Genomic DNA, 72,089 nt, shown 5'->3' with positions numbered 1-72,089 from the left:
AAACAGGTTAGTTTCTCTTTATTTTTTCTTCATGGTTTCATGACGTTAATGTAGGCTACATACTATTACGTTTAAAAAGATGCATTTTTACATTTTAATTACCGGCCTACCGCACTGTTTTCGTTTTATGCAACAGAATAACAGTTAACCAAGCCTACAGCACTGTTTTCGTTTTATGCAACAGAATATTAACAGTTAACCAGAATCCAACTGATTATAATTGTATATACATAAGAGAAACATTTTTAATAGTATGTTTCAACTCTGACAGGTTTCTTATGGTGATACGGGTTTAACATACACATATTCAGGCAATATAGTGCCAGCCTTGCCATGGCCACCGTTCCTGAAAGATCTTCGAGATTATTTGAAAGAAGTCACAGGGTTCTACTTCAATTTTGTATTGGTTAACAGGTACATATTTATTATATATCTATATATGTTTATATTTGTTATAATTAAATAATGCAAAGCTTCCTTATGGTTACATTGTTTATACATTTTGTACATTTGATTTATTCTCAATTTTACTCTCAAGATTGTATAATTGAACAATATCAGTAATCAGTCTTTTCGTCAACTATTAGAATCTCTCACTTTTTTTTATCTGCACAAAACTGTGTTTAATTATGTTGTATGGTTTATTGTTTTTATACTAAAAAGTTAAGTGCAAAAAGGATATTTATTTTCTAGCTTATATTACAGTACAATTTTTTTATTTTAATTTATGTTTCTTTACTAGATATGCAGACGGTAATGATTCTATTGGTGAACATAAAGACGATGAGAAAGATATCAACAAATTTAGTTCAATTGCGTCCATTTCATTAGGTCAAACACGATTGTTTAGATTTCGCCATGGTGCTACACGTGGAATGAGACACAAAAGAAGTATTGAACCAGTAAATGTTGATCTTAAACACGGTAGCTTACTATTGATGAATTATCCAACTAACGAGTATTGGTACCATTCGCTGCCTAAAAAACCATCCATCAAACTACCAAGAATAAATCTGACATTTAGAGATATTAAAAGATGAGAAAAGGTCAGGATTACTTTAGAACGCAAATCTTATTAGCAACAATTCATGAACAATTGTTCTAAATGTAATAGTTACATGTATTTGTGTTTTATCAAAATGTAATGGTTACCTAGCATACATTATTATTGGCGGCTGTCAAAAAACTATTTTTAACAATTCATTTCTTGTATCTTCCTTTTTTTATTTATTGTAAAAAATTTTGAAATAATTAGTAGCATGGTACAAGGAATCGGCCCGGGAAAAAATAACAACAACTAATTTAATTCTTCTTTTTCTGTTGAATTATTATTATTATTATGTTTGTGATGTGTATTGCAATAGATTTGTTTAATGAAATAAGTTAATTATGTTTTGACTTAATTTATGTCAGTGTAAATTTGTAAAAGTAGTTTTCCTATTTTAATTCATGGTAAATTTATTTCTTGACTTAATTTAATTTGTTTTCTGTTCTGTTGAAGTATTATTATTATGTTTTGTAAAGTGTAGTGCAATAGAATGTGTATTGAAATAAATTTTGTTTTTTAACAGCAACAATAAAAATGAAATTTGATCTTTGCGTGTTATTTAACTCCTGTATGATGTTTTTCTAATTTATTTATACCAAAAAAAAAAGTTTTTGAATTTGTTAAATGTAATTGCAAAAACACAAATGAATGTGATTAAAAAATATTCTGTTTACTTTTTTTTTTTTATTTGAAACAGTAGTATTTTTAACAGTAGTTATATTTTATATATAATAAGTGATATTACAAAAAATAAACATACAAAATGTATAAAGCATAGACTTATTAAATTTAAATACAATTTCTTTATTTCAAAATGAATTTCATTTTCTACGTGTTTTCAATTTTAAATCTTTTAAGAAAGAAACAATACGTACTGCTAAAAAAACGCACACAAAAGAAGACAAATTTGAGACGCACGGTATGTAACGACACTTTCAATAAGAAGGCATATTATAAATGTATTTTTACCAAATTTATAAAGTAAATGGTTATTATTGAGAAATATACATTTTAGATAAATGATAACACATCTAAAATTAATTAGAGAGATCAATACAATATTGTGTTCATGATAATTTGTTTTGATGACTAGAGGAAACATCTGAAGAAATTCAACGAAAAACAAGCGTTAACACCATACCAGTCACTAAGAATGCTACTACTCTGAAAAAAACATCTCCCTTCCTACACAGAAACAAATTCTGAACGAAAATAAAAAATAAAAAAAAAAAATTAGTAAACGAAACACGCGCATTATAAATAAAATGAATAATTTAAGAATATTAGTTAAACTACGCACGAACAAAAAACGAAACATACTAACCGATTCATCGTCATTACAAAGTTCAAATAACGAAAACTTTTCCTTGAAAAATCCACAGGAGACACGTTTTACATTTTCTAACTGCAATTCAGTGTCACATTGTGTCGCAACACATGTACATACAACGAGTCCTGTCACAAGTCTGCCGACATTTATTTTTCTATCGCTCATCATTTGTTCTAATACATAATACAGCGCTTCCGAAGAAATATCTTTACACAATTCTAACACATTAAAATTGTTTTCCAACTCTTTACAAGCACGAATAGTACTCTGGAGGATGGGTGAATCCAAAACAACTAACCCCGTCAATTTATATTCAATGTATGCTAAAACCACTTCCTCTAAATCAACCATAACGCTCGACAAACAATTGATAATGGATGTAAGGGTCAAGAAAGTTACAACTTAAAACATTTATTTTTGTTTTTTAAAAAGAAGTTGTAACATAGAAACTAATTTTGTCAGGAAATGTATTTTTATCATTTATGTGATTTATTTGTGTTTAGAAAGTTACAACATTAACATTTAATTTGGTCAAAAATGTGAATATACGGAGCCGATATTCAGTGTCACATTGTGTCGCAACACATGTACATACAACGAGTCCTGTCACAAGTCTGCCGACATTTATTTTTCTATCGCTCATCATTTGTTCTAATACATAATACAGCGCTTCCGAAGAAATATCTTTACACAATTCTAACACATTAAAATTGTTTTCCAACTCTTTACAAGCACGAATAGTACTCTGGAGGATGGGGTGAATCCAAAACAACTAACCCCGTCAATTTATATTCAATGTATGCTAAAACCACTTCCTCTAAATCAACCATAACGCTCGACAAACAATTGATAATGGATGTAATGGTCAAGAAAGTTACAACTTAAAACATTTATTTTTGTTTTTTAAAAAGAAGTTGTAACATAGAAACTAATTTTGTCAGGAAATGTATTTTTATCATTTATGTGGTTTATTTGTGTTTAGAAAGTTACAACATTAACATTTAATTTGGTCAAAAATGTGAATATACGGAGCCGATTGTAATTTTTAATCCTTAGTATAGTGAGAGATTTTATAAACAAAAAAAGAGCGAACGGAAATTAATGATTGCAGATTAGACATATAGAAATGGATTGAAATTGGAAATCCACATGATCAAAGAAAAGAAACCCATTGTTTCGACAGAAGCTAATGACATTTACAAAGGATGACACAGTTTGAATAGAGTAATTACAGTATAACATAATTAAATTTTACACCACCAATACTACCGGGGTGTTTAGGATCGTAATATACTTTTCTTAAGTACTCATCCATACTCATTACCCTCAATCACCCAAATGAAAACTTAATAAATAAATCAAATACTTAAATAACACGCAAAGATCAAATTTCATTTTCGTTGTTGCTTTTAAAAGAAAAAACACAACCTTTATTTTAACACACATTCTATTTCAATATATTTTACAACCATAATAATAATAAACTTTACCGAAAAGAAATAAGAATTATAAAAATATATAACATTAATTTAAAAAAAAAGTGTTAAGATAATATTTAAATTTGTACAAATTACAATTGGTTAAGAATCTTATTAAAAAGTTCTGAATCATTTGTAATCAACTTTATGGCTTTATCGAACGCATCAACATTGATACAACGTAAATGAAAGTAGTTTAGCGCCCATTCAAAATGGGTAGCGCTATTGTCCACAAGTTTCAATGCCAGAATTGGTCGAAAAAATGTTAGCAGTTGTTCATATCTTGAGCCGTGAAAGTTATAACGTTCAACCATGTCATTCAGAATGAATATAAATTCTTCTATGAAAACCTTCTCAATTGTTCTCATTATTTCATTGTACTCAAGTTCGGTAGTTTCTTTCTTAATCTCCACCTCCAGCACAGGGTTCAGGTACTCTTCTGTAAACACCTCATCTTCTACCTCATCTTCTACATCGGCTTTTCTTGCCAGAAATAGGTGGTAGTCACCTACCGATGACGTGTCGTCATATACAATTCTCTCCTCTTCAGAAATTATTCTCGATCTATAATGTTCGTCTTCTTCAGTATTAGATATATTATTTAAATCAACGTTCATTGGAGGTGGGGGTTGAATCGCCAGTAAACACGTCATATCCCCGGCCATCTCTTCCCTCATCTCTTCCTCCTCCTCTGCTGTAAAATAGGCACCAGTCATAGCTAGTATGTCTTCGTCTTCAAATTCTGAATCACTGCTTATATATATAACTTCTTCTTCGACATCAGAGTCCATAGTAAGATCAATGATTTCAATCACAGAACCCATAAGTAACTAGTTGTTGGTTTTTGGTCTGTCTTGTCGAGCTCTGTAGCGTTGTAGAATGAGGTAAATATTACAAAATAATCGAGAGTTATATACAGTGAAAAGCGCTGTGTTCCTTTTGTTTCATTAAGTAGCTTCCCCAATGTCATTGAATTTAAATCATCATTCCGTTTTTCCAAAAGATTGCATTGTAATTACGGGAACTGTTTTAACCAATCGTAATTGTCATTCTGGTAACTTTTTTTGGTCCGTGATTCTAGAAACTTAAAAATGAGTACTAATAGATAAGTTCAACGTTCAAGTGATCATCTTACTTAAAAATATATAAATAAAAATAATTATAACTTAAACTAATAACTAACTACTGAACTAATTTACTTGAATTTAAAATCCTAAGAATAAGTAACAAAAAAAAAAATAACATCTAACGACAGAATTCATTTTTTAAAAACATGCACAGGTGTTTTCAGTTGTAAATTTGTTTAATTATGAACAGAGAAAAATAAATTTATTTATATCACCGCGATAACCACTTCTGTATTTATTTTATTTTATTGTCGCGGTGATATAAATAAATTTTTTTTTTTGTTACTTATTCTTAGGATTTTAAATTCAAGTAAATTAGTTCAGTAGTTAGTTATTAGTTTAAGTTATAATTATTTTTATTTACATATTTTTAAGTAAGATGATCACTTGAACGTTGAACTTATCTATTAGTACTCATTTTTAAGTTTCTAGAATCACGGACCAAAAAAAGTTACCAGAATGACAATTACGATTGGTTAAAACAGTTCCCGTAATTACAATGCAATCTTTTGGAAAAACGGAATGATGATTTAAATTCAATGACATTGGGGAAGCTACTTAATGAAACAAAAGGAACACAGCGCTTTTCACTGTATATAACTCTCGATTATTTTGTAATATTTACCTCATTCTACAACGCTACAGAGCTCGACAAGACAGACCAAAAACCAACAACTAGTTACTTATGGGTTCTGTGATTGAAATCATTGATCTTACTATGGACTCTGATGTCGAAGAAGAAGTTATATATATAAGCAGTGATTCAGAATTTGAAGACGAAGACATACTAGCTATGACTGGTGCCTATTTTACAGCAGAGGAGGAGGAAGAGATGAGGGAAGAGATGGCCGGGGATATGACGTGTTTACTGGCGATTCAACCCCCACCTCCAATGAACGTTGATTTAAATAATATATCTAATACTGAAGAAGACGAACATTATAGATCGAGAATAATTTCTGAAGAGGAGAGAATTGTATATGACGACACGTCATCGGTAGGTGACTACCACCTATTTCTGGCAAGAAAAGCCGATGTAGAAGATGAGGTAGAAGATGAGGTGTTTACAGAAGAGTACCTGAACCCTGTGCTGGAGGTGGAGATTAAGAAAGAAACTACCGAACTTGAGTACAATGAAATAATGAGAACAATTGAGAAGGTTTTCATAGAAGAATTTATATTCATTCTGAATGACATGGTTGAACGTTATAACTTTCACGGCTCAAGATATGAACAACTGCTAACATTTTTTCGACCAATTCTGGCATTGAAACTTGTGGACAATAGCGCTACCCATTTTGAATGGGCGCTAAACTACTTTCATTTACGTTGTATCAATGTTGATGCGTTCGATAAAGCCATAAAGTTGATTACAAATGATTCAGAACTTTTTAATAAGATTCTTAACCAATTGTAATTTGTACAAATTTAAATATTATCTTAACACTTTTTTTTTTAATTAATGTTATATATTTTTATAATTCTTATTTCTTTTCGGTAAAGTTTATTATTATTATGGTTGTAAAATATATTGAAATAGAATGTGTGTTAAAATAAAGGTTGTGTTTTTTCTTTTAAAAGCAACAACGAAAATGAAATTTGATCTTTGCGTGTTATTTAAGTATTTGATTTATTTATTAAGTTTTCATTTGGGTGATTGAGGGTAATGAGTATGGATGAGTACTTAAGAAAAGTATATTACGATCCTAAACACCCCGGTAGTATTGGTGGTGTAAAATTTAATTATGTTATACGGTAATTACTCTATTCAAACTGTGTCATCCTTTGTAAATGTCATTAGCTTCTGTCGAAACAATGGGTTTCTTTTCTTTGATCATGTGGATTTCCAATTTCAATCCATTTCTATATGTCTAATCTGCAATCATTAATTTCCGTTCGCTCTTTTTTTGTTTATAAAATCTCTCACTATACTAAGGATTAAAAATTACAATCGGCTCCGTATATTCACATTTTTGACCAAATTAAATGTTAATGTTGTAACTTTCTAAACACAAATAAACCACATAAATGATAAAAATACATTTCCTGACAAAATTAGTTTCTATGTTACAACTTCTTTTTAAAAAACAAAAATAAATGTTTTAAGTTGTAACTTTCTTGACCATTACATCCATTATCAATTGTTTGTCGAGCGTTATGGTTGATTTAGAGGAAGTGGTTTTAGCATACATTGAATATAAATTGACGGGGTTAGTTGTTTTGGATTCACCCCATCCTCCAGAGTACTATTCGTGCTTGTAAAGAGTTGGAAAACAATTTTAATGTGTTAGAATTGTGTAAAGATATTTCTTCGGAAGCGCTGTATTATGTATTAGAACAAATGATGAGCGATAGAAAAATAAATGTCGGCAGACTTGTGACAGGACTCGTTGTATGTACATGTGTTGCGACACAATGTGACACTGAATATCGGCTCCGTATATTCACATTTTTGACCAAATTAAATGTTAATGTTGTAACTTTCTAAACACAAATAAATCACATAAATGATAAAAATACATTTCCTGACAAAATTAGTTTCTATGTTACAACTTCTTTTTAAAAAACAAAAATAAATGTTTTAAGTTGTAACTTTCTTGACCCTTACATCCATTATCAATTGTTTGTCGAGCGTTATGGTTGATTTAGAGGAAGTGGTTTTAGCATACATTGAATATAAATTGACGGGGTTAGTTGTTTTGGATTCACCCATCCTCCAGAGTACTATTCGTGCTTGTAAAGAGTTGGAAAACAATTTTAATGTGTTAGAATTGTGTAAAGATATTTCTTCGGAAGCGCTGTATTATGTATTAGAACAAATGATGAGCGATAGAAAAATAAATGTCGGCAGACTTGTGACAGGACTCGTTGTATGTACATGTGTTGCGACACAATGTGACACTGAATTGCAGTTAGAAAATGTAAAACGTGTCTCCTGTGGATTTTTCAAGGAAAAGTTTTCGTTATTTGAACTTTGTAATGACGATGAATCGGTTAGTATGTTTCGTTTTTTGTTCGTGCGTAGTTTAACTAATATTCTTAAATTATTCATTTTATTTATAATGCGCGTGTTTCGTTTACTAATTTTTTTTTTTTTTTTTTTATTTTCGTTCAGAATTTGTTTCTGTGTAGGAAGGGAGATGTTTTTTTCAGAGTAGTAGCATTCTTAGTGACTGGTATGGTGTTAACGCTTGTTTTTCGTTGAATTTCTTCAGATGTTTCCTCTAGTCATCAAAACAAATTATCATGAACACAATATTGTATTGATCTCTCTAATTAATTTTAGATGTGTTATCATTTATCTAAAATGTATATTTCTCAATAATAACCATTTACTTTATAAATTTGGTAAAAATACATTTATAATATGCCTTCTTATTGAAAGTGTCGTTACATACCGTGCGTCTCAAATTTGTCTTCTTTTGTGTGCGTTTTTTTAGCAGTACGTATTGTTTCTTTCTTAAAAGATTTAAAATTGAAAACACGTAGAAAATGAAATTCATTTTGAAATAAAGAAATTGTATTTAAATTTAATAAGTCTATGCTTTATACATTTTGTATGTTTATTTTTTGTAATATCACTTATTATATATAAAATATAACTACTGTTAAAAATACTACTGTTTCAAATAAAAAAAAAAAAGTAAACAGAATATTTTTTAATCACATTCATTTGTGTTTTTGCAATTACATTTAACAAATTCAAAAACTTTTTTTTTTGGTATAAATAAATTAGAAAAACATCATACAGGAGTTAAATAACACGCAAAGATCAAATTTCATTTTTATTGTTGCTGTTAAAAAACAAAATTTATTTCAATACACATTCTATTGCACTACACTTTACAAAACATAATAATAATACTTCAACAGAACAGAAAACAAATTAAATTAAGTCAAGAAATAAATTTACCATGAATTAAAATAGGAAAACTACTTTTACAAATTTACACTGACATAAATTAAGTCAAAACATAATTAACTTATTTCATTAAACAAATCTATTGCAATACACATCACAAACATAATAATAATAATAATTCAACAGAAAAAGAAGAATTAAATTAGTTGTTGTTATTTTTTCCCGGGCCGATTCCTTGTACCATGCTACTAATTATTTCAAAATTTTTTACAATAAATAAAAAAAGGAAGATACAAGAAATGAATTGTTAAAAATAGTTTTTTGACAGCCGCCAATAATAATGTATGCTAGGTAACCATTACATTTTGATAAAACACAAATACATGTAACTATTACATTTAGAACAATTGTTCATGAATTGTTGCTAATAAGATTTGCGTTCTAAAGTAATCCTGACCTTTTCTCATCTTTTAATATCTCTAAATGTCAGATTTATTCTTGGTAGTTTGATGGATGGTTTTTTAGGCAGCGAATGGTACCAATACTCGTTAGTTGGATAATTCATCAATAGTAAGCTACCGTGTTTAAGATCAACATTTACTGGTTCAATACTTCTTTTGTGTCTCATTCCACGTGTAGCACCATGGCGAAATCTAAACAATCGTGTTTGACCTAATGAAATGGACGCAATTGAACTAAATTTGTTGATATCTTTCTCATCGTCTTTATGTTCACCAATAGAATCATTACCGTCTGCATATCTAGTAAAGAAACATAAATTAAAATAAAAAAATTGTACTGTAATATAAGCTAGAAAATAAATATCCTTTTTGCACTTAACTTTTTAGTATAAAAACAATAAACCATACAACATAATTAAACACAGTTTTGTGCAGATAAAAAAAAGTGAGAGATTCTAATAGTTGACGAAAAGACTGATTACTGATATTGTTCAATTATACAATCTTGAGAGTAAAATTGAGAATAAATCAAATGTACAAAATGTATAAACAATGTAACCATAAGGAAGCTTTGCATTATTTAATTATAACAAATATAAACATATATAGATATATAATAAATATGTACCTGTTAACCAATACAAAATTGAAGTAGAACCCTGTGACTTCTTTCAAATAATCTCGAAGATCTTTCAGGAACGGTGGCCATGGCAAGGCTGGCACTATATTGCCTGAATATGTGTATGTTAAACCCGTATCACCATAAGAAACCTGTCAGAGTTGAAACATACTATTAAAAATGTTTCTCTTATGTATATACAATTATAATCAGTTGGATTCTGGTTAACTGTTAATATTCTGTTGCATAAAACGAAAACAGTGCTGTAGGCTTGGTTAACTGTTATTCTGTTGCATAAAACGAAAACAGTGCGGTAGGCCGGTAATTAAAATGTAAAAATGCATCTTTTTAAACGTAATAGTATGTAGCCTACATTAACGTCATGAAACCATGAAGAAAAAATAAAGAGAAACTAACCTGTTTTCTAGGTATATTAAACCATCTACCAAACACTTTCACCTTTGCAAGATCACCTGTAAAATATTCAATCTCTTCCTCACATTGTTTATACAAAGTATCAGCTGAGCTTTTATCAAGAAGTTGAATGTAATCACAATCTAAATTTTCTCTCGATATTTTGTGCACTGGAAACTTAAAATATGGGGAAATCATCTGCTGCTTATCTGATTTGATTAGCTTCCGAGTGAAATCTATTTCATTACTTTTACGTGCCTCTGTTGGTTCCTTTGTGTAGTCATCCTTTACCTTTTCAGAAGGTACGTTGCATTCTGTGGATTTTCTTTTGGAATGAGTGAAACCAACTGTTGGTTTATAGGCATTCATTCTGTTAGAGATCTACTGAAATGTCTATTTTGACTACAACATTATACACAGAATATTGTATATAAAATAATTTATGCATGATGTCAGTAGCGTCTCTCTTTTACCCCCTTTTTGTTTTACTATTTATTAATTTATGCATGACATCAGAAGCGTCCTTTTTATTTCTTTTGTTTTTTTTCCTTTTATGATTTAAATTAAAGTTAAAATTGAATAGAAGTTACAGAAAACTTTAGTATGTCAAACACCCCGTGTCACTTTCAATTTCTCCCCTTTGTTATCAAATCCGGAAGATGGTTAATTACCTGTCGGTATAGTTCAATCAAGACATACTTATTATTTAACTTCATTCATTCTTATCTTTTTGTTTTAGTCATTGTTATAATATCCGGATCAAATAACTTATTTTGTTACGTTGATTTAAAAATTCTGACCAACATATGATTGTATAACTTTGTCCAAACGACTGTATTATCCTAAAATGAAGCTCTGTCTACATATCAGATTAGTTTGACAAAAAGGTGTGAAATTCCTTTCCTGTCTGAAGTCCCATTTCTTCTACTCGGTCCCCTTTACCCTATTGTTTCAAGAATCCCTGGATCTACACCATGTGCCTATCTGCTGGAAATCGTCAACAATTATCCCTGTCTCTAAAAGAGCCCGCCCTAATCAATATTGAATTACTTTCGTCCGGTAGCACTTACCCCTATTGTTATGAAGTGCTTTGAAAAGATTATTAGTAAACATCTTATTGCCCCGTTATCTCCGCTTCTTGACCCTTTGCAATTTGCTTTCCAACCACACAAGTGTGTAGATGATGCTGTTCTTACACTTGTCCATTTGATTCAGAGTCATGTTGATAATTTGAAATGTTATGTTAGAACAACTTTTGTAGATTTTTCCTCTGCATTTAATACATTGCAACCTAGCAGGAAACTTAGTGATATGAACGTAAATCCTTATCTTAGGCCTATAACATGGATTAGTAGCTTTTTAAATAATAGAGTACAACGTGTGTCAGTATCGGGGACTCTTTCGGATAAACAGATAACTAATGTCGGATAACCCTGTAAATAATCTCAACTATGAACTGAACCTAACCCTCTAAATAATGTCAAGTATTAACTGAACCTAACCCTCTAAATAATCTCAACTATGAACTGAACCTTACCGTCTAAAATAATAATCTCAACTATGAACTGAACCTAACCCTCTCAATAATCTCAACTATGAACTGAACCTATCCTAACCCTCTAAATAATCTCAGCTATCAACTGAACCTAACCCTCTAAATAACCTCAACTATGAACTGAACCTAACCCTCTCAATAATCTCAACTATGAACTGAACCTAACCCTCTAAATAATCTCAACTATGAACTGAACCTAACCCTCTAAATAATCTCAACTATGAACTAAACCTAACACTCTAAATAATCTCAACTATGAACTGAACCTAACGCTCTAAATAATCTCAACTATGAACTAAACCTAACCCTCTAAATAATCTCAACTATGAACTAAACCTAACCCTCTAAATAATCTCAACTATGAACTGAACCTAACCCTCTAAATAATCTCAACTATGAACTGAACCTAACCCTCTCAATAATCTCAACTATGAACTGAACCTAACGCTCTAAATAATCTCAACTATGAACTAAACCTAACCCTCTAAATAATCTCAACTATCAACTGAACCTAACCTAACCCTCTAAATAATCTCAGCTATGAACTGAACCTAACCCTCTAAATAATCTCAACTATGAACTAAACCTAACCCTTTAAATAATCTCAACTATGAACTGAACCTAACCCTCTAAATAATCTCAAGTATTAAACTGAACCTAACCCTCTAAATAATCTCAATTAAGAATTGAACCTAACCCTCTAAATATTCTCAACTATCAACTTAACTTAACCCTCTAAATAATCTCAACTATGATCTGAACCTAACCGTCTAAAATAATAATCTCAACTATGAACTGAACCTAACCCTCTCGATAATATCAACTATGAACTGAACCTAACCCTCTAAATAATCTCAACTATGAACTGAACCTAACCCTCTAAATAATCTCAACTATGATCTGAACCTAACCGTCTAAAATAATAATCTCAACTATGAACTGAACCTAACCCTCTCGATAATCTCAACTATCAACTGAACCTAAACCTTTAAATAATCTCAACTATGAACTGAACCTAACCCTCTAAATAATCTCAAGTATTAAACTGAACCTAACCCTCTAAATAATCTCAATTAAGAATTGAACCTAACCCTCTAAATATTCTCAACTATCAACTTAACTTAACCCTCTAAATAATCTCAACTATGATCTGAACCTAACCGTCTAAAATAATAATCTCAACTATGAACTGAACCTAACCCTCTCGATAATATCAAGTATCAACTGAACCTAACCCTCTAAATAATCTCAACTATCAACTGAACCTAAACCTCTAAATAATCTCAACTATGAACTGAACCTAACCCTCTAAATAATCTCAACTATCAACTGAACCTAAACCTCTAAATAATCTCAACTATGAACTGAACCTAACCCTCCAAATAATCTCAACTATCAACTGAACCTAAACCTCTAAATAATCACAACTATCAACTGAACCTAACCCTCTAAATTATCTCAACTATGAACTGAACCTAACCCTCTAATTAATCTCAACTATCAACTGAACCTAACCCTCTAAATTATCTCAGCTATGAACTGAACCTAACCCTCTTAGGCCTATAACTTGGATTAGTAGCTTTTTAAGTAATAGAGTACAACGTGTGTCAGTATCGGGGACTCTTTCGGATAAACAGATAACTAATGTCGGATATCCCTGTAAATAATCTCAGCTATGAACTGAACCTAACCCTCTAAATAATGTCAAGTATTAACTGAACCTAACCCTCTAAATAATCTCAACTATGAACTGAACCTCACCCTCTAAATAATCTCAACTATGAACTGAACCTAACCCTCTAAATAATCTCAACTATCAACTGAACCTAACCTAACCCTCTAAATAATCCAGCTATGAACTGAACCTAACCCTCTAAATAATCTCAACTATGAACTAAACCTAACCCTTTAAATAATCTCAACTATGAACTGAACCTAACCCTCTAAATAATCTCAACTATGAACTGAACCTATCCCTCTAAATAATCTCAACTATCAACTGAACCTAACCCTCTAAATTATCTCAACTATGAACTGAACCTAACCCTCTAATTAATCTCAACTATCAACTGAACCTAACCCTCTAAATAATCACAACTATCAACTGAACCTAACCCTCTAAATTATCTCAACTATGAACTGAACCTAACCCTCTAATTAATCTCAACTATCAACTGAACCTAACCCTCTAAATAATCACAACTATCAACTGAACCTAACCCTCTAAATAATCTCAACTATCAACTAAACCAAACCCTCTAAATAATCTCAGCTATGAACTGAACCTAACCTTCTAATTAATCTCAACTATCAACTGAACCTAACCCTCTAAATAATCTCAACTATGAACTGAACCTATCCCTCTAAATAATCTCAACTATCAGCTGAACCTAACCCTCTCAATAATCACAACTATCAACTGAACCTAACCCTCTAAATAATCTCAACTATCAACTAAACCAAACCCTCTAAATAACCTCAGCTATGAACTGAACCTAACCCTCTTAGGCCTATAACTTGGATTAGTAGCTTTTTAAGTAATAGAGTACAACGTGTGTCAGTATCGGGGACTCTTTCGGATAAACAGATAACTAATGTCGGATAACCCTGTAAATAATCTCAGCTATGAACTGAACCTAACCGTCTAAATAATGTCAAGTATTAACTGAACCTAACCCTCTAAATAATCTCAACTATGAACTGAACCTCACCCTCTAAATAATCTCAACTATGAACTGAACCTAACCCTCTAAATAATCTCAACTATCAACTGAACCTAACCTAACCCTTTAAATAATCTCAGCTATGAACTGAACCTAACCCTCTAAATAATCTCAACTATGAACTAAACCTAACCCTTTAAATAATCTCAACTATGAACTGAACGTAACCCTCTAAATAATCTCAACTATGAACTGAACCTATCCCTCTAAATAATCTCAACTATCAACTGAACCTAACCCTCTAAATAATCTGTTGCTATGCTGCCAGTAGGCAAGATGATACATTTGTTATCAGTACATTTCTTCCTGTATTATCAGTTGGTTTACAAATACCACCTGTACTTAGGCTATACCAATTTGTATGAGTCATATAGATAGTAGAATTGTGAATACATGTTTCTTTGAGTCAGCTTTACAATACATATACTACTGTACAAAGGTACTGGATTATATAACAAATTGGTGACGAGGATGGGATTACCAATTCGGTAACGGGACGTTTTGCCGAACGCCATTTCGCCGACAGACCACTGACCGACAGACTATTCGCCGACCGGACATTTCGCCGACAAGACATTTCGCCGACGGGACATTTCACCGACAAGACATTTCGCCGACAAGACATTTCGCCGACAGAAAATTTCGCCGAAAACCATTTAGCCGACAGACAATTAGCCGACAGACATTTGACCGACAAGACACTTTGACAATAGGAAACCGCCGAAATGTTGTATGTACGAGTTTTGAATTGAATGTAAAACGTTTGCATTACGGTCTCGTAACGTGAAAGAACACGTTTCACTTTAGTAAAATTGTCAATTTGAAACCGCCAGTTCAGTGAAACACATTATATTAGTTATAGTAGAATATATTAACAAATAATAATCCATTTATGATGAATGTTTATCTTGAAAATAATAGTCGACCTCTTGGTTTTTAACCTACATTTGCTATTCTAAATCATTGAAGAGTAAAAACCTTGATAAATAATGAGAAACTAGGACTGAGGGACTAAAGAAACGTCACCTAAAATGTCTCTAAAAAGCGAGCGGACATTTCAGGTTAGATTCTTCCTATCAGGTAATGGTTACTTTCTGAGCGTTCTGTAAAATTATAATGAATGAAATAACTAATTCAATCGAAACCAAATTTTTATTTTTCTTGCTACACACATTGCTTTAAATTAATAATTTGTTTAAATTATTTACACAAAGTTAATTGATAATTATTAGTATAAGGCCTAATTATAATCATTTCTGACGCAATAATACTGTAATTATTTCACCATGCAAATATATTTGCGTTGTCGGACTAATTAAATGAACAAACTAACTACGTTTATTCGAATAAATACGCTGTAATTTTCATACCTTACTTGTGAGTCGCAGATCAACGAATTCTCAACAAAAAAAAAAAGAAAAACATAGGCCTATTTGTTTCATAGACGTAAGATAATAATTCGTAATGTCAATTCGGCAATATGTCCTATGTCGACGAAATAGTTGTCGGCGAAATGTCTTGTCGGCCAGTTGTCTGTCGGCTAATTGTCTGTCGGCGAAATAGTTGTCGGCGAAATGTCCTGTCGACAAAATTTGCTGTCGGCGAAATGTCCTGTCGACCAAATATCCTGTCGACTAAATGTCTGTCGGCTAAATGACTGTCGACGAAATAGCATTCGGCAAAATGTCCTAGTACCTTAAATTCAAAGTGATACAATGGCTGGAATTTCACCACCAGTACCGTTTCTACCTACTCCAGACAAATCAACGTTAAAGTTTGAATTTTTTACAAATTATACACTTGCGTCTGGAAGTGACCGATGGAATGCTGAAAGAAGAAAAGCACTGCTATATTATGCTATTATTTGCTTAAGCATAGTGAATGCTATTGACTGCTTAAGAATTGCTATAGTATGCTTACAAGTGCTTCTTGCCAATAGCGAAAATAGCACATGTAGCTGAATCGTAAGCTAGCAAGTGTACATGCTATTATCTGCTTATTTCATGCTATTTAAGCATTTCAAATATAGCTAATAATTTGCTATATTATGCTATTATTTGCTTAAGCATAGTGAATGCTATTGACTGCTTAAGAATTGCTATAGTATGCTTACAAGTGCTTCTTGCTAATAGCTGATGAAATGCTTAAAGCGAAAATAGCACATGTAGCTGAATCACATGAGCTAAATCAAGTGTACATGCTATCGTCTGCTTATTTGATAATTTATTAATGCTATTTAAGCATTTCAAATATAGCTAATCATTTGCTATATTATGCAATTATTTGCTTTAACCAATCCCGCGCCTGAGTGGCTAGAGCCAGGGTGGGTGGGGAGTGTAGTTAGCTAGTAGGCTGGGTTAACCGGTGTACATCTGTACGATGCCACGCGGTAACGATGAAGGAGGATATGGATGGATGGCCTGAGCCAGGTAGTGTACTAAACTACTCTAGACTATTTTAGGGCGCTAGTGAGGAGTGTTGACAAAGTGCCAGGCAGCGAGGCAAGCCAAATATTTGTGCGAGGCATCATTTTATCATTTCCAAATGTGCGAGGCATGCGGGGCATATAGTTTACAATTTCAAAAAGGTGCGAGGCATATCTTAACGTGCTATTATGCTATATTATAGGCATAATAATCAATTATTTATATTTGTATAATAGACCTAGCGTATCTAAATAGATTCGTGTATACACTCAACATGTTTAACGATTGTTTTTTTCATTCAAGTCATATCGTGTCAAATTTTACTTTTACAAAAGTGCCCAAACTGTTCAAAAGTTGTGCATCCGTAATTCGGTATGCGCATGCATATTTTAAAAATCTGAACGACAGTCTTCAACTTTCGATAAACAATAATTGTTATAGCGACACTTATCATCAAATGTTTGTTGGCATTTGGAGCGTGTTCACTTTACAATTAATTTAACATGTCTCTCGAAAATAGCAGAGGGAAAATAATATTTTGTCACACCCCCGCGCCTCGATCCGGTAGACCAGAGAGATGGAAAATCCCTCTTACTATTTAGCAAGTAGCGGCGGAGGGGGAACAGACGATCGGGACCACGGACGATCGGGCCCAGAAAACGTGGTCCCGATCGTCTTCAGCGTTGGGCCCGATCGTCATACCAGTTGGGCCCGGTCGTCCAGTGTTTTCAGAACCACGTTGGCCCGATCGTCTTACCAGTTGGTCCCGATCGTCTTAGCGTTGGGCCCGATAGTCGTTTGTGTGATATAAAATAATGTGCCACATTTCATCATTTTTAATTCCTAGTGCTAGAGTGTCAACGTGCTTTTCTTGAGTAATTAATAATAATAGTCTGTTCTTATATAGCGCATATAAGCAAGCTCTCAATGCGCTTTACATCAAAAATAAAAGCAGGAAATGATTAAGAATTAAGATTTTAATTAAAAAGGTTAATTAGATTTTTTTCTAATTTTATCATAATTTTCCCCTAATTAACACTACTGGTTTTGAGAATTTCTTACCAATAAAATAATTGTGATTGATTTTGATTGTTATTATTGTGTTGTTTGTATTCGCGTATTTATTTTTTTTAATTTTCCGAGAATGTTTTGGGAACGATCGTCTTGTTTGTTGGGCCCGATCGTCTGGGCCCGATCGTCTCTCACCCTTGATGGGCCCGATCGTCTCACGATTTGGGCCCGATCGTCTTGAAGTGGGCCCGACCGTCTGGGCCCGAGCGTCCGTGGTCCCGATCGTCTGATAACCGCGCGGCGGAGTGATTCTGCCCTGAGAGGATTTGGCCTTGTGGCGATTCTCCTCCCATATAGCACGTGGTTTCAGCAGCAACGCACAGATTTCTCTCTGAGCGGCGTGCCAAAGACATTTTTGACATTCCATTCTCTAGGAAATCAACACGTGTACCTCTCTCGCAAATAAAACAGCGATGGCCAGGACAAGTTCAATAACTGGCGGTGAATAACAGGTAACTGATATGCCGATCAAATAACATGCCGCAAAGAAAAAAAATTGCTTGAGAATTCTAAAGCGCGTGTGAAAAAGACTTACGTCCGACAATCGTAATACTAGGCCTAAAATTAAACTTTAGCTAATATGCTTATAGCCCTAAACTGGAGGCCTATGCAGAAAATAATTTAATCATTTTTTATATAATAATAATTGGTGTAATATTTTAATAATGATACACTATTCCTGTTTTAGTAGCAGGTTAGGTAAATTACGATTTTTATTTATTGTTGTCCATGTACGTACTAATAAACCTGGCGCTAGTTTCCTTCGCTTGTATTTTTACTCCAAATTTGATAACTAGCTTTATCGTGTGAATACCACACCTTAGAAGTATACCTCATGAGTACTTTAATGAAAGAATTACATAAAAAGTAACAAATAAATCCTTAAATTAATGATTTTTCCTCGCACACTTTTCGCGAATTTCACGCATGTTCAATATTTTTGTTTCTATAATAATAGAGGACTAAAACTCAGTGGAATCCGTCAATTTCTCATGCATTTATTGGTGAAAAACACGTTTTATTTCAATATATTTGTTAATCTGTCAATAAAAATACTGTAATAATGTTACAATTACCACTGATACTGTGCTGTTTTCAAAGAAAAATAATCGATCCTAAATCAACATCACTAAAGCCTAGACCTAGGACAGGGTGTGTAGAATGCGACGACCTCGAATTGAACGACCCCAACGACCCGGGCGACCTCGAATTGGACGACCTAGAATTGGACGACCCATAACACGAAACCGACGACCCCTATAGCCTAGCCTAGTCTAGGCCTAAGTTTGGTATAACATCCCGAAGCCGAACATAGCCAAAGATCTTTAAACCATACCTTATATAATACTCGCAAGCAAGCAATTGATTGAAAAAATACAGAAATATCGCCATTTGATACTGAATGTGTCGACACGAACAAACGAACAGATATGGAACGCCAAGAGTGCATCATTAAAACTGCATTCGACATATTAAAATAAATTAAAAAGAAATAAATATTATACATTACATGGTTAAACCATGGACGTATAATTACATCTCGTCTTCTTATAACGAACCCTATAGGCCTACCAAGCAGCGTGTTGCGTGGGGAGGGGCATAAGAAAGCTTTACATTTCACACATGCATTGTATACGGTCAAACCCGCTGCTGAAAAAGGGGCCGTTTTGACCTGGTATTTCGTGTGCTAATCGAGTTGAATGCAGTTTTAATGATGCACTCTTGGCGTTCCATATCTGTTCGTTTGTTCGTGTCGACACATTCAGTATCAAATGGCGATATTTCTGTATTTTTTCAATCAATTGCTTGCTTGCGAGTATTATATAAGGTATGGTTTAAAGATCTTTGGCTATGTTCGGCTTCCCGATGTTATACCACACTTAGGCCTAGGCTAGGCTATTATAGGGGTCGTCGGTTTCGTGTTATGGGTCGTCCAATTCTAGGTCGTCCAATTCGAGGTCGCCCGGGTCGTTGGGGTCGTCCAACTCGAGGTCGTCGCTTTCTACACACCCACCTAGGACATCCTACTAAGGATATTATGATGAATTGTTCTATTTTATTCTTTAAAAGGTTAACGAAACCGTGTACAGTATCAACAGTAACATTTTTCCTTACTGACTGACAAAATCTTCACAAAATAATGCGTTAAATATATAGATTCCACAGAGTTTTTAGCCCTCTAATTAATTTTGCTCTTTTGGCGTTTCATAGAAACCAAAATATTGAACATTGAGTGTGCGAAATTCGCGAACAGTATGCGAGAAAAACGTCTGTAAAACCATTAATTTAACGGATTTATTCTTCATTAAAGTAGGCCTACTAATTCTAAGGTGTGATATTCAGGATAAAGCATGGTTAACAAATTTCGAGTTAAGCAAAAGGCCTAGGCTACTTCAATTTCGGTGATTTCCTGCCTCGCAATTTTGAGAAATGATAAAATGATGCCCCGCATAAATTTGTGACTTGCCTCGCGGTTCAGGGACGATTCGGCCCTGAGACGATTCGGCCCACTTTTAGTGGGACGTTTCGGCCCACTTCTGGGCCGAAACATCCCACTTTGTGGGCCGAAACGTCTCACTTTAACCAAATTCATATTCATTTTTTGGGGTGTTTAACAATCCGTATTTTATTAATATTGACAATGTACAATATATATAATAAATTACTAAAAAAACGTAATTTAATATTCAATTTATTACTTCGAAAACCTTGTTTATTTTGTGATCATTTTCGACAATTTTTTTAAAAATGTTTGCTTTATTGCATCTTTATCCCTAGTAGTACTACCCCATAGTCTCTCTGAAAATAAAGTTTGGGGAAAAAAGCTTATTTTATGCTTATAAAATGCATCAAAGCCGATAAATGTAAGTGTGCCAAATCGTCTCAGGGCCGAATCGTCTCAGAGCCGAATCGTCCCGTTACCTGCCTCGCACTTTGTTACTACCCGCTAGTGAGTAGGCCTAAGTAGTAAAAGTAGCATAAAAGTCCTCTAGGCCCAGCTTCTATCTAAGCCAAATGGGTCAAATAAACAACTATATTTAATCTTCTTTGTTATCAGGAACAATATTGGAATTATTTTATTTTCTGTACCACCGATCGCACCATTATCATCACTCTGAAAACATTTTGTAAAATCATGAGCGCGCGAGCAGAGAAAAAAACATTTCTTTTAGTAGAGCAGTTAATGACATGAGCTGTGCATTTTATTACCAAAGCATGAAACTTGGCACAAACTTTCTTTGATGTATATAGATTCAAAATATCGAGGGGTACCAAGTGTCCAACGTCCGGTATGGCGGCCATCTTGATTTCAAAATGGCCACCATAAAATCAAAAAATGTTCATATCTTGGCAACTATACACATTAGAGACTTAATTCTGGTCTCAAATTGTTCACAAACTATATATTTATATTTGCTCTAATGAAAATTTTCGTCCAAAAATGACCGGAAATGACGTTTCTTACAGTTTGACCTTTGACCTCGTATTTGTATATCTCTGTAACTACTGGTCATTTTCAATCGATTTTGGTGTCATTTTGTTTAGAATAAATACATTTATATTTGTAGTAATGGAACATTTTCACATAAAATGACCGAAAATACAATTTATGACCTTTGACATTTATTTATTAATTTGTAATTATGTGAATATACTGTATGTGGTTTTTGTTGGTCTTAAATGCACCTAATTTTGCACTTTTACCTGAGCGTAATTATATTAAATGATTAATGGACTTAAATTGTATATAGTACATAAAATTGGTAAACATTGTGCTTGGTGGTACCATTAGTTCAACGATGTTGGCACCTTCTGATTCGCTAAAAGTTTTAATAGTTTGACAGAGGAAATAACATACATGTATGGAATACCGTAAAACCTCAAAGAGGTGATAGTATGAGCTTCTTTTCGAGATAGACTGTATTTGAATTTCAAATAATTAGTATGATGATCGTGTTTATATCAATATATTATTAATGTTGATGGTATTAAACCCCTTTCTTTGTGTGTGGATGGTCTTACACCCCTTTCTTTGTCTGTAGATGGTCTTCCACCCCTTCTTTGTCTGTGGATGGTCCTACACCCCCTTCTTTGTCTGTCGATGGTCTTACACCCCTTTCTTTGTCTGTAGATGGTCTTCCACCCCTTCTTTGTCTGTGGATGGTCTTACACCCCCTTCTTTGTCTGTCGATGGTCCTACACCCCCTTCTTTGTCTGTTGGTGGTCTTATAATCCCTTCTTTGTGTGTGGATGGTCTTGCACCCCTTCTTTGTCTGTGCGTGGTCTTACATCTCCTTCTTTGTTTGTAGATGGTCCGACACCCCTTCTTTGTCTGTGGATGGTCCTACACCCCCTTCTTTGTCTGTGTATGGTCTTATACCCTCTTCTTTGTCTGTAAGTGGTCCTATACCACTTTCTTTGTCAGTGGATGGTCTTACACCCCCTTCTTTGTCTGTGGATGGTCTTACACACCCTTCTTTGTCTGTGGATGGTCTTATACCCCCTTCTTTGTTTGTGGATGGTCTTACCTCTCCTTCTTTGTCTGTGGATGGTCCTACACCCCCTTCTTTGTCTGTGAATGGTCCTACACCCCTTCTTTGTCTGTGGATGGTCTTATACCTCCTTCTTTGTCTGTAAGTAGTCCTATACACCTTTCTTTGTCAGTGGATGGTCTTACACCCCCTTCTTTTTCTGTGGACGGTCCTACACCCCCTTCTTTGTATGTGGATGGTCCTATACCCCTTTCTTTGTCAGTGGATGGTCTTACAACCCCTTCTTTGTCTGTGGACGGTCCTACACCCCCTTCTTTGTCTGTAGATGGCCTTATACCCCTTTCTTTGTCTGTGGATGGTCTTATACCCCCTTCTTTGTGTGTGGATGGTCTTACATCCCCTTCTTTGTCTGTGGATGGTCTTACACCCCCTTCTTTGTCTGTGGATGGTCTTATATCCCCTTCTTTGTCTGTGGATGGTCTTATACCCCCTTCTTTGTATGTGGATGGTCTTATACCCCCTTCTTTGTATGTGGATGGTCTTACACCCCCTTCTTTGTCTGTGGATGGTCTTACACCCCTTCTTTGTCTGTGGATGTTCTTACACCCCCTTCTTTGTCTGGACCCACTACTTTGATTGATTAAATCAGACATTGTTTCTTGTATGATTAGGAGACCAAGACCTTCAAAGTGAAAGTCCACAGGTGAATGCCTAAAAAGGTCTTGTACAGAACAATATATTGTAGGTCCATGTCACTAATTTGAGGATTACTTGAATAATTATATTGAGATGTCTTTTACGAATTGATTTGATTTTGCTAAAAAAATCAATGACTAGAGAAAATCTAGGAAAATGATTCAGATGAAAGGTTTACAGCAAAGGCCCATTACCATAAAAATGGAGTACATTTTTTTAGATGCAACGAAAATGAACAAGAATTATCTGAAAGTAGGTCTACTGCACAAATGCAGGATAAGTTTGTAGTAAGTACTTTGAAAGACGGTGTTCTCTTCTCTTAACTCATGAAAATGAGAACTTTCCGAACTTGTCTCATATGCAACATCAAAGAGGCCAACGAAAGAATGCTACTTTACATCAAACATTTTTCCAAATGGCATCTAACAATTCAATTCAACATATGGTATAATACATTAAAAAAAAAAGAAAAGATGAAGGAGAGAGGACCAAAGCTTTTATCTAACGATTGACACATCACAGTTAAGCAAACAAGCCGCATAGATGAGCTCAGTGATCTGTCATACTTTATGCCTATCCTATCACATCAAAAGTCAAAAATTCAGAATAATAATTCCTAGTCATTTTTGCGTTAAGTGTCATTTATTTCGGTATCAAAATTAGGTGCATTTATACCAATGTAAACCACATACAGTATGTTCACATAATTATATATGTCAAAGGTTATAAATTGTATTTCAATTTTATGTGAAAATGTTTCATTACTACAAATATAAATGTCTCTATTCTTAACAAAATGACACCAAAATCGATTGAAATTGATCAGTAGTTACTGAGATATACAGATAAGAGGTCAAAGGTCAAACTGGAAGAAACGTCATTTCCGGTCATTTTTGGACGAAACTTTTCATTAGAGCAAATAGAAATATGTGGTTTGTAAACAATTTAACACCAGAATCAAGTCTCTACTGTTTATAGTTGCCAAGATATAAACACTTTTTTTTTTTATGGTGGCCATTTTGAAATCAAGATGGCCGCCATACCGGACGTTGGACACTTGGCACCCCCCGATATTTTGAATCTATATACATCAAAGAAACTTTGTGGAAAGTTTCATGCTTTGGTAATAAAGTGCACAACTTGGCTATTTTTATGGCGTTAACTGCTCTACTATTTTGCATATATGGACATGAGACTCTGTGACGACACGCTTTAACGATATTAGCCTGTTACACAATATTTAAAAACATTTTAAAAACTAAATTTATTTTTATGTGTGTTTGCTGTAAATCATTGTAAAAACTGACACTATTGTTCAATTTTCCTTTTTACTTATGGTGTAAATGAAAAGGTATAATCATAATCTTTTTTTTTAAACCCAGGATTACAAAATTATGGAAATTATGGAAAACACATGTCAATGGAGAGGAGTCTACTTGATGAGTTAAATCAAAATAAAATGCCATCTGTGAGAAATCGAAAAAAACTGATCGAGATAACTGTGGCTGATCTTATAGAAAGAGGTGGGAGAGGACTGTAAGTAGGCCACTAATTATGCAGTTTTTTGGATGTTGGTTATATAAAAATGGATGTAATTTGGTAATTATCAAATCAATGTATTTCTATATAGGTATATATATATATAGGTATTCTACAACAAGTCAGAAGGTATCCTTGCCATCATTTATATTATGAAACTATATTTATAAACGATGAGTAAATAAATGTGAATATATAAAAATAAAATCGATCGTAGAACAATATCCGTCAACGAAAGACACAATTCCAGGGGCAGCAGGCCATGTAACAAAAAAGTAGGCCTACATCCTAAGGGTATATGTTTGCAGAAAAAAAATGTTTAAAAAATAGGTCAAGAGATTATTTAGACAAAAATGATGGTACAGTATTTCTACTAATAAAAAACTGTCCACAACGATGTCAAATTGGGAACAATATTTGGGTATTTTTTTTAAATGTTTACAATTTTTTAAAACTTGTACCTCTTTGTAATCAAGTGATTTTTTTTTTATGCAGGAACATTTCTACAACGAAGGGTCAAGCTTCATTGAGTACAGACTTAAAACCCTTCGGGTTCCAATGGCTGCGGCAAAAAGAAAACCAGAAAAGACCAAGCGGAAGATCACAGCAACTGAAGCAAGTAGTAATGACAAACTACATGATTGTGAACCTACAGCTGAGCTTCAACAAAAGGTGATTTATTTTAAAGCTAGAATAATTTAATAGAAATGATAAAACTTTACACCTTTTTTGCTCAAAGAACAGAGGTTATTTAGTCAACCATTCCATTCAGTTTTTAACTTTACTAAAGTTAATTTAGATTTTCGTATTACATTATAAACAAAACTCTTTCGCAGAGAAGAAAAACTGAAAGATCAACTTTGTATAAATATCTTGAAAGCATTTATCTTATTTCCTTTTTTGTCAAATGCTGAATTGTTCAATTTTGTTTCCTTAAATATAAATATATTTTGTATATACAAATAACTTTAAGTTTGAATGGATTAAGTACCATCCACCTAATCAAGAAAATAATACTCAAATAAAAGCATATTTTAAGGAGACAGCCACCATGAGGTTCACTATGATAACAACTAAAAATCCAACGATTACTGAAGTGCTGGAGATGTTCCCATGAATAAAGGACATGCCCTCATTGGTAAGATGTTTTCAATGACGATTTAAGAGTGATGGCTGTAAATTTTTTATTTACGGTATATACATATTGGTCTTCAGCTTAACTGGTAGCTGAAGACCATGGCAGACACAGTGCAGCACCTACCATGACGACGGGCTGTGTGGACTAGTACACCGGGGAAACCCTCTACTCTTTTTTGAAAGATGTACTATGTTTATATTTTCAAATTCTGCTTGTGTGTGTATACTGGACCTACGGTTTAGTCTTTATCCAAGAAGACTTGTTCTACCACCAGAATAATGGAGCTATAGTGAGCCTCGAACCCATGCCGATGGGTTCGAGGCTATGGCCTGTGATGCCCCTGCCTAACCGCTCGGCAATACACCGTAACTTAACACAATGACATTCACATATTGATCACTTGTCTTTTACCATTGTTTTCCCACAGATAAATCTTGATTTTAATATTTTATTGAGATGCTATTTCAGATGGATTATCATCTAGATGGAAGGTTTTGTCTTTTAGAACCAATATTAAAGTACGCAAAGGATCAAAGCAATGCGGTTGGCATACTTAAACATTTTGAGGATGGTGGAGATCGTAAGTAATACAATTTAACGACTTTTGGGTGTGGAAACATCCAACCAGCACACTTTGCCATGTTATAAACCCACTAGTTTTCTTTAGGGAATTAGGCGTAAATAGTGGCACAACAGCCCACCAACAACATGCAGCCCTAGGCTAGGCTAGATTTGCGTGCACAGTCTAGGCGTAGTACACAGTATTGCATTCTAAAAAGACGATTCTTAAGTACTGATATCTTGTGTGTTGATTTTCAGGTGACCTAAGTGCACTAAATGTTTTAGCCATCTTCAAACGCACATTGTTCAAAGAAAGGCAAAGGGAAATCAAGAGGAGCCAGTAGTAGGACTACCTTATTCAACAACCAAATAGGTTAGGTCTTGTTTAAATGATTCTTATTTCACAATCAGTAACAATGATTGAGTCATCTTTTGTAGAAATTGATACTGTTGACAGTTTTTATACAATTCACACTTACAGTGCATTTGTCAAATTTGTTTAGTTTAATAATATTGTTATAGTTCATACTTTCATATAATGTCCTATTATGTTTGGTCAATTGTATACTGTATAGTTTCATTTTTATTTTCTGTACCTGTTTCATCAATTATTGACATAAAGTACACAAACATAAATGTGCTTTTATTGTTCTCTTATTTTGAATAAAAAATAAGAACAAAGATTTTCCTTCTTGTTTTTACAGATTGGCACCGCAACGTTCGTCAAGAATAATAGTGACAGATTCACCCAACCCTTTTTATTAGCTCTTGGTCCTTCTACAAATCCAGAACAGTATTTTGTTATTTGTGACGCTGGTTCAGCAGTGGTGCAGCTTTCGATTTGATATTTAAGGCATTTTATGCTTTTAATGTTTCCTTTCCTGGCTGCCTTTATTCTTTCTACACATAGTACGAGCGTTCAATGCTATTTTAAATACGAATTGAATATTACAGCCATTTAAAGTAAAGGTCAAATACAATTTTGCGCTAGAGAAAAATTAAATATTTGATTTTATAATTCATCTTTGATCGTTTTATTGTTGTACAATTTTATCAATTGAACCAGCAGATTTAAAGTACATTTTAAGATTTCACCACTGCATTTCAAAGTGAAAATACTATAAAAAAAATGAGCTCTCACTCTTTTTCCACTCTTTCTTTGAGTGAAATGTGTTCACTCTTTTCAAAGAGTGGTTTTCACTCTTTAAACAGTGGTCCTTAATACCACTCCTCAAAAGAGTGAAAATTCACTCAAAAAGAGTGGATTTTCACTCCTTTACATTAAGAGAGTAGGAATAACGATGCAAAGTCCCTTGAAACACAAAAAATGAAGGTCAAAATATTCTAAATTTAAATTGGCCATATCAAAGTAATATTAAAGTTATTCACTTTAAGTCAAAAATTCGAGCCAAAAACAACAAGTTTACGTAATTAACAGGTAAATTAATTTGATTACATTTCGTTTGGAAAATTGTCATGAGCAAAAGTAAACAAAGATTTCAAACCACGAGTATGCATTATGCATGATGCTAATTAGGATTGTTTACAACTCGTCACGGTTGAGAAGGTGTTTTCACACAGATCGCGAGGAAGTTTTATGATTATGCATACAGAGTAGCCAAACAAGCGCGTTGCATTATGAGATATGTTTTGATCGAAAACTTTGACTGGAAGTCTAGGTTTGTATTTCAGTGAAATTATTTTTTTTGGACTAATTTTTGGTGAAAGTTAATAACTATTTTGATACTTCAAAATGACTCACTTTTTTTCAAAAATTTTTTTGGAATTAGTCAAAGGGACAATACATCTTTAATATTTTTCAAACAAATTATACATTGCCTGTTAGTATTTTGTATCAATATTATAATAAAGAAAGAATTTTGAAAACCTGACTTGTTTGTTAGTCAGCAATTGTATGAACTATGAATTACATAAAATTACGATTTTTAGTAATACATTTTGTATATCAACATTGTAAAATTCAATAAAATATGATATTATTATTATTAAATAAAAACCTCATTCAAAGATTTCCAATACATTATTTCCCTGTATATTGGACACTCCTCGGAGAAAACGTGCTCACGGCACACGAGAGAAAATTCTTCTGCAGTGTGTGTTGATTCGCGTCAACCAAAGGGTGAGAATCCAAAATCGTTCAACCGTGAGCCTTCATAGACTCTCTTTTCCAGACGTACGTTGGGTCGAGCAGCATGGACATATAATTAGTCGAGTTTACAAAATCATAATATAGCTTTCGTGATGACTTTCGTATCCACTTTGAGTTCCAGAGAATCTGACTTCAGAAATTGGTTTAGGGTGGTCAAACAACCATTTTTGGCTTGTTTATACATTTTGAAAATGTGGCAAAAGGTCAAAGGTCAGGGTGAAAGGTTATAAGACCAAATACCAATAGGTCCTAAATCTTGACAACCACTGGTAATTTTGGTCTCAAATTGGTCAAAAGGTATACATTCATATTCAGGCATTTTAGTAAAAAACAGTGACCGTAAATGTCATTTCTGACCTTTGGCCTTGGCTATAACAGCCTAAAGGCATGGCGCGAAAATGCAAGAACTGTAAACGAATAAAATATGTTATTAAAATTGCGCAAAGACTGCCTTGTACAATTTCAAATTACACAAGGTTGTGCAGATTCAAATTGTCAAAACTGAACGTTTTTACATTTAACGCCATGTTTTCCATTAGTGGATTATGATTTTTTTCAGTTTTAAGACCGTCTATAGATTGCTTATAGACATACATATTCTATTCAACACATTAGTGGTTCTTAAGAGTAATCATTATATGTATGTACTAGCATATACAGTATACTTTATTGATTGTGCATCTTGTATAATTGTATCTAAGATAAATCTTCACACAATAACTTAGACTAATCATTTTCTACAAATTGTTCTTGAATCACATACAACTTAACAGGTTCTTGAGATTGTCCTTGAACTACCTGTTGCACTGTATCACATGGCAATTCAGATTGTTCATAAACAACTAAGCTATGATCACCTTGAATCAATCCCTGTTGGATGGCAACCTGCTGTAAGAGTTCTGCTGCAGAAGTACTAGCTTTAATGTTTCCATCCTGAATAATTAATTGTTGGGTGGGAACCTCAGCATTTGAAAAAAGTTCATTAGTTTCATTTAATGTATTCTGCATAAGTGTTTCTGAAGCCAATATTTTAGAATTAGTTTCACTTGAAACAATATGATATATCTCCTGTTTAGATTGATTTTCTATTGGGTTTATTTGATATTTCTGAACAAATTCCCCCCGAGATGGGCACTGTTCAAGGTCAGTATCACAAGTGACAACATCTAGTTTTGACTCTTGATTTTCACTTCCAGAGTTTTCAAGATTTTGTTGCAATATTAACTGTTGAAACACTTCTTCTTCAAGGTTTTCTTGAGTATGAACAACAGTGTCTGAATTTTGTTGCAAAATGACATGTTGAATATGATTTTTAGTTACATTAAGTTCCTCTTGATTTGCTTTGTGCTCTTTCTCCTCACTAATACCCTCCAGTGAATCACTATCATTTGTTGATGACTGCTCTTGTATTAAGACCAAATGAACAGTTTCAGATTCTCCTTCACGTTGAAGGACTACTTGTTGAACTTTTCTAGATTGAAGTTCCTTTTCATCATCATTAGGTATTTCCTCTCCATCCAATACAGTTGTAACAGGTTCTTGCTGCATCTGAAGCATTAAGGCTTCTGCTGCTGCATGTATCTGCATATGTACATCTGCAGCAGTTTTGTCTTCAAAAGATGTGCTACACATGTTGCATTGGTTTTGTCCATGAGCAACCGATTCATGTGATTTTAAATGTGTTACAAATCCTGCTTTGTTTCCAAAATTCTTATTACAGTGACTACATTGATATACACGAGGGGCATCATGTGACCGCACATGGGTTTTTAATTTAGAAGGTACATCGAACTGCTTTTGACAAACATTACATTTGTATTTTTTTTCACCTGTATGCTTTCTTTCATGAGCGTCAAGTCTAAACTTACTCAAAAATGCCAGTTCACAATATTGACATTTAAAAGGCCTTTCTTTTGTGTGCACCTTTACATGATTGTCATAATTTGTACGGGTAGAAAAGGTCTTACCACATTCTGTACACTGAAATGGTTTTTCCCCAGTGTGTGTTTTTATGTGATTTTCTAAATTTCCATATTGTGTAAATCCTTTTCCACAATAACTGCATACATATGGTTTTATTCCTGTATGAATACGCTCATGCACATGTCTGGTAGAACTTGTAGCAAACCCTTTACAACAAAAATTACATTTGTATGGTTTCTCTCCCGTATGAACTCTCTGGTGCACTTTCATTTTAGTGAGCGTTGCAAAACATTTTTCGCATTCAGGACAAGGATATGGTTTTTCACCAGTATGAATACGTTCATGAACCTTCAAATCACCTGTTCCATAAAAGTATTTGTCACAAAATTTACATGGAAATTTCCTATCTTTATTATGAATTTTAATATGTTCATCAAGAGTCCACTTTTTAGCAAAAGCTTTTGGGCAGATTGTACATTTCCAAGGACGTTCTCCAGTATGTGTATACATATGTCGTTTTAAATAAATTGGCAATGTAAATGCTTTCTGACACAATGAGCATTCATGAGGTCTATCTTCATTGTGTGTTAGTAAATGAGTCTTTAGTCCACTTCGTTGAACAAATTTCTTATGACAAACACGACAAGTGTACAATTTTTCGCCAGTATGCATTTTCATGTGGGTGTTAAAGGTTGAGTTTGTGGCAAATGCTTTAGGACACAACTCACATTTATAAGGCCGTTCACCAGTATGTATCCGTATATGAACATTTAATTTTGTCTTTGTAGAAAAATACTTTCCACAATAAGTACATGCTATTTTCTGTACTTTGTGAACTTCCTCATGATTTTCCCATGCTTTAGAGTCATTAAATTTGTTATCACATCCAAAGCAACTGTAAGCATCTTGAACATTGTGAACTGTTTGAATATGCTGATAAAGAAATGATCTTTTTGGAAATTGTTCTCCACACGTTTCACAAAGTGGTAGAGGAGGACGAGTTCGAACACGTTTTTTTTTTGGGCCATGAGACTCATTATCAGTTAATTCCAAATCATGTGGAATATAATTTTCATCAATTGACTCTACCAGTTTGTCTGTATTTTCTTGAACAACAAAATGAGAACAATCCGTTGGCAATAGTTTTCGTTTTGAATATCGAACAACTGTCTTGTCAATAATTTCTAAAGTTTCTTCACCAACTCCATTTGTAATTTGATCAACAAAAGCACACCTACTTTCTCCTGTATTCTCATCACTTTTTAAAATTAATTTGTCATCATTTTCATTTATGTCATTCGGTAAATCTGCAAGTTCTAAAAACCCATTACTCCGATAGCGTCTATTTTCTTTTCGTTGACGACCAGAACGTCTTGGAGATATATTTTTATGAACATTCACAGAACTTCTACCCATGCTTACGGAGGACTCTTCAACTTTAACTTCATCTTTTAAAAATGGTCGTCTTTGTTTTTTCCGGTTTTTAGCACACTTTAGAGTTGCATTTTTTGCTGAAATATACAATAATATAGAGAATTTAGCCAGCAAAAAACATTTACAAACGTAATATTATTTATTTCTTCTGTTGTATCGCATACATGGTCACATCTTTTTTTCACAGTTAATAATTGTTCTATTGTTAGTCAACTGGAACTACTGTTAGTTGATACAATTAATGTTATTCTGTTACTATTTTGCAGCCTTTTTTTTAGTACCAGCATACAGTATGTGGCATTGTTTATTTCATTCTGTAAAACTTATATCTCAGTAAAGTGGTATGGCTGTGCATGGTTAATTAGGCACCACTGTCTTAGAGAGATAATCAAAATCAAACAAAACGCACTATTAATAAATAGTAACAAAAAATCAAAATAAGGGAATTATACTAAAGAGGCACAAAAAACCTATTTAAAAAAATAGATATTATATTTTTTCAAATTAATTTAAAGGTCAAGGTCACAATCCACAAATAAACTATTTATTACTCATTGTCTATAGGTAAGTTTCCATCAGACCATGTGTTCAGATCATAGTAAAACAAGAAATATTTCTTACAAAAAACGCTGCTCGACATTTTAAAATTAATCATTGTTCTTTCTTCAGATATATTTATGATTAATTATTAAAAAGATGTCCTTTAATCGCAAAAATACATCAATCATGTCAAAGATAGTTCTTTAATTATGAATCACATGCCCATTTAAAAATGGTCAATTTCGAACTTTAATGTGCTGTGTGTGTGTGACCTCAACCTGTAGGCATGCAACTGAATACCCTCTAGAGACAGTGTGACTTCACGGTGGTACAAGTGAGAAATTCTTCCCAGTCTGTTGATTCGCGTCATAGTCAGGCAGCATTTGTCACTATATTAACTTTACTTCATATATTTAGCCAAGTTTGATTTTTCACTTTTAAGTGATCAAGGACATCACAAGAAACAACTTCCAACTTGTTGTCCAAAAACGCCTTTTTCATTCGCTGGGGGCGCTTTTTCAAAATGGCCTCCTATGCTATCAAGTACTTATATCTCGGCAACCACTAATCGTAGAGACTTGGTTTTAGTCTTAAAATGTTCGTAAGGTACATAATTCTATTCACTATAATGGAACATTTTGCCCTAAAATGACCGGAAATACTATTTCTGACCATTTGACATTTGACCTGATCTTATCATATCTCAATAAATATTGGTCAGAAAGAGTTGATATTTATCCCAAATTGTTCAGAAAATACATGTTTCTATTTGCTTTAATGCAAAGGTTTGTTTCAAGATGGCCGGAAAAACCATATCTGACCTTTGACCATAACCTGTGTGATATCCACAACATGTTGGTTATAGATAACATTTTTCGACAGATTGCTCAGAACATCCATATTTGTAACACATTATTGATTTTTCAATTATTGATGCTTTAAAACATTCACTTAAGCTTGGAAATTAAAGTTTTAAAATAAATAAAAGCCACTCATTATCTCCATACATAATCCTAGCCTGTGATTGGCTGAAAGTTCAAGCAGATTAGATTTCATGAGTTTAAATGGTAAGTGTTTCGTGGTAACCTCCGATGATTTCAGTCAAACGAATGAAAAGCGAGACCAATTAGGAAAAGAAGCATTGGATAAATTTGTGACTTCACGAATGGTTGAAAAACCGTAAAATTTTGGGACCCTCAAAAGAAAAACAACTTCTCTTATTTCAAGGATGTAGGAGCAGTGGTGAAAACCAAAATTAAAGGTCAACTAGTTTCAATTAAGCAAGAGAGAAAGCTGCTGTCTAGATTGTTAGTTGTGGCGAAGAGCAGGCCAGAGTTCGCTCTAAAGGATGTCATAGGCAACTATGAGTTCAATAGCACTCCACCATCAAATTTCCATACAGATGGAAGAATGATAATGCCTTCTGGAAAATCCAAGGTATTGCAGTCAATAACAGAACTCCCTCTACCAGATAATGTCAGCAGGCCTGTACAGAAAGATGATACAAAAGCAGCATCAATCCTAATTATTGATGGAATGTGTGTCGTCAATATGTTAAAGAAGGTGTCTTGTGCAATGCTTCTGACTTTGCATCTGAATTTGTTAACCTGATTGTTGGTATGAGCAAACCATATGATGAAGTTCGTCTTTTATTTGATCAATATCTATCAGGATCTTTAAAAGAATCTACACGAGATAAGAGAACACAGAAAACAACTACCATTCACTACCATGTCAATGACAACACTGAGATTAAGAACATTAAGACATTTTTATCGCACATAGAGACCAAAGCTGAACTTACAAAATACCTGTCAGAGAAGATACTTAATCACTTCAAGAACAACACGAAGAAGGTCCTAGTAACACATCACACGTCCATGATGGCAAACTGCAATCTCTCAGAAATTATCATGATGCTAGAGATGACACACGGACAACACACATTGGAAGAAGGGGACCAACTGGTCTTATTGAATGCCTTTGATTGTATGAACAAAGACCCAAGTGCCAATGTTAACATATTTTCTGTAGATACTGATGTCTTTATCCTTTTAACAGGAAGCTATCCTCTACAGTACTTCCTCCAATGACCACATTTTGTAGGAAAAGAGGGGAAAAAATACCTATATGGGAATGCTATTACCGACTTGGAAAACAAATATCAGCAGCACTGATTGGATGGTACGCATTTAAAGGTACAGATAACACAGGTACATTTGCTGGAAAAGGAGTGTCCGCCCATTTCAAAGCACTTATGAAATGTGACGATGAAATACTAGATGCATTTGCTGTATATGGACTGACCTCTGAAATACCAAATTGGATTTTCAGGAAAATACTCCTGGCAACGAGAAGATGGTCACTTGAAGCCGGTATTTTGCAACAATCCACCAGCACCAGAAGCTCTTCTAGAAATTCGTTGATGTACCTGCAATGGTTCATGCTCAACAAATCGCTGTAGTTGTAAGAAAAACAACTTGCTCTGTACTGATGCATGTGAGTGTGGTGATGGATGTGAGAATACAAAGGACACGAATGTAGAGCTGAACTTTATTGACTGGAGAGGGTAATCTGACTATCATCAATATTTATGGTATGTATTTATTTATTACAACAGTTCCATTGGTGATTTGAAATATTGATTTTGGAACAAGGGATATCATCAACAAAACCACAAGTACCGGTACAAGTTATAAACAATACTAGACAAATCTAGTCTCTCAGTTGTGGATATTACATTCATTAGTGCAAGAGGTCAGATATGGCATTTCTGTTTGCTTTAAAACAAAACATTTAATTACAGTAAATATAAAAAGGCATACTGCGAACAATTTGAAACAAATTTCAAGTCTGTGTGACCATTAGTTACCGAGATATGATGATAGAAGGTCAAAGGTCAAATGGTCACAAATGTCAAAATGTTCCATTAGAGTAAATAGAAATATGTACCTTACGAACAGTTTAAGATTAAAACCAAGTCTCTACGATTAGTGGTTGCGGAGATATAAGTACTTGATAGCATAAGCGGCCATTTTGAAAAAGCGCCCCCAGCGAATGAAAAACGCGTTTAGAATTTGGACAACAAGTTGGAAGTTGTTCGTTGTGATGTCCTTGATCACTTAAAAGTGAAAAATCAAACTTGGCTAAATATATGAAGTAAAATACAAATGCTGCCTGACTATCAACCAATCAAAGGGCGAGAATCCAAAATTGTTCAACGGTGAGCCTTCATAGACTCTCTTTTCCCAGACGTTTTTTGGGTCCAGCAGCTGGGATCTAAAATTATAGTCGAGTTTACAAAGCAAAGAAAATTTAAGTCATATCAAGGGCAAACTTCCTGTGTATTAAAAACGGCATGTTTTACAAGAAGTTACTTACTTTAAAATTTCAGATTGCGCAAAATTAATTTCTAATCAACTTTCCGCACGATTCAAGACATTTTGAGCATGTCAAAAATTCCCATTCGAGCAAAGAATTTTACCTCTGTGCATGAAAATCATGTTTTTTTTCTCATGAATTGTTATTTTCTAGCCTTTCTTAGTCATTTTGAAAAAGATTGATATCATTTCAAATTAAAATGATGTCATACAACACGTTGATTTAGACCATTTGCATGCGTTTTAGTTGCGAAAGTTACAAAATATCGTCAAAATTATGCCTATTTTGAATCTATTGTAGCTCCTCAGGATCAACGGTCACCCCCAATTTTTTTAACTTATTATGTATTGTAAGCAGATATGTTGTAGATATGAATTCATGCAGAATCTTTACCTCTCGGATGTTGTGACGTCATCGTATGGCCAGCGTATGTAAAATATAGGATTTTTGTCTTCCTCAGGATGTTTGCTGACCCTATTATTTTTTAATATATTATGGAAGCTGATGAGTTGTAACTTGTAGATATCAATTCATGTAAAATTTTGTACCTACCGGTTGTTTTGACGTCACCATATGGCTATTCGAATTTTAAAAATAGAATTGTTTTCACTTTTGTACTAGTTATTTTTTAATTTTTATTTTGTTATCACTCCTGAGGACGATCAAAGTACATTGATCGAAACGTCGAGAAACTCAACAGTTCTTTTCAGAACTAATACACGTGGTGTACCGCAAACTTTATATCAATATTTTGTTATCATTTAAAAATATTAGAATAACATGAGTTACTTAATTTCATCTTTACAGTATATTTTAATCTGTTATATCTCATCGGAATGAAAAGTGACCCACGCGAGTAAAACTTATTATGCATAATTTGCATACTTTCGAGGTGCATGACTTTTGGAATTACTAAACAGTCCTATACTGGCTATATAAAACCTGTATCCATGTCATTTGAGGCCAAAACAAAGTCTGTACATACATTTTAGTTGCACTGCATTTAGTTGAGAAATAGGGTCGAGGATCAAATGTCATACTTTCGATAATTTTTTCGTAAAATGTTTTATTAGAGCTAATATAAATATTTACATTCTTAAGGCTTCAAATCAAGCATTAATGGTTTTCAAGATATGGGAAGACTGTAATTTCACCCCCTTATTAGCATATTTCATGTAATTTGTACTACTAATTTGCGGTACTAGGACATTTTGCCGAATGCTATTTCGTCGACAGTCATTTAGCCGACAGACATTTAGCCGACCGGTCATTTAGTCGACAGGATATTTGGTCGACAGGACATTTCGCCGACAGGACATTTTGTCGACAGGACATTTCGCCGACAGGACATTTCGCTGACAGGACATTTCGCCGACAACTATTTCGCCGACAGACAATTAGCCGACAGACAACTGGCCGACAAGACATTTCGCCGACAACTACAGTATTTCGTCAACATAGGACATATTGCCGAATTGACATTACGAATTATTAACTTACGTCTATGAAACAAATAGGCCTATGTTTTTCTTTTTTATTTTGTTGAGAATTCGTTGATCTGCGACTCACAAGTAAGGTATGAAAATTACAGCGTATTTATTCGAATAAACGTAGTTAGTTTGTTCATTTAATTAGTCCGACAACGCAAATATATTTGCATGGTGAAATAATTACAGTATTATTGTGTCAGAAATGATTATAATTATACTAATAATTATCGAATAACTTTGTGTAAATAATTTAAACAAATTATTAACTTAAAGCAATGTGTGTAGCAAGAAAAATAAAAATTTGGTTTCGATTGAATTAGTTATTTCATTCATTATAATTTTACAGAACGCTCAGAAAGTAACCATTACCTGATAGGAAGAATCTAACCTGAAATGTCCGCTCGCTTTTTAGAGACATTTTAGGTGACGTTTCTTTTAGTCCCTCAGTCCTAGTTTCTCATTATTTATCAAGGTTTTTACTCTTCAATGATTTAGAATAGCAAATGTAGGTTAAAAACCAAGAGGTCGACTATTATTTTCAAGATAGACATTCATCATAAATGGATTATTATTTGTTAATATATTAAAACTACTTTAATGTGTTTCACTGAACTGGCGGTTTCAAATTGACAATTTTACTAAAGTGAAACGTGTTCTTTTCACGTTACGAGACCGTAATGCAAACGTTTTAAATTCAATTCAAAACTGGTACATACAAAATTTTGGCGGTTTCCTACTGTCAAATGTCTGTCGGTCAAATGTCTGTCGGTCAAATGTCTGTCGGCTAATTGTCTGTCGGCGAAATGTCCTGTCGGCGAAATGTCCTGTCGGCGAAATGTCTTGTCGGCGAAATGTCTTGTCGGCGAAATGTCTGGTCGGCGAATAGTCTGTCGGTCAGTGGTCTGTCGGCGAAATGGCGTTCGGCAAAACGTCCCGTTACTTAATTTGCATACTTTTGAGGTGCATGACAAAGGCATGATTTTGGGAATTACAAAGTGGTCCTATGCCGACTATAGGAAACCTGTATCCGAGTCATTTAAGTCCAAAACAAAGTTTCTAGACATTTTAGTCGCATTATGTATGCAAACATTGATAAATGGGGTCGAGGGTTAAATGTCATACTTCTGGTAATTTTTTTGTAAAATGTTTCATTGGAGCAAATAGATATATGTACATTCTGAATACGGCTGTGTTTTTACATTCCGTGCGCATCGTACGCATAAGAAAGTGGGCATTTTTCGCATGCGTAAAATGTCATGATTCGTATAGAAAGTTGATTATAAATAAATTTTGCGCATTTTAACATTTTAAATGCATGTGCGTGCATAACTTGGTGTACAACACGCCATTTTTTATCCACAGAAAGTTTGACCTTGATATGAATTCAACTTTTACCAAGTGTCAATAAAAAATGTTTGGTTTTTAATTTGTGATCAATCATAAAATTCATAAAATCATGCGCAAGTCATGTTGCACAATTATGACGTCATTAAAAAAATACGAGGTGCACAACTTCACGTAAATGTCCACATGTTGACAAGGTTATGAAATGTTATGTTTACATGTTTTTTAGATACGCGAGCCACAAAAATTCTAAAGAAAAAGAAACAGGACAGTTACAAGGAGTTATCCGCATATCGCGGATAACTAATAAATTAAATGTTTTCCATTTTACTCTTTCATATATAAACAGTAAAGTCAGTGGAAGACTTGGTCTTGAAAAAAAATCCCCATGGGTAATGTTTATTTCTGAGTTGGAAATTCTGATAAAGTGTGAGTTTTTAAAAAAGAAAGGGCAAAAGCAAAATAATGTGGTCAGATATGGACCTTAAACATTAGGTAAAGTACAAAATATTTAGTTTATGTAAAATACAACCAATCATTGTTAAAAGGGAAGGGAAATTAAGAGAAAGAAAACAATGTCAATTAGTTCACGGGTATAGAAATTATTAAAAAAAAAAAATAATAATGTCAGTTCTATAGTATTATACAAGTTTAATTGGTTACCTGCACTTAATGCGGATAAACCCTATCGTCATGAAATTCTATGATTGATTGTAAATTAAATACTATACCAACCTGGTTTTTGCCACCTTTCATTCTTTTTCAAAAGCAATAAAATTGTGTGTTCTTTGATATGTGGCAGGTATTCATCATCTATCTCGGTACCATCTTCTTCAGTAACAACTTTCACCACATTATTTAAATTAAGTTTCTCTGATCCTATTAACATTTACAATGGATAAATTAATTTCTTTCTATTTTGCATCAGCTTAGCCATCTGTTTATAGTATACTACAGTATATCCATTATTTTATTACAAACCACTGGCTGCTGTGATTTTTTTTTCCTATACGAGAATTCCTCCATCGATTTGTTTCAGACTCAATCTGAACATACACATGGCAAACCTCGAAACTATGAGCATCTTTTTTTCATTTATATTAATAGTATAATTTACTCTCACCTAAAAAATTAGCTCCCCACCCTTATCGCACTCGTCTTTGTATCCAAATTGTGCATAGAAGTGAATTTCTAATATCAGTCAGTAGCCCATTCTAAATACAAACAAATTCAGTTGGAATATTTTTTTGCTATTGATTTTAGATATGAGATGTTTAAACATTAAAGATGTATTGTCTCCCAAAAACATGACAATAAAGATTAATTATTTCAGACTTTGAATACGTTATTTTGTAGTATTAATAAAGGGGAAATTCCAAGGTAACATACTGACATTTTTTTGTATTCATATTGTCAGTTTAAAAGGGTTTAAATATTATAGAAAAGAAGTACAGTATAAATCAAAGCTTTGAGGTAAGTTTATTCTTGATTCCAAACACATAAAATTGACAATCTTCCAAAAATCAATATCTATAGTCAAAAATGAAATATTGATATTAATATGAATGGTAACAGCCCTTTAATATGATATAAAAATGTCAAAATAAGGTTTTAAAAAAAAATAACCTTATGAGTGTATGTAAAGCTATAATTTTTAATAGTTTGGAATATATCATAATTGTCAAGAAGGTGCATGGTTCTTAAATTAAAAAAAATGTTGTTTTTTGGTAACAACCTGACAAAATTATTAATAATTATGTTGGCCCCTCCTTAATATTTCTATGTTGATTACTTCAATTTTTTTTAAACAAAATCTCAAACAATATATTTAATTCTTTAATTCTAAAAAGAAATGACATGTATAAATTGGGATTTAGTTGTCTGTAGGATTTAAGTAAACCTCATATTGTTTTATTTTTTAAATTTTCTAAATATCATTATTTTAAATGGAAATATGTCTGTATGTATATCACAATTTTTTTTACCACTTAAATATTCTGAAAGTATATAACATTAGCCTTGTTTGATATCAAACATGATTGGTAAAAGTTGAAAATTTTAAAAATAAAAAAAAGTCGTGGAATTGCCCAAAGTTATTCACTTCAGTAGAAAAAAAAAATGGGAAAAACATTTTTTACTTACAAAATCACAAAATAAATGGTTAAATTCAACCAAAAACCCATTGGCTAGCAGCCAATTTGACTATTTTTTGCTTTAAATTACAGTTTTTTTCAGGTAAATATATTTTTTTTTCAATTTTTGGTCAAAGTGGATATCTATTATGTGACATTAAAATGGTAAAACATTTTTTTAAAAATAATTTTTTCAATAAAAGGCATATTGCCAAACACAGCAAACCCCATCAAACCAACATAAAAGCTACTGAATCGTGTAGTGTATACTACACACTTGATATGTCAATTCTTTTTTAAAAAATGTTTAACTACTTATTTTTGGGGTAAAACATCATTTTTGTGGTTGAAAACCCCGCAAACCTCCAAAAAAAATATAGCAAACCCATCCAACAAACATAAAAGCTACTTTATTGTATTATGAATTAATTATCGTACTGACGCAGTTATAAGCCAACCCACTTGAACATGAAATCACATCACGACCATAATTTGGAGGGGAAAAAATATGCAAGTCGATCGTGTGGGAACAGTTTCATGTTCATGTGACACAAAATCCAGGTACACGATCATAATTACGGCACTTTTTAATCGCCACACAGCAGCCTCTCGTACTGAGTTAAGAAAAAAACATGTGAGAGATTGCGGTAAAAAAGAGAGTATCGCGTTTTATGCCATGTGACCAAAAAAAACTAGGTCTGTATTAATTACAGTCTTCTGTCGGCAGTCTTTTTGAGCGACCGACTGAACGTTCTGATACTACTGTATATTTAGAATGAATTTGTTATGATCTTTTTTGTCGGCATATCATTTCTGGATCGACTGGACGTTATTTTTATTAGTTGGCCTAGTTCATTGAGGTTCTGTATTAAACACGAAGCATTGCCGAAATTAGCATGAATGACTTTGATGCCTTCGTATGTACGGAATTAAATTGTCTACTTTCTCAGTTGCACAAAACACCATTTTGAACACCTATCGCCCTTGGCCTAATTTAAATCGTTAACACTAACACAAAAAGGTCTGATTTACGATGTTTTAGAGCTGTCAACCACTTAAATTTTAGACTTTAATAGACTATGTATTTTGTTACAAAATAATGTATTATGGCACCTAGATCTTCAAAATTAATGGGTGGGCTTATACATGAGTGCCTCATTTTACATGAAAATTAGTTTGCTCCTAACACCTCTGCATCCCCTGCCATAGAAGAGGCTGAGGTATTTGTCAATAATAAATCCAATCAGTTGAGACTTGAAATATTTAATGATATGTATTTTAGTTGTGAGGATGTACAAAGGCACATCAATTCTCTTAATAAGGGATGCTCCAGGAACTGATGGCATTATGGCTGAACATCTGATGGATAGCCTCCATACTAAAGTTGCCAGATGTTCTGGCCTTTGTGTTCAATACCTGTATTAAATTTGGGATTATTCCCAAAATTTTCAGAGAAGGAATTCTTGTGCCTGTTTTATTTTAATAAAGAAACCCAATATAGATCATGTCTGTGAAGTTGGTTACTAGTTCCTAGTTCCTTATTCAAATTCAATTAAAGGGACAGTCACAAATATTTAAAAAAAACCAGATTTTAATATGTAATACTGGGGTAGCACTAACATTTCATTTTGTTTAGCCATTTGGCGAAAGTCAAAATATTTTTTTTAGTTAAATCAGTTTATCTATAGCCAAAATGGCTAAAGTCCAATTTTTTTATTTAGCCAAATGAATCGGTCATTAGCCAAAATTAAAAATTGTTGAAATATAATGGTAAAAACGTTTTAGTTAATTTATCTATGTCAATAGGTCTATACACTGTTCCCTGAACGTTTTTGTAAGGCATTTGGGGAAAGAGAGCCATGCCTAAATCACTGTATATTTGATTAAAAAAAATAATTGTTGTTGTATTTTATGATCAAAACAATTGTTCAAATTGTTTTTAATCATACAGCTATTAATTTAATAAGAAACATTTTACAGTTTTCTGAAATCCTGAATGCTATGTTATTTTTGTTTTTTACGCTTGGCTGGTGGCTTCCGTACCACGCGAAAATCATGTCCTAAGACTTTCACGGTCACCCGCCGTCACCACCGCCGCGCAGTGGGTGAATGTTTTTAAATTGGGTATGCTCAAGAGGTGCGAAAGTGCAGTAGCGCAGGCCTAGGCCTACAAAATTATGTACGACGGTACGTCGTAGTCCTAGGCTATATGCTAAAAATATTTCTAGCAAACGAACACTCGTATCGTTGTTGAACGTGCAGATAATATAGGCCAAAGCACAGGAAAAAGGCGTTTCTGTCGGGGGAGAAATGTATGCCATCCCGGCTCGATTATTTATTACCCAACAACACAGAAGCCGGCGGCCGGCCTTGCTGTTTATATAGTCCGCAATAAATGCACGTGTGACGTGTGTTTAGCTAAATCCCAGTTAGAATCTACCATTTCCCGAATGTTGTTTTGTTTACTCAGATACTGACGCACTGCACGCACGAGGAAACTTTATTAAGGGTAAAATATGAAACTACATTATTGGAGCCTAAAATGCATAACGCATAAATATTGATTTCGATAAGATCATTCATTGAAGTTACTATGTTTTTTTTTAATCTGAAAAGAACACCCTTATCGAAAAATAGACAATCCCGGTAAATAGCCGACCGTCGGCTGTCGAGTCGTCGATCGTTTGTGCAGCGCAACACGTGATAGTTTGGGTAGACTCCATCATCCATGTGTCGTGTAACGTCTGTCTCTCTGTGCAGTCAACCTCTGCTATCTCCATCATATTGAAATAACAAAGAGACGCCTGGTTCAACGAAACAAGTTGACGAAAATGGAGCTTGAAGTAAACAACATGATAACGAACAAAATAAATGCTTGAAGATCGACAAATGGACCTTTTAGTTGGACTTTATGCTTTCGCCAAAATGATTATTTTATTATCTATTTTATCATATGTCATAGGCAAAATGGCTAAAGTAGCCGTTTTATTTTTCGCCAATCTGGAAACGTTTTCGCCCATGGCGACTTGGCGATCGGCCAGTGCGAGCCCAGTAATAACTGTCTAATTGAGTTGTTATTGCATCAACATGTTAGCTTTGACCTCCTCTACTTCTTCTGGTCAAAGTAGGTCAAGGGTGATCGATCAATACCAAAAAATGTTGAAAAAATTAAGTAGGTCAAGTGTTATAACGTTCGTAAAGCCAGTTACTTATTCGCCGTAGAGGGCGTAGACGCAAAAAAGTTCGCGGAACTGGGGTGGCAAATGGTAAAGTAGGTCAAGGGTGATCGATTCATACCAAAATATTTTGAAAAATTTAAGTAGGTCAAGTGTTATAACGTTCATGAAGCCAGTTACTTATTCGCTGTAGAGGGCGTAGATGCCAAAAAGTTCGCGGAACTGGAGTGGCAAATGGTAAAGTAGGTCAAGGGTGATCGATTCATACCAAAATATTTTGACAAAAATAAGTAGGTCAAATGTTATAACGTTCGTAAAAGCCAGTTACTTATTCGCCGTAGAGGGCGTAGACGCAAAAAAGTTCGCGGAACTGGGGTGGCAAATGGTAGAGTAGGTCAAGGGTCATCGATCTATACCAAAATATTTTGAAAATATTAAGTAGGTCAAGTGTTATAACGTTCGTAAGAGCTTGTTACTTATTCGCCGTAGAGGGCGTAAATGCATAAAATGTTATTGAACTTTGACCGGAAGAAGTAGAGGAGGTCAAGGCTAACATGTTGATGCAATAACAACTCAATTAGACAGTTATTACGTATTAAAATCTGTTTTTTAAATATTTGTGACTGTCCCTTTAATTGAATTTGAATAAGGAACTAGGAACTAGTAACCAACTTCACAGACATATATAGATCCTTCAATACCAAACAACTACAGACCAATAATTGTTTCTAATATCCTGTCATAAATATTTGAACTAGGTTTTAACGAATCATGTAGGGGTGTTAAACTTGACCCGCTACAATATGGGTTTGCCAGTTGTCGTAGTAGTTGTACAGTCAATGATGACTACTGTAAAAATAGAGGTTCAGTAGTTTATACTTGTTCATTGGATGCCGAGGGTGCATTTGATGCGATCCCCCATTCCATCATTTTTCAAAAATTAAGTAGAGTCGTTACTGACAGCTGGTGGAGGTGCATGCATGACTGGTATACCAACATAGGGTCAAGTGGAATAACTGTATCGGTAGAAATATAAAAATTTTGAAGGGAACTCATCAGGGCAGATTATCTTCGCCTTTTATTTTATTTTTAATATATTTCACAAAGATCTAATTAAAAAGTTAAATAACCTTAATTGTGGTATAGCAATCAGCAACTGTTCTTGTAATGCATTTTGCTATGCGGATGATATTTTTTTGAACAAGTCTATGTATCTGTAGTGGATCTTCAGAAATTAATTGATGTTGCTGTTGCTGTCTGGGGTAGGCTTATACCCGAGTATGGGCTTATAACCGTGTCATTACGGTAATGAGTAAATTTCTTTTTTGTTGATACATGGTAATATGCACGCTTTGCTCGAACACAGCCTCCTTTGTTTGTGACAACTTCAACAATTAATTAATTAATGATAAAATATCTTCAAATTGCTAGGCATATTATTTTCTTACTGTAACTAAAAAGCAGCATTTATAAATCTGGCACTCAAGTTCGTAAGTAGGTGTAGTGAAGTAAGATCGTGGTTTGTGTGCAGCCTCAGATCCGAAGAGTCGATTGAGTTTGAAATAAAATATGGAGGAACCGTCGTACAGGAAAAAAAAATCGCTGACTGCTGTAGTAGCTGCAGTAGTCATTCTGGTCTTGCATTTGTGATAAACAGCAAATTATACTGTATCTTTAATAACTCAAGTAAACATCACAAAAAAAAGCATAAAGAAAGACTTTTGTGACATTTCTTACCTTTTTTTATAATTTCAAGAAGTGAGCTTGCAACAACAGTTTTTTTAGTCTCTCTTGGTAAATCCCAAACTTTATAAGCCTTCATTGCTACAATAAAACAGAAAAAGCATAGAAAATTAAAAATGTATTTGGTTATTTGCACTTTTACACCTTTTTTTCCAACCAATTTTTGCTTATTTCTTTCTGTCAAAAACTTTCTGCACATCCTGCTAACTAACAAACACACAAGTGACATGCAATCGACCAAATAACCTCTCGCCATTCAGGCGAAGGTAATATGATATCTTGATGTCTAACCACAGACAAGGAATCTATATAAATTTACGTAAGGGCAAAATTTGGTAAATCGCGCGTTACTGCTAGAATTTTTACTCGATGGTATATAATATTGGTTCATACTTTCGGTACTGATTTTAACCACCTGATGTGACCATGTTTACTATTAAATTGAAATAGATAATTAGTTATAAAATTTATTTAGTTTATAATTTTTTTCAAAAAGTGACTGAGGGTCTGTTTCTGCTGAAAAAATATAAATAATCGATTTTTGCTAAATACCAAAACCACAGAATTGACTATGTTGCAACTGACAATTTTCTCCGACGTTAATCGGTTATCTGTTAATCGCTTTTTAAAAATCACGTCATCCATACCCACAGCGCAGTTCAAGTTATGGAAGGCTGATGAGAGTTGGTTTGTTTAAACATCCTATCGCGGCCTAAAACTCTCACATGTAGGATTAAAAATTAAAAATTGAACTCTTACGTAAAGCTATATTATTTGTAAAATCAAAATCTAGGCCCGTTATATTAATAAGGGCACGTCGGCAAGAAAAGTTTGTTTCGCCGTTGGTTCTACTCTAGGGCATAGCTAGGCTATATATTTCTACCGAAACAACAGGCCTAAAAAAGGACATGCAAAACATCGTTAGCCTGGACTGGTGGGATGTAACGGTGTACTTGTAACACAGAATCCTGGAGTCCCTCGGTATAATTCTCCCCCACAAAATAATAACAATCAAATGTTTAACATTTGATTATTATATCATTGGTCCACATCGTTGTTTTGCTGATCGTCGTCGATCGCGCAATAAGCTGCATGCTTTGTGAATGAGGGTTGCCATACTCTAGAGGTCAAAGTGTGGTTAATAATCGCTATTTGTGTTGCAGCTCAAAACTGCTCTGCAATAATCGGTTAAAACAAGGAATAAACAGGCCCTGAAACACCCATTTTTTCTGCAAGTAATTTTAACCTTTGACCTGTTTTTTTCATCTAAATAACGACATGGCATAGAGATTTTAAGCGCAAATTTATTTATTTATTTATTTTTGTTTTTTGTTTGAGAAGTGTGTGTGATATTTCTTTGAAATCCTGTACATAAGATTATTTGCACGCACGCTGCAACTTACCTTTATTTTGTAAACTATTGATTTTTAACCACGAAATGGATAATTAAAATATCGTTGTGGTGCATGTGTAGATGATTTCATATTCTTGAATATATAGACTTGACGGTGAACTGATTTTTTAAACAAAGCTAATTCCTAAATAGACATCGTAAAGTAATAATTTCTAGGCCGATTTTTTTTTTTCACGAAGTAAAACATGTATTGTACGTATATACATATTAAATATTGTTGTCATGAATTTCAGTAAATACATTAAAATTAAAGTAATGTAATAATAATAAAATATTTGATGTAGTACAGTTGTGGCGTGATTTAATAGACCAATGTATCATTTGACGGGACACAAAAAATATGTATAGCCTGGTGAATAAATTCGTCCACGTTCAATCCGTCGTGCAAATAGAGAGTGTAGGTTGGAATGTTAGTTTGTGTAAATAAATCACTTACCAACTCCATTTTCAAATAAGATGAGATTTTTATAGTTAAAATCGTTTGTGTTTTGAAACCTAAAGTTCTGCAAAATTACAGAGTTAATAAATATCATCAATTTTTGACACAAAATATTTGAAGCAAAGATGCCATGGCTCATCCGCAAGAGAACCATGGACAAAGCCTATTAGTTACTATTCTTCGGTATACGGTATACAAAACACGGCACTTTTTTTATGAGCGCAGTTTCTGCTGCCAAAAAAATATGGTATTCAAAATATACCGTATTAAATACAGTATTTTCTTGGCAGCAGAAATGGCTTGCTCTTTGGAATTAATAAATATCTTAACCTTAATATCAGTTCTAGAATGATCCTTAATATCAGTTCTTTTCTAATGAAGAATCTGGGCAATTTATAATCAAGCTAAAATACCACAATAATTCTTCTAGCCTCAATGCTGCCTCATTACGGTATATAGGCCTATAGTATTAACTTCAGAAAAAATTATGACGCAATTTAGTCCTCATAGGCTACAGTAACAATCTACAGATATTCATCAATTTAAAAAAATGAAATAATGAAATACTATTTTGATAGATTTAATATATGTTTATACAAATGTATTGATTTGCCATGAATGGAACATTCCAATCTCTCAGTCTCCAGGTGGTTTAACACAAGTAGGTAAATTTATGAGCTTAAAACCTTTAGATATAGTACTGCAATACTTTGACAATACTGTAACGAAAAATGAAGGTTGGCATTTTTTTTTTTGTGACCAAAATGGCAATTGTGAAACCAAATAGTGAAAAAATGTTTTTTTATTCGCCAAAATGGTGAATATATTTCATCTCTGCCGGACGTGTCAAAAAGATGTATGTATTGTAACCAACCTTGAGTCAATCACATGATAACCGGAATATGTGATTATCAATTGTGACACATGCAAGAGAAAGCAGACATAAGTTGGAATTTTCAAAATTGAGATTTTCACAAATACATAATGCAAGATTTAAAATGCTGTAAAAACTATCTTGATACCATGTCTACTTCCAGAGAGTTTGGCTGTTACAATCAGTGTTTTGAGAAAAATGCTTTTAAAGTAAAAGTTAACAGGAAATGACAAATACAAAAAAATAAACAGGGCATTTCAGTTTACGCCTTAGCAAAAGGGTATACTAATTGTTTTATTTCAATGAAACTTCGCACCTTCGTTAATTAACCATTGTTCTATTATTATTATGCAACATTTTCATTAAAATCAACCCACTGGAACACTTTCAATTTAAGCATAAAACATGAAAATCATACATAATTTAAACCATCTCTTTAACCAACATACCACATAAAATGTTAACATTTATTTATTTATTTGTCTAAAAATAGAAAAACACCAAGGTAATCTAAATAAATACTGTTTCAGCTATCATTTTCTGTAAAAATAAAAAAAATGTAATTTTTCAGCTGAGTGGCCAATGTTTATTATGAAAGTCAAAAAAAGAAAAAAGACTGTACAAAAAAATTTTTATTATGAAAATTGTATGCGTCGTGGATGGGACAGCAAATGGACATGACTTTTGAGAAGGTTTACGTATTGTAATATTTCTCCTCATTTAAAAGAGATTTAAAATTTTGTTTTGTATCATTATGTTGCCAGATAGTTGTTTTAGATAACTGAACGTTATTATAAAAATTTAACTGCAAATTTATTAATGTTTTAATGATTAATAAACAACAGTTAACACCTTTGTACAGTACTTCTCAGCCTACAGTACAAAAACACTTTTTAATTCTTACAATATTAATGTCATCACATCCATAAAAAAAAATGTCCCATCTGTAACATTCAATAAATTTTGATGGTAATGTTTTTTTTAATAAAAAAATACAAGTTTTAAAAAACTTGTTTAAATCTATTGCAATTTAATATCCTTATGAGTTGAAAATTAAGATTTAAAATTAAGAATTAAATAACAATTTTAGAGTCATTACTTCAATAAACACAAGTGAGGAAAAAACCCCAATCGAAATGTCTCAGAAGTAACAATTATGAATTTTGAAATGCAAGTATGAAATTAATAAACAATTTTAATAAAATACTTTATTATGAATAATTGGAGCTTACTAAAAAAAAGTAACTGCAGTATATTTATGGGCAAAAAATGTTAACAAGATGCATGGTTTTATGACATAAAAAGGATTTAAATGATATGTTCAATCCTTAACAAAAATGTCTGTCCCCTTCCTACGAAAAATGTCATAAATATATTTTTGAATATGATATTTTCACCAAAAGTTTATGTATTGCATATAGTTTTAAAAGGAGAAAACAAAATATTAAATTGTGGTATCAATACCTTTAACTGAAATGTAAAAAACACCATAAAACTACTATTAAAATGTTGCGGATGAGACAATTATGAATTTTGAAATGTATATATGTAATTTAATAAACAAAATATGTGTTATAAAATGCTTGAATATGTACAATAGGGACATAGAGTAACTATATCTGGCAAAAAAATGTTCAAAAGATGCATGGTTTGTGAAATAATTAGGATTTAAATGATACGTCCCGTCCATAACAAAAATGTCCCGTCCGTAACAATATGTTTTTGAAATATGATATTTTCATCAAAATATAAAATTTTCAAAAAATTTGTTCATAATACAATGAGATATAGTCCTCAGGAGGAGAAAATAAAATATCAAGATTTTTGCATCATTACTTTTAAAATAAATGTAAAAAAACCGCCTAAAACGTCGCGGACGGGACATTTATGAAATTGAAATGGATGTATGAAATTAATAAACAACAAAATTTTAATTAAATACTTGATTATGTATTATTGAGACATAAAGTAACTATATCTGTTGAAAAAACAGTAATAAGATGCATAGTTTATGAAATAAATAGGATTAAAAATGTCCCGTCCGTAACGCCAAATATGACTTTTTCATATTTAATATTCAATAACTTAAAAAATCAATATCAGAAAAATAAAAAAAATGTTATTTAATAAACTTCAACATGTCTACTTTGAGAAATGGCCAAGAGTTACATCAAAATCAGTAAATGAAATTTTTAAACCCACGGACCAAATACTGTGGAATGCCCCGAATATATTTTTAAAATGTTCCTCTTGGTAACCATCCTCTTTCCCATCCCTCAACCGTTAATGTTACATACAAAACACAAATTGGGTTTGTTTAAATGAGTCCAAATTAAAAATTTGGACTCATTTTGTGACAAATTTCTCTTTCGGAAGTAATTCCCAGGGTGCTAATTTTAGTTGACTACATAAATCATCGTGTATATTTATTCGTTTCTGTAAAAGACAATGTAGTAACTAGTATACAGTAGTCCTGTGGTACGTACATTTGAAATCGCCAGTTTTTTTAACGCTGAAATTACTGTGTATTCGAGAACCATCTGTGGGCACGACCTAGATGATACGCGAGCCTACCTAACTGTACAGACGAGTAGTTGGAACTTAATAATTGTGTAGGTTGTTGTCTTGTGTTGTTTTTATCTTTTATTCAATCAAAATTTGTGATTAAAATACAAATAAAACATGACTGCATGCAAAAATGTTAGGCCTATGTTCTGCAGCCTCACTGGCCTGACGCAATACATGTGTGATCGGCGTCAGGCCCTTATCAGGACAACATGATCAGCCTGCCTGGATCAAGTTTTTCATCAAACAATATAAAATAATAAATCGTTTTGCTTGTGTGTTTTATTTGCTTCTTATTCACTCACGTGTTGAACGTTTTCGACTTATTTTCTTCGACACAAAAACATCTTAAAACATACCATAAATGAACGTATGTCGGAATGTTCATGCAGTATGTTTGTTGTTTTGCATGATCGCGGAATCAGCAGCTATACAATGCGCAGTTTGTTTGTTTGTAATAATAATTACTTCGCATGTCTATTATGAAAGGAAAATAGCGATTCACAAAAGAAATTCTTAATTTAATATAATGGTGATGTAAAAACATGTGTAACAAAACATAGGCCTAATAATACATATTGTAGCTTAATTATTACTAGCTTCAATATGTTTGCTTTATATAGGTCTAGGACTACCTAGGCCTAAACTGTATTTAAAAAATATGACAATAAAACTTAATTTTGCAATAGTTCAGTAGGGCGCTAGTTCCATTTCGCATCTGTCTATTATTTCGACTCCATATTTGTTAAAGTGGAGCTACACTCAGACTTTCTCAGCTTATATTATGTTTAAGTATGTTTTAATTGAAAGTGATTACATACAAAAAACAGGGAAGATATGGCAATATTTTCCAAAAACTAATTTCTAAAAAATCGGTCAGAAAATAGTGTTTTTTACTACATTACACTTTTTCAGTAACTTAGGGGTTATTAGTTTACAATACGTCGCAAAACGTGTTACACTTAGCGACTGACGCGTTTTAGTCGCCGGTGAACGTGTTGGTGAAATGTCTCCCCTTTGGTAAATTATGTGTTGGAAAATGGCGAATCAATTTTATACCAGGGAGTTGTAAAATAATTTTTACAACTCCCTGTTTATACACACAATTAATACGATTTGTTTAGGCCCAAGTAATATTTCCGATAAAAATGTCAGCATAATTTACATGTAACATCATGATTTGCACTGTACAACAACAGCATAATAATCTTAATCAAATTGCTTATTAATTTTAAGCTAGGCCTAGCTAAATCGTCTGCTCAGCCTAGTCCCATTTATCGTTCCTGGGTTTTCTCGCACATTAAGAATTGTGAAACACAAAATTCTCTACAAAACAAGACTGGTATTGCTCAGAATAGTAACGGATGTGGAAGCTTATGTCTGACTGAAAAGCAACTATTCAGGCACCCTATCATGGCACATGGGTAAGCCGAGATTGGGTGCCAGAACAAACTTCACTGCTGTAAGGCTATCAGGCAGCCAGCTAGAGGCCAAGCAGCATCGTCCAGCTAGAGGCCAAGCAGCATCGTTACATACCTAGACTCTAGTAGGCCTAGGCCTAGCTTTATTGAATATATAGCCACGTCTTTCTCAAATCTCGTTAAATTTGACATTTTAGTAATAATCTCATAATCACTTATTACACTGTGAAACATGATAGGGTCACACCCAGAATGTTTTAATATACTTTTCGCCCGTCAAAATTAACATCGCGACAACAACAGCAGATCGCCAGCTGCAGTGTGAAAAATGTTGTGAGAAATGTCACGTGATCATACTCCCTAGCAAAGTAAAAAACCCAATTGGACCCAACGGGGGAAAGTGTCTATTTACGCGAAATTGCGCAATGTATACGCAATAACAATACCAGAAATAAAAAGATCTGGAAAAATTACATATAAAAACATTTTACATTTTTTTTTTAGTGAAGAAATTAATTTTTTAGGAATATTCAAATATACCCCGCTTTTGCATGTAAAAGAATAGGAAATTACAAGGTATCCCCCCAAAACGCAAAAAGGCGTGATTTTCAAGAAAATCATACTCATTGAAAAAATTTTCAAAAAAATATGAAGTATGAGGGATGATATTTTTAAAGAATAGTTGAAATGTATGAAAAATAGCAATTTTCTGGGTGGAGCTCCACTTTAAGGAACTTCATCCTTAGAATTACGCCCATATTCTTAAACCGGACTTTAGTTGTAGTTCGAGTAAAACTTGAGGAATTTTTATTCATAAACCGAACTAAATCTAACTAAATCAGCGACAAAATCAGGCCAACCTCGACTAAATCGAGACGGATTTTGATCGATTTTTTTTAGTCCTCGAGGGGGCAGGCTAAATCGCCGACTAAATGGAATTTAAATGAGGTTTATAAAAAATTGAGTTGTTATATTGGCCAGATATTGAAAAGTGAAATATCTATTTTTATATTAGCTGAATTTAATATATATTGGTATATGTGTTATAATAATGCAAATCATGTTTATTTACAAACGTATACAAATTACATTAGTCCGACTTGAACTACTTCACGCCGTAGCGCGCATGGGAGATGCGGAAATTAACCATGAGATGGAATGTTTAAGGGGCCGCTTTCTTGTCACGCTATGAAATATGTGGTTCGTCGCGATCATACTTTGTTGGAGGCCTAGAAAATATGAAAGAACCTAATTTGGCGCAACAGTGTAGTGACACTCACCATACATATCTACCAGGCCTAGGCCTATAGAATAGCCGGATTACGGTCGAAGCGGCCGCCAACCAAAGCGGCCCGCTAGTTCAATAACGGTAATTTGTATGGAACGCCATGTGTGCTTTGATTGTCGTTGGTTTGTAATCTTTGATTGTCGTTGGTTTGTAATCTTTGATTGTCATTTTTTCGACCGGTTTTCTTTACTCGGATGTAAATAACAATCTACATTATTGTAATGTAATTTATTCTCTTTATTTTACAGATTGAATGTGATACGTTCTTTTAAACGAAATGGCGAATCGATGATTAGCCTACTTATTTTAACTAAATGATTTTAAATAAATGATATATATGTTTAATAATAAAGTCAATAAAATTCATTGTGGTGTTTGTATTGTATATTAATATAATCTATATTATAAGTGAGAGAGTTTGTACGTCTGTCTGTCTGTTTGTTTGTTTGTTCGTTATACAAATTTTTGTTACTGTACGTAATCTTACATATGGGGTATCAAAATGAGCGCAATTGTACCGGGAATGTTCTAAGCTATATTTGAACATCATCCGCCATCTAGGATCCAAGTTAGGGGCCAAAATGTGGTCAAAATGGCCCACTTTTCCCCACTTTCGATGTTTGTTCTGCATATAACTACACATATGGGGTATCAAAATGATTGCAATTGTACCAGGAAGGTTTTAAACTACATTTCAAAAAGTCTGGAGATTTGGTGGGAGAGGGGGATTGGGAGATAGGGTGTGAGAGTTTGGGTTCAGGGGATAGTGGGGATTTTGCTTAGGCTAGGGGTGGTAGGCTCTCAAATTGTGGTAGGAAAATTGTTAAAGTATTTTAATTATCACTGGGAAGGGGCTGGGAGTTTGGGGTGGGGATGTAGGCCTATCACCATGACTGAAACTGTACTGGGAATGTTTTAAACTACGTTTGAAAACTGCCACTAAGGGATTATTGGATGGGAGTGCAGTGTTCTCCCCAGGCCTTTGAAGCGTCACGGTACCGTGACGCTTGGGTTCTCTACCGTGAAGCTTTACGGTCGGCCGTGACGCTTAAAACTTTATCCGTGACGCTTAAAAATATCAACCACAACCAATCTAAAAATAGATTAATAACGGGCAGGTACTTTCTAGAGCTGAGGCGCGGCATGCATAAAGAGCCTAATGCATACGAGACACGTGACATGACCACAAGCCAAGAAACAAAAGACGCGCTTTCACCGGCCGCCGCCTAGAGATGTAAACACGTGTTTTGTTACTGCCATGTCTCTCTTTCGATCTCTAGTATTGGCTGTTGTCTGAATCGTCTAAAATGCGGTAACTTGTATATTGTATATAAAGTTTTCAGTTAAAACAATGATTGATTGTATTGTTTTTCTTGTAAAAATGTTATGTGTATTAAAAAATAAATATCAATGAATGATATGTTTAATATCACACTGAATTAATCGACTCTCTATGGATCGGTGGGATTTACTCTTTCGTCGGTAACGTTACAGGCCTCGAATTTTACCGCGGCCAGTGCCGCCAGTGCCCTCCCAGTTGGCCTCAATACCCTCGAAAATGAACAGCACCCACGGCCACTACTGGCCTGCCCCTTTTTTGCGTTGGCCGTGAGTGCCCTTCCCGAGTTTTACCACAATAAAAATCACTGAAGTAGATAGAAAATAATGTCAAGAAGATTTGTTTACACGACTCGGACGAGACGCAAAACTATCGCCTGTTTTCGTTGCAAGGGATTTCCCTAAACGCATAATACACAGTGTAGACAAAACATCGAACATATTCGTGTAAACCAAAACAATATCGTCCCGGCCGCGATTTTTTTTTCCGTACGAGAGTTCCTCCATCGGTTCGTTTCGGACTCAATCGACTCTTCGGTAAGCCACCGATGCTCACTGATGCGTGACAACAACCACAAGACAAAACGTGAGCAGCTTTTTTTCACGAGTGATTTATACATTACTATACTATACTCACTGTAAATATAATAATAAATATTAATAGTAGTACTGAACCTCATAGTTTTAGTAACGGTAAGAGCATTATTATTATTGGGTGTAATAATAATAATAGGCCTAGAATGTTAATAATATAATACTGTATAGGCAGCCACAAACCAATGTATCATCAGATTCACAAACAGTAAACACACACACACACACAGCATCAGCATTTATTTATAAATAAGTCCAAATAAAATATTAGTACATTTCGCAAACTCTCTGTTATTTTTTTTTGCAACGTAGAGAAGTACTTACCGTAATTGAAAGAAATGTTTACTCATACAAGAAATTTGATTCAAATAAAATTATGACAAGATGTTAGTACGTATCAGTTATTTTTGTAATGTATTTTTAGGATTTTAATTGACCTAATTTATTTTAATGATATTCATATTTTGATTTTTTAATATGATATACTGTAATAATAATAGGATTTAGGCTATATTATTTTTTATGTATTTGTTTTATTCTTAAAAATATAATAAATTTCCATTTTAAGTGGGCCAATACAATTTCTTGAATCTAGACTCTTGGAAAATATAAGTTTTTAATTTTAACGATATACTATCCCCCTGAAGAAAAACCCCAATTTTTGTAAACATTTTATTGTTGAATATGTTATTTTAATGTCACATAATAGTTATTCACTTTGACCAAAAATTGGATTGGCAAAAAAACTATTTACCGGAAAAAAACTATAATTTAAAGTAACAAATAGTCAAATTGTCTGTCAGGCAATGGGTTTTTGGTTAGATTTAACTGTATATTTTGTTTTTTTTTATAATTGAAATCATTTTTTTTTCTATTGAATTAAAACTCCCAAAATGGCCTATTATTAAAAGTCTGAAATCTTTATTTTTCATGATTGGGGATAATACATCTTTAACGTAAAATTTCCATCAGCCTACAATATAAATATTAATTTAATAATATTATTTTAAAAAGTATAAAAAACATACACTGTGCATAGGAATTCCTACTGTACATAATCATTTTAAATTCAAAAGTAATACATGGCATAGGCCTACACAAGCGTGGCTAGGCTAGCCATATAGCTACAATACCTAGACCTAGGCCTAAATATCTACTATTGGGTCGTAGACCTAGGCCTAAATATCTTTAAAATGCTATTGGGTTCTTAATGTAATTACTAAGTAGGACTAGGCCTAGTATTTATTAATTAATGTCAATCAAAGTTCGTATTTAGTGTAGATTCTTTTTACTGTTGTGAGACTGAGAGCCTGTGAAAGTAACTCGCGGTTTGTAAATTCTACAGTATTATGTTGTCACGCATCAGTGAGCTGACTTACCGAATACCGAAGAGAGTCGATTGAGGCCGAAACGAACCGATGGAGGAACTCTCGTACGGAAAAAAAAATCGCGTCCCGGCCGCCGTGTGCGTGGTAAATCATGGTATAGATAGTACATTAAAATACAGGGGTGTACACTTTTAATAATCAAGCTAAAAACGTTCCTCGATCGGAGGTCACTGAAAGTATTAAAGTCGCACCACCCCCGCCTCAATAATCGAGCTAGCCGCCTTCGTTGAAAAAAAATTACACGCACTCCTAGCTTATCCTCCCACCACCGCCCATCCGATCGAACACACGCAATTCAATACATTGGGAAAACAATTCCATTTGTACGGTGGCCCACAACTATCACGCACACTATAACACAGAATCACACAATTAAAGAAGGAATTACACAATTAAAGAAGGAATCACACAATTAAAGAAGAAATCGAATATAAACAAAAGAAAGCATGAAAATATAAAACGAAATGCACAAATAAAGAAGAAATGCACAAATAAAGAAGAAACGCACAATTAAAGAAGAGCTAAGCACAATTAAAGAAGTCCGCAACAAATTCGAAAGCTCCTCGCACAATTAAAGAAGTCCGCAACAAATTCGAAAGTACCTCGCACAATTAAAGAAGTCCGCAACAAATTCGAAAGCTCCTCGCACAATTAAAGAAGTCCGCAACAAATTCGAAAGTGCCTCACACACAATTAAAGTACAGTAGTCCGTATGGAACGCCATTGCTGCCTCCGGCAGCAAACTTTAATTCTATTCGGCTCTTTTACCATTACGTTTGGCTCTTTTACCACCATTCGGCGCATTTACCATTACGTTCGGCTCTTTCAGCATTCGGCGCATTTCTATTTGGCCCATTTACCATTACGTTCGGCTCTTTCAGCATTCAGATCTTTTTTATTCGGCCCATTTACCATTACGTTCGGCTCTTTTTAATTCGGCCCTTTTTTATTCGGCTCTTTTTATGTTATTGAAGAGGGGTGGGGGTTGGTAAGTATTGGGAGATACAGGAGTCGGTTGTTATGTACTGAGAAGACTTTAAACTAATTTTGAAACCCGCCCTGGGGCGGGTATAATTGCTAGTATATAATAAGCCAATTATTAAGAATTATACATTTTTTCAATAAAGTATATCACAATATATAGTTTTGTTATTGTATATTAATTATTCAGTAAAGTAACTACAGTATACTATAGTTTAGTGTTCATAATTTGTTAACTTCTTTCTAATTTTTTTTACAATATACATGATTTTATACCTTCAGATATATAAATCAATTTAAAATGAGTTTTAAATACTAATATAAGATGCAAGTGTCTGCACGGTACGGTAATTAATTACGCGAATTTTTGCTAATAACTCGACTGGCGGCCAGCAATAGTGCTGTAGAAGGTGCGCGTTCCTCTGGCGTTTTCGTCCCCAAATGGCTTTATTGAAAACACAAACAATGTATTACAATGGAATAACACTTAATGTAGAACACACCCTATTACTAATAATAAAAACCAAGATTCGATAGTATGTAAATGTGATATAAAGATGCGACAATGCCGTACGTAAATTATTAACGCAATACTGTATAACGATTCGATAGTAGGTAAATGAGATATAAAGATTCGGCAATACCGTACGTAAATTATTAATGCAATACTGTATAACGATTCAATAGTATGTAAATGAGATATAAAGATTTGGCAATACCGTACGTAAATTATTATTGCAAATACTGTATAAAGATTCGATAGTAGGTAAACGAGATATAAAGATTCGGCAATACCGTACGTAAATTGTTAATGCAATACTGTATAACGATTCAATAGTGTGTAAATGATATATAAAGATTCGACAATACCGTACGTAAATTATTAATGTATAGATTCGATAGGAGAGGGTCGAGAAACGTCGTGTCAGTTCAACGTTATATTTTCCCTTCACTACCAATATAATAAAATATACAAAGTACGTAAATTATTAAATGATTCGATAGTATGTAAATATTAAAAATAGAATATAAGATTCGATTAAAGCGCACACGGCGTTCCATACAAATGACAATGTTAAACTGGCGGCCGCTTTGACCATACTCCGAATAGCCTAGGCCTACCTAGAAAAAGCTTTAGCCTATATTTATTATGCTAACTAAATCCTCTGCTGCTCTAGCTTGGCCTAGGCCTCCTTTGCTAGAGACTAGGGACCTTAGTTAGGCTAGCGGCGCTACTGCAGTTTCGCACCACACCGTTATATCTTTGATTTCTCACCTAAACTTTCCTCTTTCACACTCACAACATACTATTATGTAACATGTTTATACGATTCGACCACTTACGAAGTAATTTTTTTTTCATAACAATACTTTTCAAAACATTTTAAACGATACTGAACTCGCTGTCAACACACTGCGAAATGTTCGCCATCTTATATTTATCACTTAATTGCCAGAATGTATGCTTTATTTTCCCCAAAAATGTAGAAACTATAGAGGGCAGTGTTATAAAATCCGATTACACATATATAGGCCTATTTAGTTTTGAAAGCAAGAAATGTTTTCAGCTGGCGAAATAGAGGTTAAATTAATATTTCATTATTAGTATTATTATTATTCATATTAATAGGTCCTATCAAATAAAATTATCTCGGTGACTAATCAATACATTCACTAAAACAAAAACAAATCATTTTCTATTTTTTAATACAGTGAGATAGCAATATTTGCTATGATCATGGATTAATCCATGCTGTGTTTTAAATATTGAAATATGGTTTATGATTTTTAAAAAACTGTGAATTGTTTTTTAAAAAATGAAATGTTATATGTACGGACTCATATCGTCGCCGTTTTGATATGTACAGCTGGTTGTTTATAAAAACCACTCTCTACAGTTTAAAAATAAAAACAGAAAATAAAACATACACTGAATTCTGGCAATTTTCTGATTCTAAAATGGCCACAGTTCGATTGAAGTATTCGAGGAAAAGGAGCTGTTTTGAAAGGCATTATTATTGTGATAAAGGTAATATAACGGTGGCTAAATCATGGGAACATGACACATAATGGCCTAAAATTGTATGATGTGGGTGTGAGAAAAAAAATTAGGTGAGAAATCGAAGATATAACAGTGTGGTGCGAAACTGCAGTAGCGCCAGGCTAGCTAGGTAGGCTAGTAGAGGCTGCAAGGCCTACTTACTTACTAGAGGCCTTTCTCTTCTACGTGGCACAACAAGATAGGAGATAAGAAGCTCCTTCTATCACTGCATCAGTACCCAAAACACTCTCTCCTTCCAAGCCGGCCGGGCACACACACAGCAGCACAGCAATTTGAGTATGGCCAAGGCGTAGAGTGTACAAACAACAGTATTACCAAAGATAGTACACTACCTTTGGTAATTTGGTATTACTGTATTTACTTATTTCGTCATACTTCGAACAAAATACCCGGATGAACACGATAGACAGATGATCCTCTCCTGCATGCTATTATATAGACTCCATGCGGTGTATATTATGTCTGTACTACAGGCACCAGCGAGGTGTAATAAGCCGAAGGCTAGAGGGCGTACTCCAGACTGAAAAGTGATTCCAAACAGGAGGGGGAACCATGGCGGCCGTAAATGTGTTCAAAAACATTATTAATTTAATACAAAAAATAAGGATTACGGTCATGTCGGCCACATACCACATCGGCCCCTAACACAATAAAAGCAATATGTATGTATGACATTATAATGTTGATTGAAGCATGGAAGTGCTGGACGTATCCGGATATTCACCCCTGGACATTTACCCCCCGGAAAACTACCCCCCGGACAACCACCACCTGGACAACTACCCCCTTAGGACAATTACCCCTTTAGGACAAATACCCCCCGGACAACTACCCCCTTAGGACAACAACCCCCTTAGGACAACTACCCCCTGGACAACTAACCCCCGGACAATTAATTACCCCCCCCCCCCCACCAGGTAATTACCCCGCGGACAACTACCTCCGACAATACTCCCCGTAGGACAACTACCTCCTGAACCTGGACAATACTCCGAAGGCAAATAATCTTTTAGGACAACTACCTCCGTAGGACAACTAACCCCTGGACAACTACCCTCCGGACAATTACCCCCTAGGAACAATTACACCCTGACAATTACCCCCCGGAATTAATAACTATATTTTAATTCGTTACTTTGACGAATTACTATTCATTATTGTAAACAAAAGTAAAAGATTGAACATAAATATAGTCCTAAGGGAGGGGGTAGTTGTCCGGGGGGTAGTTGACCGGGGGTAGTTACCCGGGGGGTAGTTATCCTAAGGGGGTAGTTGTCCTAAGGGGGTTGTTGTCCGGGGGGTAGTTGTCCGGGGGGTAGTTGTCCGGGGGGTAGTTGTCCGGGGGTAGTTGACCGGGGGTAGTTACCCGGGGGGTAGTTATCCTAAGGGGGTAGTTGTCCTAAGGGGGTTGTTGTCCGGGGGGTAGTTGTCTGGGGGGTTGTTATCCTAAAGGGGTAGTTGTCCTAAGGGGGTAGTTGTCCGGGTGGTAAACATCCGGGGGGTAACTGTCTAGGGGGTAGGTGTCCTAGAACCGTGCTGGAAATTGTGAGTTTTAAGGAATCTTTGTTTTTTAAATTTCTATTTGACTACTTTTTCTATTATTTATAGATTAGTAGACCTTATGTTATTTGAGTATGAGATACGCATACATTACAAAAACGAAAGTCTTTTATTTTTTATTTCAGTTTTAATTTTTAAATATAATGTATCTTAAATTAGTATTTAACTATTTACATTGCTTTTAAATTAATAAACTTAAGTAAAAAAGTTTACTTAACAGTTTGTAATTTATTTTAATTAATAAACTTAACAGAGTTACAAATATATGTACTCACTTATTTATTTTAACATTATTTTACCATGTCATTATTACATGTATTTAGTACATGTACGTTAAAAATTATTACTTTTTACTAGATTTGAACTCGTCACTTTGACGATTTCGGGTTACCCGCGCAAACATGCATGTACGGTAAAATATATGAACGCCGACAATTATTATGCCATCCTATGACATGAATTAAATAATGTTTACAGTGCTGAATTGTACCTATTTTGTGTCATCATACAGCATATTACAGTATTTACAGAATACACTGTATATTACATATACGAAATTACGAGACCCATCTTTTAAATCCAATTATTAACACGATGACGTCACCAAATTGACATATAAAGATAACTATTTTAGAAGAATTATCTAAATAATTACATTAATAAAAATTTTGGGCACGTAAACGTGAGATGCGCTCTCTTTTATACGCGATGAACTTTTACGAAAGAAATGGAAATGTGACTTTTTGAATTCAGCTGACCATATGATGACGTCATGACATCAGCTAGACAAAATATGTATATGAATTCATATCTACAATTCAACAGTTTCCATAATAAGTTTTAATCACGTGGGTCACTTTTCATTCCGATGAGCTATAATATATACTGTAGCCTAAAGATGAAATTAAGTAACTCATGTTATTCTGCCTGAGACTACGATCCGAAAGTTACAACTGGTTCAAAATTCAGCATCACGCATCATATATATGCGCAGGAAGTATGACCATGTTACTCCACTTAACCTAAGATTACACGTGACCTAGATCACGCCAAATAAATACGGTGATCGTGCGTTTAGTGTCTGCGCTCCATCTATATGGAACACTCAAAATCTACAGACTTTATTCAAAGGCATCTGAAATCATATTTATTCCAACAAATTTACGAGTGCTAGCGGCTCTGGCGTTGCGCCTTAGAACTTATCTTGTGGGAAAGAATTCGGCGCATTATAAATATGAATTGAATTTAATTTAATTCTAATATTTTTATATGATGACGAAATAAATTAAACAGTTTTGTAACTCATGTGAAAGAGAATTTATTGAGAAAGAACGTATTAAAATCTAGGAGAAAATGAGAAACTCATGGGCGCTCTACTACTAAATTGGATTAACTAGTACAAAAGTGAAAACAAAATTCTATTTTTAAAATTCGAGTGGCCATATGGTGACGTCAAGACAACCGGTAGGTACAAATTTTACATGAATTGATATCTACAACTCATCAGCTTCCAAAATATATTTAAAATAACAACAATATCAATGTATAAACCAAATAAGCTAAATGTTGGCAATTTGTTATATTATATCTAACCCGGTATCAAGTGCGTAATCTATCCTTTTTTTTAGGCCTATACGAGGATCATATAGAATGCGTTCGCGTTTATACGCTTACTATGAACTGAACCTAACCCTCTAAATAATCTAAACTATGAACTGAACCTAACCCTCTAAATAATCTCAACTATGAACTGAACCTAACCCTCTAAATAATCTCAACTATGAACTGAACCTAACCCTCTAAATAATCTCAACTATGAACTGAACCTAACCCTCTAAATATTCTCAACTATGAACTGAACCTAAATAATCTCAACTATGTACTGAACCTAACTTTCTTAATAATCTCAACTATGCCCTCTATAAATAATCTCAACTTTGAACTGAAACCTAACACTCTAAATAATCTCAACTATGAACTGAACCTAACTCTCTTTAATAATAATCTCAACTATCAACTGAACCTAACCCTCTAAATAATCTCAACTATCAACTGAACCTAACCCTTTAAATAATCTCAACTATCCACTGAACCTAACCCTTTAAATAATCTCAACTATCAACTGAACCTAACCATAAAAAACCTCCACTGTGTCAACTAAACCTAACCCTTTAAGTTTAAGTATACACAGTTTAAGTGTAGCATTGTGTAATTGTTATATTATTTGGCTTTATGACTACATTCAGACATGGTATGGTATAGTTGAAATATTATAGCTACTATAGCAGCTATAGCTGAGGTTTCAGGCAAGTGACCAATGTGTCACAGTAGCCCCTTTCTCACAGAGCTGTGTGCCAGGAATATTGCGGGAATATACCATTACCATGCCGGTATGGTTTTCTGTGAGAACGGGTCGTCTTGGCATCATGCCGGCATCGACATGACCTGCTTTAGACCTAGTAATAGTCTAGGGATATTCCCCGCAATATGCCAGACGGGCATTCTGTGAGAACGTAACGCCGTTATATTCCGGGGTTAGTATTTAATAATTCCCCGTCGAGGCTTTGACACCTTGCGCGGTCAAGTGTATCACTTTGGCGCCGATTCAATTCAATTAACAATAATAATGTCGAACTGGAGGGATAATGAGATAAGAGAGTTGCTTAAAATAAGGGGACAAGAAGAAATTTGTAGCATAATCTATAGGCCTAGGCCATAGCAGCTTTGTTGGTGCCTGACCCTTCGTCGCCTTGTAAATTGTACAGCCTTCTAAGGTGTTTTACAGATTGCCGATGACGGCTAATTAATTGATGTACCTGTATAATATATGCACAATATACTGTACATAGCATGTATTGCATAAATATTATGCTATAAAGGAAGATAATAATCTGTAACTTAAAATTCGCCGCCATATATCGCTAGACAAAAATAATAACAATAAAGGACGCCCTAAATAATTATTGTTAGATGAGCCGGATCTAGACGATTTCGACGAGCGACCTATTTCCGACGGCGACCAGTCGGTTTTAGATAATTTCGATGAGCGACATATTTCTGACGCCGACCAATCAGTTTTGGATAATTTCGAAGCGGAGGGACATTTTCCTGAAAACGATCATCCAATTCCTAATGTTTTTATTGAAAAACCAACAACCGGCGATATACGTTATTTTGACTATTTGCCTTTTGAGTTGATTCTGAACATAGTCGAATACGCTATCAGGAGAGATGTTCTAACAATGCAAATGTTGCGCTGTGTGAACTGGCAGTTTAATGCTGCTGTCCGCCAGGCTGTAATGTCGATAGGAGAGCCAAGACTTCACATTAATTCCTACATATTGGATGCACTAAAATTCGATGCCAAATTCGACAGATTATGAACATGTTATCTGTAAGAAAAACATTTTTGTCCAACGTTTGTTCGTTTGCGCTCAATAACAAGTTGGCTTTATTTCTTGTATTATAGCTATTGGTAGGATTCAAAGGTATAAAACAAATCATCGAATGGGGATGGTAACATACCCTTATTATATTGAAACATGAGGGTTGAGCTATTGTTTTCGTATAAATCAAAAATATTTAGTGGCAATAAATAGAGGTTTTGAGGTATGTAAGAAGTGAACGTTACAAATAATACGAAGTGTCCTTTTTTGAAGAAGGAAAAGTCTATTTAGAGTAGTTATATTTCTTGTGCCCCAGATTGAAAGACAATAAGTAAGGGTAGGTAAAATTAGTGATTTATAAATTATGAGAAGTACATGATTAGGTAATATAGTTTTTAAAAGATTCATAGCACCAATGATTCTGGATACTCTAACTGCGATTGCATTGACATGATTTGTCAAGTTTATCATCTATGTCGACACCCAAGAACTTTGTTACTATGGCTCTATAAGATGATGTTAACACAATATATGTGCACAAAAGGCAATATTATAGCATTTATTGAATTTTAAAAAGTGAAAATGTTGGTCATTTTTTGAAAAAAATTCATGTGGTCCACCACAGTGAAATTTTCGGAAAAAGGCCAAATTTGGACCCTTATATTTGTTGACATAACTAGTTACTATGGCTCTATAAGATGATGTTAACACAATATATGTGCATAAAATGGCAATATTATAGCATTTATTGAATTTTAAAAAGTGGAAATTTTGGCCATTTTTAGAAAAAAAGGCAATATTATAGCATAATTATTAATTTTAAAAAGTGAAAATTTTGGCAATTTTTAGAAAAAATTTCTTTGGTCCCCCGCAGTGAAATATCCGAAAAATGGTAAAATTTCGACCATTTTATTTTTGACATAATTATGGCTCTATAAGATGATGTTAACACAATATATGTGCATAAATGGCAATATTATAGCATTTATTGAATTTCAAAAAGTGGAAATTTTGGCCATTTAAAAAAAAAAATCCTTTGGTCCACCGCAGTAAAATTTTCGAAAAATAGCCAAATTTCGACTATTTTATTTTTTTACATAACTAGTTACTATGGCTCTATAAGATGATGTTAACACAATATATGTGCATAAATAGCAATATTATAGCATAATTCCTAAATTTTAAAAAGTGGAAATTTTGGCCATTTTTCGAAAAATTCCTTTGGTCCATCGCAGTGAAATTTTCGAAAAATTGCCAAATTTCGACACATTTAATTTTTGACATAGCTAGTTACTATGGCTCTATAAGATGATGTTAACACAATATATGTGCATAAATGGCAATATTATAGCATAATTATTAAATTTGAAAAAGTTGAAATTTTGGCCATTTTTCGAAAAAATTCCTTTGGTCCCCCGCAGTGAAATTTTCGAAAAATGGCCAAATTTCGACCCTTTTATTTTTTGACATGACTAGTTACTATGGCTCAATAAGATGATGTTAAAACAATATATGTTCATAAGTGGAAATATTATGGCATAATTATTGAATTTTGAAAAGTGTAAATTTTGGCCATTTTTCGAAAAAAATCATTTGGTTCCCAAAAAGGTCGAAAAATGGCAAAATTTCGACCCTTTTATTTTTTCACATAACTAGTTACTATGGCTGTAAAAGATGATGCTAACACAATATTTTGACACATGTGAGTCCGATAAACAAATACAAGGAAACAAGTATTGGTTGTAAAGTTATTTAATATGAATGGCAAGTCATCGTTGCAACATGCACGTAAAAGGAGAACATAAAAAAAGAACATTGGGATGCTCTGAAAGGGCCAACACAGTTGGCAACGAAGGGGCCAACGAAGCAGCCCATTAAGTGCAGGTAGAACTGATGACAAGGCATTCAGATCAAATCGAAACAATAAAGCATGATGGAAAAAAAAACATATGTTGACACCCAGAACGTATATAAACTATCTACATAGTCTACCTGGAGCAACATGTGTTGACTCCAGTACGCGGTTGACCATTAGCGTTTGATAGGTGGAGCAACCAAATATTGACATCGAAAAACGTATAGAAACACCTACATTAGTCTACCTGGAGCAACATGTGTGACTCCAGTATATGTTTAAACATTTTAATTAGGTAGGCAGTGTAACCAAATGTTGACACCGAAAAACGTATAGAAACAATCTATATTAGTCTGCCTGGGGCAACATGTGTTGACTCCAGTATGCGTTTGAGAATTGAGTTTAATAAACGGTGCAACCATGTTGACTCCGAAAACATATAAATAACTTATTAGTCTACCTGGAGCAACATGTGTTGACTCCGATTGAACATATGATTATAATTGGCGGTGCAACCTATGCTGTCACCGAAAGAAAACACAAATGAAATAAGTAAAACGATATACTGTAAAAATAAGTATCAAACTTTGTTTAAGCTTGACGCTTAATACCCAGTCATGCTTAGGAATATGCCAACCAGCCAGCACCCATGTTTACAACGCTGTATTTGACAAAGTTATGTGGTTCTGTCTGATGTACCGCTTGAAAGCACTACTCGACCATCGTCCAAAAGTCATAATATCTTGATGAGAGTGTCCAAGTTGGTAAAGATCGGTAGCTCGACCGATTCTGAAAGAATGAGTGTTAAACTGTGAATGTTCCAGACTAGCATGCCGAGCTAATTGTTTTAGCGACGAGGAAAACATTTTCCTATTCACTGGTGTTCCATTTTCAAGCAGAAAGAACGGGCCTGCCTTCAGTGGTCGCATCTTGACGTAGCGTTGCAATGCTCTCACTGGACATATTGGGCTTCCGGATTTTTGGTGCAAGACGAAAGGAGGTGAGGAACGCTTAGAGTGTTTGAAATATTTGAAGTTTATTTGCACTTTAGTGGCATGTACTTTGATATCAGTTAGCATTAGTGTGTGTTCTGCGGCCTTGGAGACTACTGCTTCACTGGCTCTGAGGCATGCGAAGTAACATATTATGAACAAGGCTCTGTAGAGAATGAATTCGTATTTGGATTTCATGCTACCTCGCATATGTCCAATTAGCGTTACAAGAATGTCGGAGGTGACCGGCAGTCTGATCGGTTTGGATGGAGAGTTCGTCTTTTGTTTCGCTACTCCTCTGCATAAAATGCTGACTGCTGGATTTGTGGTAGGGTCTTCTATAAATGATGCCCTGTGCACGAATGACACTGCGCTAAGGTAGTTTCGAATCGTGGAAATCGCCAGTGCATTTTAGTCAGCTTACTTACATAGAGAACAATTGTCTGTGGAGTCGCTGGTAGCGGAAGGCTTAGGGAATTCCTGAATTGGTTAAAATGGTGCCATTTGCTTTTATAGTTACTAGCGGTTCCATTGCTTAGTGAGTTCCTCATTAGCTCTCGTGTGAGGATCTTGAGTTGTTTATTGGTTCGAAGTTGATTGGTTGTAAGTGCTTTGGTATCTTTAGCGGTGTGCGGTTCATACTGTGCTCCTTTAGCATGGCCTCTGTTTCCTGAAAACGAGAAAGAGCGTCACATATCCTGTTTTGCTTACCAGGGATGTGCCTGGCTGTAAAATGAATGTTGTTTAGTAGTAACAAAAGGACGATAGCGCGAACCACTCTCATGACCTTTTCGTTTGATGACGATTTTTTGTTAAGCACATATACATCAGCAAGGTTATCACAGTGGAAAACTACATGGGTGTTGGCTAGCTGTTTTGCAAAAAATCGAAAGAATGACATAGATGGGGTAAATTTCGAGAACCATGATGTCGAACATTTTCCAAGATTCAGGCCAGCGCCCTTGAATCCAGAACTTTTGAAAGAGAGATCCTCCTTTGCTGAGTCAGAAAGGTGAATATTTGAAAAGGGGTTAGTTAGACCGGCCGTTAGGGCATATAGCCTTCTTAGGAACGCCCATCCAAAGGGTATAACGCAGGTGGCAAATTGTAACTTTCCAATGAGAGATTGGAGGGCTCTCAAAGTAGTTGAGTGAAGTGTGAGGAAGTTTTGAACTTCAACGGAGTAACGTAATAATTTTTCAGGTGGGAGCCTGGCTTTCATTTTTTGTGAATCAAGTTCAATACCAAGGAAAGAAATTGTGTTGGTGGGCGAAATTGTTTTGTGTATTATTTGTTTTGCTATTAGTTATTGACGGATTAAGAGAGTTCCAGAGTAGGGGACCGGTATGTAGTATAGAGTTTAGTATTAGCTTACTGTTATAGTTTTTGAAAATGTAGTTGTTTGTGTTCCTAGTGTTACATAGTGTTATATGTGTGTTAACACTTTGCGCTAGTGCTACCAAATGTGTATAGTAGCGCACCGTGCTAAACTAAATCCTATTTATTATAACTATGCGCTAGTGCTACCAAAATGGGTATAGTAGCGCACAGTGGTAAACTAAATCCTATATATTACACTGTGCGCTAGTGCTACCAAACCGGTATAGTAGCGCACAAACGTAAACTAAATCTTATGTATTATTTATGTGCTTTTGTGCTACCAAAATGGGTATAGTAGCGCACAGTGCTAAGCTAAAACATATTTGTTATTTATTTATTTTTATTTATTTATTACTATCTTTACTGAGGGTAGCCTATCCAGTTCCAAATAGAACTGATCATTCAGGGCCCTCGATAAAACATACATACAGTACAACACATAAAATATTAAATATTCAAATGACATAATATATATTAAAGGCTTAAAATTTACAATGATTATATGAAATTCATATAAAAGTTAAAATCGTTGACAGATAAAAATATATATAAACATAGTACGAACAATATTAACTGGAAATAAATTTTTTAAGTCCACGTTTAAAGGAAATAACATTTTCAGATTGTCGAATGATTTTAGGAATCATATTAAAATACATAGGCGCTTTATAACTGAAACATTGTTTAAAAATCTCTAAAGAAGGTCGAGGAATAATATAATTGCAATTAGAGATGGATCTGGTAGTAGGTCGACCTCCGGGCTGAGTCCGGGTTAACATGCGACTGATGTAATCCGGAACGGTATTGAAAGCCCGATAGGCGAGACAACCAAGTTGAAACTGATAACGTTGAGAAACGGATGAGATAGAAATGGTGTTATCAATAAGGTGGGATGGGGTATGAGGGTGAACTTTCAAAATAACTCTTTTAGCTCTATTTTGCAGTTTCTGGACTTTAGCAACGAGTGGTGCTCGTGAGCCCCAGAGAGAACAACAATAGTCAATATGAGGTAAGACAAGAGCATTGTATAACATAAGAGATGTAGCTTGGTGGACAAATTTTCGAGTCCGGGCGAGGATGGAGATAGAGGAACTTAATTTGTTGCATAACTTATCAACATGCGGAATAAAAGTAAGATGATGGTCAAGAATGATGCCAAGATGCTTATGTTGGGTGACCTGTTTGATAGGTAAGTTGCTAATAGAAACATTTATGGGCCCGAGTGAAGAAAGCCTTTGTGGCGTTCCAATTACCATCACTTCAGTATTTTTAGTATTGAGCGCTAGACTATTAGCTAGAAGCCAAGTGGAGATTTTATCCAAGTCAAAATTAAGATTGGTTACAATATCGTCTACCTTATCGCTAGAATTGTAAATAATGGTATCATCAGCAAACATATCCATTGAAGAGTACGATAAACAATTGGGGAGATCATTTATGTATATGGAGAATAACAGTGGCCCAAGGTTGGATCCTTGAGGTATACCAGCGTTGACATTAATAGATGAAGATATAGTTGATTTATAACAGACATGTTGCTGACTTCCAGTAAGATAGGCTGTAAACCATTTCACAGCCGATTCGGAAGAACCATAAAATGAACCAATGACAGTTATCACTGTGCGCTAGTGCTACCAAAGTGGATATAGTAACGCACAGTGGTAAACTAATCCTATTTATTAACACTGTGCGCTAGTGCTACCAAATGGGTATAGTAGCGCACAGTGGTAAACTATATTCTATTTATTAACACTGTGCGCTAGTGCTACTAAATGGGTATGGTAGCACAGTGCTACACTAAATCCCATTTATTATCACTTTGCGCCAGTGCTACCAAAATGGGTATAGTAGCGCACAGTGGTAAACTAAAACATATTTATTATCACTGTCCGCTAGTGCTACCAAAATGGGTATAGTAGCGCACAGTGCTAAACTAATCCTATTTATTATCACTATGCGCTAGTTCTACCAATTGGGTATAGTAGCGCACAGTGGTAAACTATATCCTATTTATTAAAACTGTGCGCTAGTGCTACAAAATGGGTATAGTACCGCACAGTGCTAAACTAAAACCTATTTATTATTACTGTGCGCTAGTGCTACCAAGATGGGTATTGTAGCGTACAATGGTAAAATAATCCTATGTATTAACATTGTGCGCTAGTGTTACTAAATGGGTATAGTAGCTCACAGTGTAAAACTAAATTCTATTTATTAACACAGTGCGCTAGTGCTACCAAAATTGGTATAGTAACGCACAGTGCAAAATTAATCCTATTTTTTAACACTGTGCACTAGTGCTACCAAATGGGTATAGTAACGCATAGTGGTAAACTAAATCCCATTTATTTTCACTTTGCGCCAATGCTACCAAAATGGGTATAGTAGCGCACAGCGGTAAAATAAACATATGTATTATCACTGTTCGCTAGTGCTACCAAACGGGTATAGTAGCGCACAAAGGTAAACTAAATCTTATCTATTATTTATGTGCTCCTGTGCTACCAAAATGGGTATAGTAGCGCACAGTGCTAAACTAAAACATATTTATTATAACTGTGCGCTAGTGCTACCAAAATAGGTATAGTAGCGCACAGTGGTAAATTAATCCTATTTTTTAACACTGTGCACTAGTGCTACCAAAATGGGTTTAGTAGCGCACAGTTGTAAACTAATCC

At 34.1% G+C, this 72,089-nt stretch overlaps 4 protein-coding genes across 7 annotated transcripts in view; 2 read left to right on the top strand and 2 right to left on the bottom strand.

The window, feature by feature from the left end:
* The window catches only part of LOC144852272 (DNA oxidative demethylase ALKBH2-like), a 1,528-nt gene extending 360 nt beyond the window's left edge, over positions 1-1,168 (top strand). Inside the window, exons 1-3 of the mRNA XM_078710049.1 lie at positions 1-6; positions 272-414; positions 743-1,168. The exon at positions 1-6 is cut by the window's left edge and continues 360 nt beyond it. Coding sequence (XP_078566175.1) covers positions 1-6; positions 272-414; positions 743-1,040 — 447 coding nt within the window. The 3' untranslated portion in view covers positions 1,041-1,168. The remainder of the gene's footprint in view (positions 7-271; positions 415-742) is intronic.
* An 8,029-nt stretch (positions 1,169-9,197) lies between these two features.
* Positions 9,198-10,708, bottom strand: LOC144852268 (DNA oxidative demethylase ALKBH2-like). Its single transcript, XM_078710045.1, has 3 exons — positions 10,343-10,708; positions 9,935-10,077; positions 9,198-9,606 (listed from the first exon to the last, which is right to left on the bottom strand). The coding sequence occupies exons 1-3, from the start codon at positions 10,706-10,708 to the stop codon at positions 9,309-9,311; spliced, it is 807 nt and encodes a 268-aa protein (XP_078566171.1). The 3' UTR covers positions 9,198-9,308.
* A 9,473-nt stretch (positions 10,709-20,181) lies between these two features.
* On the top strand, positions 20,182-27,943 carry LOC144852511 (uncharacterized). Of its 2 annotated transcripts, none has more exons than XM_078710357.1 (6): positions 20,182-20,444; positions 24,686-24,839; positions 25,338-25,514; positions 26,486-26,560; positions 26,800-26,914; positions 27,246-27,943. In XM_078710357.1, the coding sequence occupies exons 2-4, from the start codon at positions 24,718-24,720 to the stop codon at positions 26,535-26,537; spliced, it is 351 nt and encodes a 116-aa protein (XP_078566483.1). In that variant the 5' UTR covers positions 20,182-20,444; positions 24,686-24,717; the 3' UTR covers positions 26,538-26,560; positions 26,800-26,914; positions 27,246-27,943. The 2 variants fall into 2 exon arrangements, with proteins under 2 accessions (XP_078566483.1, XP_078566484.1); XM_078710358.1 differs by having other exon boundaries at positions 20,186-20,444; positions 26,408-26,560.
* A 1,337-nt stretch (positions 27,944-29,280) lies between these two features.
* On the bottom strand, positions 29,281-60,668 carry LOC144852483 (uncharacterized). Of its 3 annotated transcripts, none has more exons than XM_078710312.1 (4): positions 60,380-60,668; positions 45,869-45,955; positions 39,559-39,702; positions 29,281-32,145 (listed from the first exon to the last, which is right to left on the bottom strand). In XM_078710312.1, exons 2-4 carry the CDS (start codon positions 45,951-45,953, stop codon positions 29,438-29,440), a joined length of 2,937 nt encoding a protein of 978 aa, XP_078566438.1. In that variant the 5' UTR covers positions 45,954-45,955; positions 60,380-60,668; the 3' UTR covers positions 29,281-29,437. The 3 variants fall into 3 exon arrangements, with proteins under 3 accessions (XP_078566438.1, XP_078566437.1, XP_078566436.1); XM_078710311.1 differs by having other exon boundaries at positions 60,384-60,668; XM_078710310.1 differs by lacking the exon at positions 60,380-60,668 and adding an exon at positions 59,521-59,612.
* Positions 60,669-72,089: the final 11,421 nt, after the last annotated feature.

The sequence above is a fragment of the Antedon bifida genome, chromosome 9 (assembly GCF_963402885.1).
Source record: "Antedon bifida chromosome 9, ecAntBifi1.1, whole genome shotgun sequence".
Taxonomy (NCBI): domain Eukaryota; kingdom Metazoa; phylum Echinodermata; class Crinoidea; order Comatulida; family Antedonidae; genus Antedon; species Antedon bifida.
Note: the sequence above shows the minus strand (reverse complement) of the source record. Positions and strands in the feature narration are given on the sequence as shown.

Coding starts and splice junctions, on each gene's coding strand:
- LOC144852511 (XM_078710357.1), top strand. CDS start 24,718: ATGTCAATGGAGAGGAGTCTACTTGATGAGTTAAATCAAAATAAAATG. Junction 24,840..25,337: donor GAAAGAGGTGGGAGAGGACT/GTAAGTAGGCCA, acceptor TTTTTTATGCAG/GAACATTTCTACAACGAAGG. Junction 25,515..26,485: donor CAGCTGAGCTTCAACAAAAG/GTGATTTATTTT, acceptor TTTGTCTTTTAG/AACCAATATTAAAGTACGCA.
- LOC144852268 (XM_078710045.1), bottom strand. CDS start 10,708: ATGAATGCCTATAAACCAACAGTTGGTTTCACTCATTCCAAAAGAAAA. Junction 10,078..10,342: donor TTAATATACCTAGAAAACAG/GTTAGTTTCTCT, acceptor CAACTCTGACAG/GTTTCTTATGGTGATACGGG. Junction 9,607..9,934: donor AATTTTGTATTGGTTAACAG/GTACATATTTAT, acceptor TTTCTTTACTAG/ATATGCAGACGGTAATGATT.
- LOC144852483 (XM_078710310.1), bottom strand. Junction 39,703..45,868: donor TCTTGAAATTATAAAAAAAG/GTAAGAAATGTC, acceptor AAATGTTAATAG/GATCAGAGAAACTTAATTTA. Junction 32,146..39,558: donor TGAAAGGTGGCAAAAACCAG/GTTGGTATAGTA, acceptor TGTATATTTCAG/CAAAAAATGCAACTCTAAAG.